Below are 72,089 nucleotides of genomic sequence, written 5' to 3' on the forward strand. Positions count from 1 at the left end.
TATGCCGACGGCCTAGCCGTCGGCATAGTTTGCTTTTGCTTTTTTTCTTTTTTCTGTTTATTTTCAAATCAATTCAATTCAAATAACAGCACATATCAGCAGATATATATGATGGAATAGACATATAAAACACAACGGGATATCATCCGGCACCATCACAACAATATATGCATAAGCATCATCACACGCAAGTCTCTAAATGATCATCATCACAACCAACATAAGCATAAGCATATAGAGAGGCACACAAGTCATCTAAATGATCATCACCACACACAAGTCATCTCAAGCATCATCACCACACACAAGGATCATCGAGCACCGCGGAGGTCGTCACCGCCAAGACCGCCGAAGCCCAGTTCGTCACTACTAGCGGCAGCGCTACCGCCAAGACCGCCTCCGCCTCCACCTCCGCCTCCGCCTCCGTGGATCGAGTGGTCGGGCTCCGTGTCTCCGGGGTGCTGCGAAGACCACCGCCAACGGTAGATCCACCTATTCCCTGGATGTTGAAAAGACATATGCACGGGATATATGACTGTGTTGAAAGGCATGAAATGCTTTGGATGAATAGATTAGGGATGAACTAACCGGCGAGGGGCCAGCGTTCTGTGCCACAAACTCCTCAAAGCTCAGAAGCACTGGTTGTGCTGGAGGGCATTGTGCTGGAGGGAACTGAGGACACCTGTCGGCCGCCATTTTCTGAAAAGCCTGCTGCATCTGGCTATCCCTCTGCACTTGGTGTTCATAAAGCCTCTGATGCCACGCCATGGTCTCCTGGCGTGTGTACTCCATGTAGGCCTACGGTATGACATGATGGAACTCATAAAACTACTAAATGCGGAAAATAAAGTGAGCAATGAAGATAAGAGGGAAAATACTTACAGATTGTTGCTCCTGAAGGAGGGACTATGCACTGGTCACTGGCTGGCTCGTGCGCTGGCTCAGGCTCGGGTCGATCCGACGAAGCTGTGTGTAGGAGATACTAGGAGTGATCACAGCATCCAGAACCGCCTCCCGACCGTGCTCCTTGGGCCCCATCCTCACCACCGCCATGTCGTCTAGAGGCGCCGCAATGGGGTCAGGTGTGTCAGGATGTAACTTCAGATACGCTTCGGAGTAGGCCTTCTTCCTCCCCGCGGTCTTCTTGCCATAGTACTTGGGCTCGCCAGGCTTGGGGTCCTACCCACAGCAAGATCCCCTCCGTGTAGACCGACGCGTCCGTTTCCCCCCTCCAGGTGCCGGCGGCGCCGTCCGTGAGGGGGCACACCCCGGACACGCGTGCCGGGCGTTTGCAACCGCCACAACACTTCCAGACTTGTGAGAGGCCGCCTACGCAAGATTTGGCGGCATGCTAGCCCCCGGAGGCCGCCGGCCACAGCCGTAGACGCGCGAAGGGCAATCCGCGTAGAGGGAATTTTTCGGATACTTCTCCATCACCAAAAATTATGAAAAAATACCATCGTTCCTATAGCACATGTGCCCACGTCGTGCAAAAAAACTCATGATTTTATCGCGCTCCGAGTATTTAGTAATATTGACGCCGCATCGTTACCGCGGAACGTCTACTACCGTGTCATCGCCGTCCGTGAGGGGGCCACGCCCCGGAGACGCGTCCCGCCTCTTCGGACATGCCACCACACCACCCCGCATGTATGAGGGCCCGGTGCGACGCTCCGGTGGCATTGCTACCCCCCAGTGCCCCCGTCCCGCCTAACCCTGTAGCGTTTGACCACGGGATCTAGCCCTTTGACTTTGCACGGACGGGCTTTGACCAGTGGACCTCCCCACCCGGTTGTGTTAGGTCAGCCCATAGGAACACTTTGGAGCAACAGAGTAACATCCGGGCCAGACCCACAGCAAGATCCCCTCTGTGTAGACCCGACGCGTCCGTTTCCCCCCTCCAGGTGCCGGCGGCAGCGCCGTCCGTGAGGGGGGGCACACCCCGAAGCCCCAAGACGGGCGTCTACGCATGCATGAACACTTTCACATATGCATCGGGACCCGTGCGATGTTTCGGTGACATAGCTACACCCCGAATCCCCCCACCAACCAGAATTCCTTCCGTGTCGACCGTTTCCCCCCTCCGTGACACGGCGATAACGACGTTCGTAACGGGCGGCAATCGATATACCATCGGGTATGTTTTTTTAGATAAGGCATAATTATCTTATGCAAAAACAAAAACTAAAATAAAGTAAAAATAACAAAACAAAGTAAAAATAAAAAAATAAAGTAAAATACACGTATGCCGACGGCAAGGCCGTCGGCATATCTGTGCACACACGGAGGTTGTCCCACGGATTGATGACGTGGCGTGGCACACGGATCGATGACGTGGCGAAGGGGCCTATGCCGACGGCTGTGCCGTAGGCATACCTCTGCCACAGATAACCAAAGTAAAAATAAAAAATTAAGTAAAATAAATTTATGCCGACGGCAAGGCCGTCGGCATATCTGTGCACACACGGAGGTTGTCCCACGGATCGATGACGTGGCGTGGCACACGGATCGATGACGTGGCAGAGGGGCCTATGCCGACGGCTATGCCGACGGCTATGCCGTAGGCATACCTCTGCCACAGATATGCCGACGGCCGCCGTTACTGCCGTTGGCGTAGGGTCAACGCCGTCAAATGGTCAACGCTGACCGGGCAGGGGGGCCCGGGCTATGCTGGCGGCCTGTCCTATGCCGACGGGCCCCGTAGGCGTATCTCGGGCGGTCCCGACGGCCTCGTCTATGCCGACGGCCCCGTCGGCATAGATGGATGTATGCCGACGGCTATTCTACGCCTACGGCCTATCCTTGGCCGTCGGCATAGGTCCATAGATGCCGACGGGGGCCATCGGCATAGATTTGGCCGTCGGCAACCCCAGTTTTTCTGGTAGTGTGGGTGATGATATGGAACGTGTGTAAGGATGATATTTATACTTCTTTCATTTATGACATGCCGATATATATTCCATAAACTGACTAGGTCATCACGGATATATGTCACCACTGATCGGTCAGCTACCCTGTCAATGATGACATATTCGTCACCGACCGGGAACTGTTCATGGGTCCGAGGCGACTCAATGAGGATATGTATTGGCCGGTCAGTGCCAACTAACCCTATAGTAGTGTTACCCGAGTAGGGCATGGAAGAGAGAGGAGATAACCTAGGAAATGGAGAGTGAGAATAGAGGGATTTATAAGAGTGTTCCTGTAAAAAAATCAACCGCTTGGAGCGGGAAAACTCTTGGCACCCCCCCCCCCCCCCAGGTCAGACGATGCTCGGGGGAGAAGGAACAATGTTGGGCAACTTACTCCACAAATGAGACCTAAACGTGCATTTTTTAAAGAACTACGACCAAACCGACACTATCAAAAAAGTATTATGACCTCTAATGCATTTTATTTTATTATAAACCGTGTCATTCTTTCTTCCATTTGAATCACTGGGATCATCACATCATGCTCTTGACGAGGTTCTGCGATAAATAATTGACACTCCATACAGATATATATCCACTAGCTCTATAGCACGTGCAAAAAGGGTGAGTAAAATATAGATGGATACATAGATTGGGGTAAGAACAGAGGCGCAAAAGCAACCTAGCTATATGCATAAACCATGCACATAGCTTACTACATATAGTGATTCAAAATTTGTTGTCAGAGTAGGACTTGAAAAAACCTATCTCGACGTACTACTTAGGCTCTTAGGTTATTCTATATACGAAAACTTGTCTTCCACACTCTTCGACTATTTATTTTGCCGAGTGGTACCGGAGTTAGGCTCTGTAAACATCCATCCCTCCGACTATATTGACCCTGTAGAATGCCCTCTACAGCCATAGGGCACCTGCATTCCGTATCATGGGGACCAGCTCACCACCAAGGTGCAGAGACATGACCTTATTGGTGCCGCCGACAAGCTTTCCACCGATGAACACTGCTGGGACGGGTGGCCCCTTCCCGAGAAGCTTGAGGAGCGCCCTCTCCATCTCTTTGCCCTTGGGATCATGGTCTAGCTCATGAACTAGAGCATTGACACCGAGGTCGGTGAAGAGGCGGGTTACCGTGTGGCACATGCAGCATGAGTTCAAGGTGAAGATCACCACCCCCCGCTCTGACGCCATCTTCATCACACGGTCCATCTCTGCCCCCTGACGCTAGATCAATAACCTCGAGGCAAGCTGGTATATGAACGAGCTTGCTGCTAGCGTACTCCTAGCTAGAGAACTTGTGAGTAGTTTGTGCTTCTGTTGTGTGGGACGAAACTTGGGATGGTTTGGTAGCATGTAGTCAATGGGTTCCTTTTATAGCGCTGCGCAGGTTGGTTAAAAGAGTGCGTACGTACGTATTCAGGAGATCAACCTGGATAGTGCATCGATCAGGCTTTTCATTAGGAGCCAATGGACTTCGGAATATTAGCTTGTGTCGACCTATGGAGGAATCTCTCATCTGGCTATCGGAAGTTCAAGGGCCATCTACTTTTCTGCACGGATTTGGCCATGTGCGCGTGGCAATATTGACGAGATCAGTCAAATAGCTGCATGTTGTCCCACAATTCTGATGGGACAACGACGGGGAATGCCAAATTAACGATACTGTACGTACGGCCAGTGCGTTGCCATGAAAACCAGCCAAGTATGCAGCCGGTGACGAGTCGCCTCAGTTTCAGAATAACATCCAGATATCTCCCTCCATCACTTATCTGTAGGCACAGAATCGGTTCAAGTTGCCTGCTTTCCGTGTGCATATTTAGATGCTTCAGCTTTGTGAACCCCATCGTAATCGATCGACGGCCTGATCTTGCCAGATACGGAGGCGTCGCGACGCCACAGTCCGATGACTTTGCAATCTTTGCATTTATGTGACACATCTTTACCGAATTAATTGATCCTGCAAAGATCAGCTAGAAAGCGAGGAAAATATAAACAAAGAAGGCTCGCATGTGCTACTTTTATTTATCTTTGGTCAAAACCTACCTCAACATCAAATTTCGGTCCTATATGAATCTATTATGATCTTTTCATTTATCTCAATGTCAGACTGTTTGTGTTTGACTGTGTGCATGGTAGTTATGCGGAGTTCGTATGTTGCTCATTATGATTTGTATCCTTTTGATGCCGGAAATGCGCATAATTACTTAAGTGCGGGTACACTCACCTGCCAAGTCCTACCGACTGCTCGTTTTGCCTTGCAATTCACGCAGTAGTTCAATCCTGCACAAGGGCACAATAAAAATAAAATAAAAATCCCTTAAAATGTTTTAGGTTTCAACGATGAAATTTACGGTTTGCATCTAAAACTGAAATGTTTCAACCAGTTTCATAGATATAATTTTAAGAAAAATTTTAGTCGGTCGTAGACACAAAATAATTGATTTTTATCGATCACTCGTACTAAGTTTCAATATTGAAACTTAACACATTTTTAATCATCAAAATATATTCAAAATGAATCTTATTTGAAAGCGCTGGTCACGAGAAACACGAATATGAAAATATAAGTTAATTTGGAATTTTTGTTTAAAATATATAAAACTTTGAAAATCAGAAGTCAAATAAAAGCGGGCACCTGAGAAAAATATGTCACAAATTAATCCTGTCTCGTTTGATGTTATATTTTGAGTTAAGCGTCCTTTATCGAAAAATGTGCTACCTTTTGTTTTGCGACTACACAAGGAAGACCAGTGATTGCCTTACGAACAGATTTTATAGTCATCACTGTCGGAATTCTGCCCATGGATCAATCAACTACATCAAAATGCAACGAACACACACGCACAAAAATATATATAGCTAAAGGGCTCTTATCTAGTCTTTTCTTTTTTGCGTTTCTTTTCTTCTTGATACAATGTTTACACGGCCTGATGCCTGCACAAATATCCAGCGAACGTCGGATTTTAGGCATGACAAGTTGAATTTTTTTATCGCAAGTTGTGTCCGTCGAGAATTGCAACTTTAGTTAGCGAGCATGACAAATCCACTTTATTTCATTTTACCAGAAATTACCATGCTTGCAAATTAAAAAAAAACGCTCGTCCAAAAATTTTTTGCAGGAAAAACATTTGATTTATCATGTATAAAATTCTGACGTCAGATTTTTTAACTTTTCATACCACCAACCCTAACACAAACTTAAACTTACACACATACTTACTAGACAGACGTCCTAGCCCTACACGGACTCTACACGGTACCTAGCACGGCATACAAACCGATTCAAACACAAACTACTAATACTCGTAGGTATTAGCTATCTTAGTTTATGCAAACTAACAAGACTACAAAGTAAGACAATTCCTAAAAGTCCTTTTTAAATCTTGACTCTCCATCTTTTGTGCTCATCTCGATCCTTGATGGCTAATGAATCATCCCTTATCAACTAATCCTCTCGCGCCCAAACAAGTCTAATTTTCATACAGATCGACAGCAACAATCTTTACTTCAATTTTGACTTGTTGAATTTATAAACCACCTCAAATATGCCTTAGATTACCCAGCCATGCTATCAACCTCATGAAATGCACCACCTTGTGAATTACACCATCCACCCTAACCAGATATATCAGCTACCTTGTGGAACACGACTAGTACAGAAAACGATAGTAGTGGCGTGCCAAAAAACACATAGAAAGTGGGGTCCCCACACCACCAATACGATGCCACTAATAATTGTTACTGGTGGCATCTTGTTGCACGTCACCCGTAAAAGAAAACACTAGTGCACGCTGAAAAACAGAAAACACTAGCGACGTACCAGTATAGGAATACACCACTAATGTAATTTTCAGGCACAAAAAATGTTGTCACGACATCGTTTTCCAAGCCAAATGGCTATTTTTTGTTGTCCTGCCCGCATTTTGAGAGCTTTGGCTACAAGAGCAAAATTTAGCCAAAAATTCTGCCAAAAGAGCAAAACTTGGCAAAAAAATTGCTTCCATAGCTTCAAGATGAGCACGTTGGCCCATTTTTACTATTATGGCAGCATTTTACAGTTTAAAAGAAATCACACATATATATAACATGTACAACAAAGTACTAACATAGCATGACTAGTACTGTTCAAAATAGTACTAACATCGGATGACTAGTAGCATAACATGTTCAACCAACTACCAGCATAGTATGACTAGCTAGATAGCATGCCTACTAACTAGAGTCAAGACACAATTAGGTTTGTAGTTAGGGAGTCGGAGTCAGAGGAGTCCTGGTCATGGTATTTGTACTACACCATGATCTCCCCACATTCATGGTCAAGTAGAATGTAACCCTCTAAACATCTACCACCCCGAAGGCATCTAATAGGTCTCTCCAACTAGGGCAACCGAGATAGGTTCAGTCTGCCTCATTGGTGAGAAGAACAGTGAAGTTCCTGTCCTTCTCATCTGCATCTGAGTAACTTCAAGTGTACCATCGCAAGAATGCCAACATTGACCTTTCCTAGGAAGTCATGCCTTGCCCTCCAAGTGATGGTTTGAGCAAAATTAGAAGAAAAAAATTAGACAAAATTTTGGCGCGCAACTATGAAACTTAGTCACAGCATGTTGAACTGAAACATACTGTCCTAGTTAGGAAGTCGCTGGGAAGATCCATGAACAACGTTTTGTCCTTCTGGTAGTTGTCTTTGCTACAGTTGCCGCACATGTGATCCAATTACTACATTCATGTTGACAAATTAAACATGTAATGAAATGGTTTTCACACAACACACGTGCATCTCTGCCAAATGAAATTATCTAAACTTGAATTTGCAAAATGAGAACTAGCAGATACTTAAAAAAAGTTGACAAATTAGTATGTGCATAATTTAGACACTTTAGTAGTTCATTACATAATTTAGACACCATAGTATGATCGGTTGCATATTAAACACAAATATTCTAAATTTAAACCTTGGTATGGCCGTACGAAGTTTAAACATAAAACATGCACAAGTTCAAAAGTTTAAACAACCTGGTACGATCAGCTAATGATAATGATAAAACTAGCTATGGTGATAGTCTAGATAGCTCCCTCCCAATCCAACTAGCTCACATGCGGGCACGCGCGCGCGGGGGGGTGGGGGGGGGAGGGAGGGGGGAGGGGGAGGTGTAGGTGAAATTACCGCAGTACGACTCAAAGTCATACGAGTCATAGTCCTCGGAGTTGGGCTCCATCCCCCCCCCCCCCCCCCCCCCCCCCCCCCCCGCCAGACGGACCGGCCTCGTGGCCGTTCGTGGTAGACCAGCCGCACGGCTGGTCCTGCTGACGCTCCTCCTCGTCGGACAACTAAAGGACGAAAGCATGCCAGTATATGTATTCGTCCACTTGTTGGTGCACCTCCCTGTGCACGTCGTCGTATTCTCTATCACCTAGCAGTTATCCTTAAGGAGATTAGGCTCCTCCTTGAGGAGAAGGACCATGAAGGGGGTCAAAGAGATGTGCCTCAGCCTCAAGGTTCTCTGGCGTGAGGAATTTTACTGTGTGGTCCATCTTGGGGAAGTTGAGCTCTGTCGATTGCCGAACAATTGTAGAAAAACTTAGTTGTACGCGTGTTCCTCCATCTCTATGGTCTTCTGCATTCCAAGTCAATAGTTTTGGCCATAAAAGGAGACCCCCCCCCCTCCCCCCCCCCACATGTTCTTCCCTTTCGCTATCACATCACAATACGACACCATGTCCGGCAATGGGGAAGCTCACACCAAGGAGATTATCGGCCCAACCCCTCTGTGTTTCCTAGATTTCTTTTGCTTGGAGTTTTTGGACTAGTTGGAATAAGTTTGGAATTTAACATATTTTCCCTAGTCGCCCTGCTGATTGTTTGTTTAAAATGGTTGCACTCTTATCGCAATGGAAGCCACTGGCTAAGGCAGTTGATGATGATGCGCTCACCTCACTCATTGCCAAGTGTTAGTGTTAGACCACATGTGTGTGTGTACGTAGTATGCCTGTGTATGTGTACGCGTAGAGTACATGTGATCGTGTGCGTGAGTTAGTGGCGCACGATCACCAGTAGTGGCGCCCGATCTCTCCCTGGAGGTCTCTGTAAACTGTATATACGCCCTAGCCGATGAGCTAACAAAAGTGCGTTGAAACTCATAGCTAAACCTCCTCTTATCATGGTATCAGATACCGGCGACCGGAACAATCCCTTTGCTCCGGCCGGCGATCCCGCTTCTGCCGCTATGGGTGACAGCTCTCCTTCCTCCCCTGCCGCTGACGGCTCCGGCGCCCCTGTCGCCGGTTGCTCCGGCCCCTGCCCTCCTGCCCGCTCGCTCTGTCGCTGGCTTTCCTGTCATTGCGGCCGCTCCGACGCCGCCTCTGACCACCGTCTCCCCGGCGGTTCTGCAGACCATGGACATCCGCCGCCATGTCCCCATCACCCTCGATCTGCTCACCGGCAACTACGCGCAGTGGCGCCGCCACTTCGACACGGCGATCGACATGTTTGGCCTCCGCGATCACGTGGACGCCGAGGCCGTCCCGCGCTTCGACGATCCTGACTGGGCGATGGCGGATCACGCCGTCGTTCACTGGATTGAACACCACCATCGCCCCCACCTCCTGACGCCGTCATGGCGGACGACGACACCGTCCTCACCGTCTGGACGGCGATCGACGGCATTTTTCGCGACAACCAACTCGCCGCGCCGTCTACGTCGACGGAGTATATGCCGTGGTGCAGGCGATCTGACGATCATGCAGTACTGTACTAAGTTGAAGACGTATGCTGATCAGCTCCGCGATCTGGGCCAGCCGGTGTCCGAGCCGCGCCAGGTCTTCCATCTTTCCGCGGGCTCAACCGCCAGTTCCATGGCGCCATCCCCCACATCACGTCACAGTCGCTGCTGTCCTCGCTTCTTCAGACACGCTTCTTCCTGCTTCTTCGAGGAGCATCGGGCCGAGCAGACCGCGCGTCTTCAGGGCGCCCATGCGCTCTTCGCCGGGCGCGGAGCTGCTTCGCCCTCACCACCCACTGCACCCCCTGCTGCGCCTGACGCCACCAGCGGCGGGCGTGCGCATGCTGGCCGCGGGCGTCGCCGCGGGCGTGGCAACAGCACGGGCGGCGCCCCGTCGCCGACTGCCCCTCCTACTCGCGCACCTGGACTCCCTGCTCCGGCGCCCAGCACCAACTCGTGGACTGGCCTCGTCCAGGCCTGGCCCATGCCGTGGCACGCACCAGGGTCTGGTGTGCTTGGCCCCGTCCCGGAACGCCGCCTCAACAAGCCATGTATGTTGCGCTGTTCTCCGCTGCACCTGGTGGCTACGGCTACGGCTACGCTCCGTCGCCCGGTCACGCATCGCCGTACGGCTACGGCCCGCCCCCTGGAGCGCCTACGCAGCAACACCAGCAGCCCCTGGACATGGCCTCCCTCCAGGCGGCCCTCCACAGCGCCACCGCTGGTCCCTCGTCGTCGGGCAGTACCTCTGACTGGTAGGTATTTGGACTCCGGCGTGGCCTCGCATATGGCGAAAAACCCCGGTAACCTCCACTCCGTTCACCCTCCTACCTCTCCTTCCCATATCATCGTTGGTAGCGGTGAACATCTCCCCATCACTCATGTTGGTACTGGCTCCATAATCTCTGGCACTTCTCCCATTCAGCTTCACAATGTTCTTATTGCTCCGTCCTTGATCAAAAACCTTCTGTCTGTTCGTCATCTTTGCCGAGACAACCCTGTTTCCGTAGAGTTTGACTTCTTTGGTTTCTCTGTTAAGGACCTCCGGACTTGCACGGTGATTCTCCGATGTAATTCCACGGGCGATCTGTGTCGGGTGGCGTCTGCACCGTCGCTGTCCTCCCTCCCGTTCGCTGGCGTGGTCATCACCGAGCTTCTTCACCAGCGTCTTGGGCGTCCGGGGGAGGCATCGCTCCATCTGCTGGCTTCGCAGCTGCCCTTTACCTTCGCCAAGTCCGCGCCTCACCACTGTCATGGCTGCCGAGTGGGCAAACACACTCGTTTATCTTTTTCTTCTTCTGTCAGTAGCACATATTTCCCTTTCCAGCTCTTGCATTTGGATGTATGGACGTCGCCAGTTGCTAGTGTTTCTGGCTATCAATTCTACTTGGTTATACTCGATGATTATACACATTATGTCTGGACATTCCCACTGAAAAACAAGTCTGATGTTCCCCCAATTCTGCGCGATTTCTTGGCTTATGCTCGTACATAGTTTCAGCTCCCCGTTTTCTCTCTTCAGACTGACAACGGGAGGGAATTCGACAGTGTTTCAGTTCGCTCACTCCTCTCTGCGCATGGCTCTGTCCTCCGCCTCTCTTGCCCCTACATGAGCCAGCAGAACGGCAAGGCAGAGCGCGTGCTACGTACCCTGAATGACAGTGTGCGCGCGCTCCTCTTCCACGCATCGATGCCGCCACGGTTCTAGGCTGAAGCCCTGAACACCGCCTCCTACCTACAGAACAGGCGCCCATGTCATGCTACTGCCCCTCGCTCTCCTCATGAGCTCCTCCTAGGTGTCGCGCCTGACTACAGTCTGCTGCGTGTCTTCGGTTGCTTATGTTATCCTAACACTGCTGCCACCGCGCGCCACAAGCTTGCTGCTCGCTCCGTAGCCTGTGTATTTCTTGGGTATCCTTCAGATCACCGTGGCTATCGCTGCTTCGATCCTCAATCCTGCCGCGTCCTCACCTCGCGCCATGTCGTGTTCCACGAAGACGTCTTCCCCTTTGCTCATCGCACCACTCCCCCGCCTGAGCCGCCCCTGCCCTTGCCTGCTGCTGCGCCTCTAATTCTGCAGGTGCCCGCGTCGAGCTCTGTTGTCGCGCCTCCCTCTGTTTTACAGCAGGGATCGCAGGCTGCCGTGCCCTCTTCATCGAACGGCTCCAGTTCCATCGTGCCCTCCTCAGGTTCGAACGGGACCGTCGGATCTGGCGCGGACGACTCCCGCGCCCGCTCGCACAGCGGCTGTTCAAGCTCCGCTGCCCCTTCCTCATCGGACGGCTGTGGCTCCTCGGCGCCCACTCCTTCACCCGCTGCCCCGACCGCTCCGGCAGGGCCTGCTCCGTCGCGTCGGATGATCACGCGTGCACAGACGGGGATCATCCGTCCCAATCCATGCTACTATGACGCCGCCACTGCCTCCACTACTACTGTGCTCTCTCCGCTTCCCAGCTCTGTTCGCGTCGCCGTGCGCGACCCGAACTGGCTGGCTGCCATGCGTGAAGAGTACGACGCTCTCGTCCACAAACCGCACCTAGGATCTGGTGCCTTGTCCTCCCGGCGCTAACTTGATCACTAGTAAATGGGTGTTCGAGCATAAGTTGCGTGCTGATGGGACGCTCGACCGCTACAAGGCCAGGTGGGTGGTGCGCGGTTTCCGTCAGCGTGCCGGCGTCGACTACGGCGAGACCTTCTCGCCGGTCGTCAAGCCTGCAACCATCCGCACCGTCCTCACCATTGCTGCATTGCGCTGCTGGCCTGTCAACCAGCTCGACGTGAAGAATGCCTTTCTACACGGCACACTCGCGGAGGAGGTGTACTGCCATCAGCCCGCCGGCTTCGTCGACACCGATCGTCCCAACCACGTCTGCCGCCTGGCCAAATCTCTCTATGGCTTGAAACAGGCCCCACGCGCCTGGTTCCTGCGCTTCGCCGGCTTTCTCAAGACGATCGGCTTCACCAGCACGCGCTCCGAATCGTCTCTGTTCGTCTACACGCACGGCGACGACATGGCCTTCCTCCTCCTGTACGTCGACGATATCGTGCTCACCGCCTCCACGGCGGGGCTCCTCGCACACGTCATCGCCTGTCTCACCAGCAAGTTCGCCATGAAGGATCTCGGCCCGCTCCACTTCTTCCTCGCCATCCGTGTCCAGCGCATCGCTGCTGGCTTCTTCCTCTGTCAGCGCCAGTACGCTGAGGACGTGCTCGATCGTGCTGGCATGGACACCTGCAAGCCGTCTCCGACGCCCATCGACACCAAGGGAAAGCTACCACATGCTGATGGGCCGCGGGTCGACGATCCCTCTGACTACCGCAGCATCGCCGGTGCGCTGCAGTACCTCACCATCACCCGCCCCGAGTTGGCCTACGCGGTGCAACAGATCTGCCTTCATATGCATGATCCTCGCGTCTGTCACCAGAACCTGATCAAGCGCATGCTCCGGTATGTGCGTGGCACTCCGTCGCTCGGGCTGCACCTGCGTGCCTCGGCGCGCCTGGACTTGCGCGCTTTCACTGACGTCGACTGGGCCGGCTGCCCCGACACCCGTCGCTCGACCTTCGGCTTCTGCGTCTACCTCGGGGACGCCCTCGTCTCCTGGTCGTCCAAACGCCAGGCCATCGTCTCGCGCTCCAGCGCCGAGGCGGAGTACCGCGGCGTCGCCAACGCCGTTGCCGAATGCGTCTGGCTATGCCAACTCCTCGGTGAACTCTGCGCTCCGGTGACAACGGCGACTCTGGTCTTCTGCGACAACGTTTCCTCAGTCTACCTCTCGGCGAATCCAGTGCATCACCGACGCACCAAGCATGTGGAGCTGGACATCCACTTCGTCCGCGAGCGCGTCGCGCTCGGCGAGTTCCCTGTCCTTCACATCCCCACGAAGCAGCAGCTGGCTGATGTCATGACCAAAGGCCTGCCCAAGGACGTTTTCCTCCAGTTCAGGTCCAGTCTTTGCGTCGACACGGCCGACGACACGACTGCGGGGGGTGTTAGACCGTGTGTGTGTACGTAGTATGCCTGTGTATGTGTACGCGTAGTGTACATGTGATCGTGTACGTGAGTTAGTGGCGCACGATCACCAGTAGTGACGCACGATCTCTCTGGAGGTCTCTGTAAACTGTATATACGCCCCAGCCGATGAGCTAACAAAAGTGCGTTGAAACTCATAGCTAAACCTCCTCTTATCACCAAGATCAGAGTGTTGGCCTGTTTGCTTTGCCCTGCCTCCCATGCAATTCCTGCGACTGGAGTTTAGTTACTTCTTTTATCGCTTATTGACCAACGCGCCGCATTAGCTGGGATGGTTGTAATGTTATTTTGAACCCCTCTTGTGGCACTGGATATTGTTATTGTGGCTCGTTAGGCTTTATTTATAAAGTCGGACAGTATGTCTTTTCTCTAGAAAAGAAAAATCACTCCATCTGTTATGGGATGGTCCCGTTGCTCTTGAATGCTGGAATTCCATCGTCAAAGAAAATATGAGGACCGTCTCAACAATTGGATTATGAGTCACGTCTTAGTTAATCCATAGTCAAGACGCATACAATGATTTCCAGAGCTGGCATTGGCTGATTTGCTTTGTAACGTTTCCTGTTTTCTTTTCTTGATGTACATACTTTGTTTTAATATATGGAAAATACCATAGAACGATTGTATGTATAGGTTCAAAAAATGACACAAACCTACCGGTGAGAGCATAAGAGGCTGAATTTTCGAAGAACTTGTCCTTTGTATCTGGCTTGATACATCTCACATGGAGTTTTTTTTAGAGGGGGGGGGGGGGGGGGGGGCGCTCCCCGGCCTTTGCATCAGAACAATGCATACGGCCAACTTTATTAAAAAGCAAATAGGTTCCACTGGTAGAAAAAGGGCCTATAGTCCCGGTTCGTAAGGGCCTTTAGTCCCGGTTCAGAAACCGGGACTAAAGTGTCGGTACTAATACCTCCACCCTTTAGTCCCGGTTCAATCCAGAACCGGGACTAAAGGCCCTCCACGTGGGCAGTGCGCAGAGCCCAGTCAGGAGACCCTTTGGTCCCGGTTGGTGCCACCAACCGGGACCAAAGGGTCTCCTGACTGGGCTCTGCGCACTGCCCACGTGGAGACCCTTTGGTCCCGGTTGGTGGCACCAACCGGGACCAATAGGCATCCACGCGTCAGCATTTCTGTGGCTGGGGTTTTTGTTTTTTTTTGAAGGGGGGGGGGGGTTGGGGGTTTTAGGGGGTTAATTTAGGTGTTTCATATATTGTGTTAGCTAGTTATAATTAATAGAGAGAAGTGTCCTCTGTTATGTCTGTGCTTGGTCGACGCTACGTACTATACATACGTATATAGAGAGGACTAGACACGCTAGCTAGCTAGTAAGCAAACGAAGGAAACAGAAGATCGTCATGAACATATATGCATATATACAGAGAGAAGTGATATCGACCACCTCTCCTTCTCCGAGAGATTGGTCGAACAACAAGTTCTCGTATATCTATCTGACACTACCGGCTACATATATACAGTAATTACGCCAGCTGGCGAAAGGGGGATGTGCTGCAAGGCGATTAAGTTGGGTAACGCCAGGGTTTTCCCAGTCACGACGTTGTAAAACGACGGCCAGTGAATTGTAATACGACTCACTATAGGGCGAATTCCTCGCATGCGAGCTGGTGCTAGGAGTTCATCCCGATTCCGAAACATCTAATTTAAAGAAGGGGGTCAATACATATATATATGAATGAATGAAACTCAACACAAATGATGGTAATAAAATAAAATTGTGAATGTTGTTATTTACGTACTGCATATTGTTCGTCAGTGTAGCACCGCTCACAGGTCATGTGGCGGATGGACTCGCAAACATAGTAACCACAGAAATCATTCCCTTGTTCCTGCCACAACCACTTTACAAGAAATAGAGGTTAATCAAACTGATAAGCAAGAATGCCAAATGGTATTGATGAAACTAGCGCTTGAATGACTAGTAGATGCGCTTAAAATGCTACTATAGCTAGTACTTACTTTCGGGTGTCTAAATTGCAGCTCCTTCGGCAGTCCCGGAGCTTTTCTGGTGAATTTTCTCCAAACCCTGCCGGACAAAGAAAACAATTACTTAATATATCAGGAAATGAACAAAGTTGCTGATATGGTGGATAATGATCGATTTAATTTACTTCTCGAGTATTTGAGTCATGTCTGCATAGTCCTTGGGATCTTTTCGTCTTGAGTCTAAGACGGTTACTAGTCCCTGCTCAAGCTTAATATGTAGGAGAATATAGTGGAAACTGCACACGCATGCATAACTCATCAATTACATTACTATAACCTTGACTAATATATAAGGAAAACCGAATACGCACAAGACAGTAACACTCACTTGAAGTTGTAAGGAAAGAGTATTATATCTTTGTTTTGATTTATTATCAACGATTCTAGCATGCTGGCCTCGGTTTCTGCGGCATGAAATTTAACCTGAGTTGCATCTATGAGATTTGTGTTAATGAACCCAATATCACCGACTTGTCTTTTCTTCAATTCGATGATCTTCAATCTGCATAATATAGTGAGGATGATTATAAATACATGCAATGAAAGAGCTAAGCTATATAGAGAAACTTAATGACAGAAGTAGTACTACTTACAGACAGTAGCAGGTGACAGTTGCTTTATCGAGGGCCAATTGATTGAAGAACTGATAGAACTCCTCAAATGGAACAGGCAACAGATCAATTCCAACGAGGTCATGCTCCGGTTTAACTCTCGCATACAAAGTACTCCTCCCCCCAGAGTCTCTGCAGATTTTTAAGTACCAATCATGCAATCTTCGCATCATCATTGATAGAGATCTTTCATCTTTGACGAGAGGCTTCCCGTACTCGTATTTTTGTATCTGCACGTCCATGGGGTCATAATGTACTTCGTCGGGCAGGTAATCTGCAGGATTGCTATAACCGGGAACCATCCTCGGATCATTATCGACGTTGTGGCTAGGCACCTTGAGCGGGGGGCACGATTGCTTCGCTTGTTCGCCGAGCTGGGCAATTTGTTTCCCAGCTCGTCGTTGTTTCAGCCTTTGATCACTGACAGTACTTCCCGACCGCTCCTCTTCGGCAAATTCCTTTCCAATAATGCGGTCATAGTTTCCTTTCGGCGAATCAGACTTCGGTGGTTTTGTCAGGGTAGCCAGAGTGCGCTTCACTTTCACCCGATCTACCTTCTCCTCCGGAGGTGGATGTTTCTTTGCTTTCACCCCTTCAAAGAATTTCTTCACTTCTTCTCGCGCGATCTCGGCGTTCTCCTCCTGGTTCCTCTTGTATGGTAACTTCTCTGGAGTCTTCAGAGAAGGACCGAATCTGTATGTCCTCCCGCCTCTGGTTGTACTGCTAGACGCCGACCGAGCAGACATAGCGGTTGTCTTCTTTACTTGCTTAAGCGGCGGAGGAGAAGGACTACGACGCGCCGGAGCAGCTGGAGCGGCGGTAGGTCTCTTCCGCCCTTGCTGATGAGGCGGAGAAGGAGGAGGCGGGCTGCTCGGGCACGTCGGCGCAGGCGGAGAAGGAGGCGGAGTGCCGCCGCGCGCCGGAGAAGGAGCCGGCCGAGGGCCCTGATCGTCACTCGCCGGAGGAGGAGGAGGCGGTGGAGGCGGAGTGCCCTGACTCGCCGGAGGAGGAGGAGGAGGCGGTGGCGTCCAGTTCGGAAGGTTGATGAGGTCCTTCCGCCATAGGCACGGAGTCTTCAGAGCAGACCCCAGCAGAGTCTCCCCTTCACCGGTAGGGTGGTCAAGCTGGAGGTCCTCAAATCCCTCCGTTATCTCATCCACCATCACCCTAGCATATCCTTCTGGAATCGGCTGGCAGTGAAAAGTTCGGAACAGCTAGTCCACCGGGACCCTTTCCAAAGATTACGTAGTGTAAATCATTGACCATAGCAAGCACGTGAACACCGGTGCGCATGGCGGGCTTCTTCCGGTGATCTGCCTCGCCTTTGAAATGCTTGCCTTTCTTTCGACATTGATGGTTGGTCGGAAGAAATCGACGATGGCCCAGGTACACATTCTTCCTGCATTTGTCCAGGTATATACTTTCAGTGTCATCTAAACAGTGCGTGCATGCGTGGTATCCTTTGTTTGTCTGTCCTGAAAGGTTACTGAGAGCGGGCCAATCGTTGATGGTCACGAACAACAACGCCTTAAGGTTAAATTCCTCTTGTCTGTGCTCATCCCACGTACGTACACCGTTTCCATTCCACAGCTGTAAAAGTTCTTCAACTAATGGCCTTAGGTACACATCAATTTCGTTGCCGGGTTGCTTAGGGCCTTGGATGAGAACTGGCATCATAATGAACTTCCGCTTCATGCACATCCAAGGAGGAAGGTTATACATACATAGAGTCACGGGCCAGGTGCTGTGATTGCTGCTCTGCTCCCCGAAAGGATTAATGCCATCCGCGCTTAAAGGAAACCATACATTCCTTGGGTCCTTTGCAAACTCATCCCAGTACTTTCTCTCGATTTTTCTCCACTGCGACCCGTCAGCGGGTGCTCTCAACTTCCCATCTTTCTTTCGGTTCTCACTGTGCCATCGCATCAACTTGGCATGCTCTTCGTTTCTGAACAGACGTTTCAACCGTGGTATTATAGGAGCATACCACATCACCTTCGCAGGAACCCTCTTCCTGAGGGGCTCGCCGTCAACATCACCAGGGTCATCTCGTCTGATCTTATACCGCAACGCACTGCATACCGGGCATGCGTTCAGATCCTTGTATGCACCGCGGTAGAGGATGCAGTCATTAGGGCATGCATGTATCTTCTCCACCTCCAATCCTAGAGGGCATACGACCTTCTTTGCTGCGTATGTACTGTCGGGCAATTCGTTATCGTTTGGAAGCTTCTTCTTCAATATTTTCAGTAGCTTCTCAAATCCTTTGTCAGCCACAACATTCTCTGCCTTCCACTGCAGCAATTCCAGTACGGTACCGAGCTTTGTGTTGCCATCTTCGCAATTGGGGTATAACCCTTTTTTGTGATCCTCTAACATGCGATCGAACTTCAGCTTCTCCTTTTGACTAATGCATTGCATCCTTGCATCGACAATGACCCGGCGGAGATCATCATCATCGGGCACATCGTCTGGTTCCTCTTGATCTTCAGCAGCTTCACCCGTGGCAGCATCATTGGGCACATCGTCTGGTTCCTCTTGATCTTCACCAGCTCCCCCCGTTGCAGAATCACCGTATTCAGGGGGCACATAGTTGTCATCGTACTCTTCTTCTTCGCCGTCTTTCATCATAACCCCTATTTCTCCGTACCTCGTCCAAACATTATAGTGTGGCATGAAACCCTTGTAAAGCAGGTGGGAGTGAAGGATTTTCCGGTTAGAGTAAGACCTCGTATTCCCACATTCAGTGCATGGATAACACATAAAACCATTCTGCTTGTTTGCCTCAGCCGCATCGAGAAACTCATGCACGCCCTTAATGTACTCGCGGGTGTGTCTGTCACCGTACATCCATTGCCGGTTCATCTGCGTGCATTATATATAATTAAGTGTCCAAATTAATAGAAGTTCATCATCACATTAAAACCAAAGTGCATACATAGTTCTCATCTAACAACATATAGCTCTCCAGAGCATCTAATTAATTAAACCATACATTGAAACTATGTAAAACATTTCAATGCGAAAACAAATGCGATTATAATCGCAACCAAGGTAACAATTGATCCAACGGCATAATGATACCAAGCCTCGGTATGAATGGCATATTTTCTAATCTTTCTAATCTTCAAGCGCATTGCATCCATCTTGATCTTGTGATCATCGACGACATCCGCAACATGCAACTCCAATATCATCTTCTCCTCCTCAATTTTTTTTATTTTTTTCTTCAACAAATTGTTTTCTTCTTCAACTAAATTTAACCTCTCGACAATAGGGTCGGTTGGCATTCTGATTCACATACATCCTAGATAAATAAAATCTATGTCACGTTGGTCGGCATAATTTTCATAAACAATAAATGAACCAATAGTTATGAAGATAATATACATACCAAATCCGAATCATAGACAGGACGAGGGCCGACGGGGGCGGATACCAAAACCATCGCACTATATAAGATGCAATAATAAATGTAAGAAAATGATACAAGTATCTATCTAAACAGACAAGTAAGAATATTTTTCCTTTCAGAAAGAAGATAAGAACAAGAGGCTCACCACGGTGGTGTCGGTGATGAGATCAGCGCGAGTGATCGACGGCGGTGAAGACGGGGACGGGGCGTGACGGACCGCTAAATCTAGACAAATCTCGAGGAAAATGGAGCTTGGAGGTCGAGCTTCGAGAGGAGAAAGTTTAAGTAGTGTGGCTCGGGCATTCCATCGAACACCTCATGTGCATAGGAGATGAGCTAGAGCACCACAAACCCCTCCCCTCGCCGGCCAGAGAAAAACAGAGCACTGGAGTGCTCTGCTCGCGGGCGAGGGTATATATAGGCACCTCATTGGTCCCGGTTTGTGGCAAGAACCGGGACTAAAGGGGAGCCTTTGGTCCCGGTTCAGGCCACCAACCGGGACCAATGGTGGTGGGCCAGGAGCGAGGCCCATTGGTCCCGGTTTGTCCCACCAACCGGGACCAAAAGGTCCAGACGAACCGGGACCAATGGCCCACGTGGCCCGGCCGGCCCCCTGGGCTCACGAACCGGGACCAATGCCCACATTAGTCCCGGTTCTACACTGAACCGGGACTAATGGGCTGAGCCGGCCTGGACCATAGCCCTGTTTTCTACTAGTGTTCAACAAAGGTCTTAAAGTCTCAAAGACAGTAGAGAAAAGCTCACAGAGAGCCAATAAAAAAAGTAGTCATAGAGCCACAACCGGCTCGTATAAGAAAGATAGAGAAACTAATTGTTTATCCTATTACATGACTGCCATCCAAATCGGTTGAAAATATCCTGTGCTACCGTCTCTCACCGGATAGATCCAGTAACCAAACGCTCTCTGGCCTCCGTCGGAGTGAGTAGCGACCACATACGGATCAACGCAGTGACTCGAAAGATAACCTGCAAAAAATGAATATTTGTTGTTCTGTTAAAAACCAAATCATTTCTGCAGTCCCAGGCTGCCCACAATAAAGCACATACTCCTACGCGGATGTGTCTCGCTGTTTCGGCCTCTATCCCGTTAAGCCACGTTCCAAATAACGTGCTGACAGAATTCAGAGGAGTAATATTAAAGGCTATATGCACCGTCCGCCATAGTATTTTTGCCAGCGGACAGTCAAGAAAAAGGTGTTTGATAGTTTGATCCCGGTCACATGGAGTAGAAAACAAGAAAGTACAAAGAAAAAAAAAGAAATACTCTTTTGTGCAGTCTCCATATTGATCTAAAATCTTACGATTCTTCATCAACTCTTGCTCTTCACCATCTCAGGTGGTAGTAATCTAGCATGAGACTCGTGGTGAAATGCAGAGTAAGTTCAATTGCGCATCGTCTCTTTGCTCTTGGAATCCTGTAGTAACCAGATTAAGGCAAGTAGCTAGCTAATAATGGGCGAGGTCTTCTTTTCTTCACATAGATCAATGAAAATAATGTGGACATCAACTGAAACTCGCAGTTTGTTTTAGCTCTAGGTCGAAAATAATGTTATCCAAGTGGCGTACTAGATGGCAAAATTCTGTAGAAAAAACATCAGCGACGAGAAGAACCATGTCGAGAACGATGAAGAATACCAGTACAGTACGGCAGACGCAATGCCAGGAACCGATTCTGCGCCGACTAGCTGAGCTGGTTTCCGAGGAACCATGGACAAGTCGCCTTGGTTTCACAATAGCATCCACATAGTTCCTCTCGTCACTTATCTGTTGGCATAGAATCCATCCAACTGGCTGCTCTTCCTACGCATATTTAGCTACACTTCTACTTTGGAACCACATAATCAGATATGGAGATGTCGTGATGCCACGATCAGATGAGTATGCAATTCTTGCTTTTCCTTCATCAGCATCAAATTCTTCCCTTCTTAGCAAGTTGTTGTACTGTTCGTACAAAATCCTGATGCTTAAGCTTCTTCAGAAAGTAAGATATATTTTTTTTTAAAGTAAGATATATATTATCAGATCTTTTTTCATTACCATTTTTTCATTTCTGACACGACCAGAGAAGGATGGATTTCCGCTGGAAAGGAAAATAGGTATCTCATGAGAATGAAAAGTAAGTATTCTTTAGAGCAATCTCCATTGATCTGGAATCTTATGATTCTTCACAATTTATTGGCTCCTCACCTTACCGAGGGGTGATATTGGCTCTTTGACTCCTGAAACTGGAATTCACAATGTAGCTCTCCAATTAAATCTTTGAACTAGGTGCTGAAATAAATTGTCCGTCTTGTTGAAATATATTGTCTGTCCGACCTAGTTTGTACTTTAAGGGTCTCAGTTTAAGGCCGGGCAGATGCCTCCTATCTAAGAAAATATATATTGTCCGTCTTTCATCATCAGTTTGGTCTTGAGCAACTGCCTGCAGGATGATATAAATATGGTATTAGAGACAGCGGGTCTTTATGCCTCTCTAAGCCCTGGATTGAGTTTTTTGTGCACACCATTCAAACCATTCAAAGGAGATTAAATATACTGCTCGTTTCCTTGGAACTGTTGGTAGACCTCAAATGGATCATGATGTCCTCTCTTATCTGCCTACTTTCCTTATGAGTTGTATCAAACTTCAAAAATGAGATATCGAAGATTTTGATAAATACAGGAGGCATTGTCTCTCGGGTGAAATGTATATGAGCAAATGTACTAAATGTCTAAATCCCTGACCGCTGTGGATCTTGTTTGCAGAACAAAACATGGAGGAGGTTTAGGGGTCTTGAATTGAGAGGTTCATAATAATTATGTGTTGCTAAAGAATATTCAGAAATTTCTTAATAAGCAAGATATTCCTTGGGTCAAGATGGTGTAGGAGATTTGTTACCAAAATGGTCCCCCATCTGCTCACAACACCAACTGATGGAGAGATGACGTCCCCAGCTGGGGGTGACGCGCCCCCCCCCCCCCCACCCACCCATCGGGGCTTGCTGCAGTTGGTGGGTGAGAGGTGAGAATTTTTTTCTTTTTTATTAATTTGTTTAAGAGCATCTCCAATAGATGGTCCAAAACCGGAGATGTAAAATTTAGACCGCCAAAAAATACTTTGGAGCTTTGAAAAAAGCTGAACTCCAACAGATGGTCCAAATTGATGGTCCAAAAGAGCAACTCCAACAAATGATCCAAAATGAAGATGTAAATTTCTTAAAACGACAAACTACTAGTCCATTCAACATAGTTCAAACATTAAATTCAACATAGTTTAATCATGAACTTCAACTACTACTTATTCAAACTACTAGATAAACTACTCCTCACCGTCGGAGCTGCAGAACTGCGCCTAGAACTCCTCCTTCTCCGGGTCGTCGCACCCCTCCTCCTCCTCCTCTTCCTCCGAGAAGTCTGCCCAGTCCTCCTCGGAAGAGGACTCGATGGGGATCACCGTCGAGGGACCGGCATCGTCCTCCTTCTTCGCCCCTTCTTCTTCTGCTCTGCCTCACGCTTCCAGCAGTACTCCAGCTCGGCCTGGACGTACTCCGGATGCTCCCGAGAAAATCTCGTCATCGCCTCCTCGTCGGTCTCGCCGGCACTGACGACAACCGACGGCTTCTTCGTCGGGATCTCCTTCATCTTGATGCCTTGCGGCACAAGCATCTCCGCTTCCGCCCGACTCTCGATCTCTGGGAAGTTGAGGTGCTCTCGAGGCCTCTCGGCATGCCACACCGTGACGTCGTAGGCACGCGCGGCCTCATGGGCGGAGGGGTACGTGTCGATCCACCAACGCCTCTCGGTGTCGGAGAACTCCACTCTGAAGTTACTGGAGGGCTTCTGCCTCACGCCGAAGAAGCCCGACTTGCCCTTCGGCGTCTTCTTCGACGCCATCGGAGAGCGGTCAGAGCGGTGGAGCGGCGGCGGCGTGCGGCCGGGCCGCTGGCGGACGGAGCCGGGCGGGGCGGAGCTGAGGGGCGGTGGCGGACGGAGCCGGGCGGGGTGGTGGCAGACGGATCTGGGCGGGGCGGAGCTGCGGGGCGGCGGTGGCGTGCGGGGCAGTGGCGGACGGAGCCGGGGCGGGTCGGAGCTACGGTGGGCGGGCCAGGGCCGGGCGGAGCTGTGGCGGACGGGGCGGCGGCGTGCGCTGGCCGCGGCCGGATCCGCGGCGGGCAGGCGGTGGGGCAGCGTGAAAACAGTGGCGGGGGGCGGGGCGGGGCCGGATCTGATGCGGGCGGCGTGCGGCGGGGTGTGGAGGCGGCGAGGCGGCAGCGGACGGGCGGGAGGTCGCGGGCGGGCGGGCGGGAAAGGAAAGGAACTGGTGGTTGGGCATTCGCGAGCGCCGGTTGGTTTTGGACCATATGCACCTCATGATGTAAATTTGCACGACAAAGTGTTGTATTTTAAATCATGAGAAGACCGCGGTCCATTTTTTTAATATATATGGACCGTCTGTTGAAGCTGCGTTTTTGGCTTCAGACGGTTCAAAAGTTAGTTACTTTTATATTTGGACCATTTATTGAAGATGCTCTAAGCTCTAATTTATTTTCTTCTGCCTTTGATGTAATTGAGCTTTCAAATGACCTCTAACCTTCCTGAAATTAATTATGTAGCAGTAGTGGCTCAAACAAAGCCACGTTAACTATTTCATATCTATTGAGCTTATATTTATATTGCTACGAATATTAGTCTAAATTAACTATTAGTTAGGGTTTAACTATAAGTGTTTGAGAGACACATCAACTTTAATTATATTTCTACAAAATAAATCATTTTAATCCTTAATAGAATTCGGGAGTGCCCACATGACGACATGAGGTCATGGCCAAAATTATTAGGGTTTATATTTTGGACAATTAATAAAATTTTAGAATTTTAGCCCTTATTGTTAGATGGGGTTGAATTAATCACCATTTTCAGATTAAAAATCAATGTAAAATGATGATTATGAGATGCTCTCTCTGGACTGTTGCACCCGTCGACACGGAGCCGTCAAGGACGGGGCGAGGGACACGTGTCGCCTTATTTGCTGAGCACCGCTAGAAAGAAACTCGGCAAAGACTGTGTAGGCTGGTGTGTTTGCTTTGCTTCACTGATGGTCATCGTACTTGTCTCGCTGATTCATTTTAGTCCCTGTACTTAAGAACTTAGTCAATACGGTCACTATATACTCAACTTGATGATTATACGGTCACCACTAAAACCTACAGCTTCGTATTTTTCACTATGTTGACCGGTCAGCTCCCCACCCCCATGCGGGTCCCAGCTGTCAGTGATTAGAAGAAAATAATAAAGAGAAGGATAAGTTCTTGGGCGAGTGAGGATTTGAACAAGAGGCTTGACCGCCAGATTCACTCGCGCTAACCACCTAAGCACAACAGACTTGCTGTTTTCTACTGAGCGAATTTCTTTTGTCCTAATACAAACACACGCACGCAGCGCACTTTCTTTTAGGGGTACGGAGCGCACATTTTGTTTTCTTAAATAAATTGCAATGAACAGTATTAATCAAGAGAGTAATTCGGGAATGTTTAATCTCCCGTGCAACGTTCCAACTTCCACGCCACCTGAGCACAACACGCTTTTGTGTTTTCTACTGAGCGCACATTTTTTTTGGGATACGCAGCGCACATTTTGTTATCTTAAATAAATAGCAATGAATAGTATTCTCTCCATTCAGAATTACTTGTCACGGATATGGAGGTATCTAGATGTATTATATTCTCTCGTCAAAGGCACTTCTTTTCCGTGTTTCTACCTTCACTGAGTATTATACTCCTAAAAGGCCGTCTTTGCCCATCACTCGTGGAATGGAACATGGCAAAGACGGCGACACTCGGGAAAAGCCGAATTTTGAGTAGCATTTGTGAAACCCTAACCACAACTGTTGGAAATGGACGTAATAAATTGCATTTCTCATTCAGAGACACTTGTATGCGTTATTCCATAGACTCACACTGTTATCTCGCCAACGACTAAACAAAACTTCTTGTGTTCCCGTCATCTTGGAAAGAGGAACTACGCTATGCTCATGTGGCGACCAGCCCAATAACCAGTACAAGCAAAATTTTCCCTACTTGTGTTAAGAGCGGCGGATACATGCTTGCATGGCGAGGTGCGAAAATTGCCAAAGCTGGGATGAACTGATGCTGCACCCGTGGTCAGAGCCACATGGCTCCTGCGGCCTTGAGCATGACCACGAGCTTCCCGCTGAGATGCAAGGACATGATCCTGTCGGTGGAGCCGACGAGCTTGCCGCCGATGAAGACTACCGGGACGGGCGGCGTACGCCCAAGGCGTCTTGCGAGGTCGCGCTCCATGTCGCGGCCGCGTGGGTCCTTGTCCAGCTCGTGGACCGCGGCGCCCACGCCGAGGCTCGAGAAGAGGCTCGTCACCGAGTGGCTCATCGGGCAGTTGCTCATGGTGAAGATCACCACCGCTTTCTCGGACGACAGCTTCGTCACCGTCTCCATCGCCGGCAGGTCAGAGCGTTCTTGTCTTCTTTCGGATAGCTAGTAATAGACTTGGTATTAGCTAGTATGCTCAGCTGAAACTATTTTCTGTGGTCCTGTGATTTGTGGTCTGTAGGGGTGTGAATCGATGCCCTTTTATAGTGTTCATGATCATCCATGACGGGGGGGGGGGGGGGGGGGGGGGGGGGGGGGGGGGGGGGGCTCTTGGTGTGGGCATAAGAATCTGGGGCGTCTGCATTTTACGCTTAAAGTGAGCAGCTTAGTATCAATTGAGGGTCAGGTTAACGGTTGTACACAGGCGTAAGGACAACAGCTACAAAGAAGAGTAAGGGAGAGGGAGATTACCTCAGGGTAGTTCGAAGTAAAGTAGCATTGCTCTCTTTAGAGCATCTCCAACATAGACGCAAAAATATCGAGCGCTAAAATATTTTACAGCGTCACCGTAGCACTTTTAGCGCGTCGTGGACAACATTGGTTTTTCATATGCCAAAAAACGCGCGCCCAAAAAAAACACGCAGTGCAAATTATGAAGCGCGCGGTCCGGCGTCCAACATTTGCAGCGTGCGATAGCGCCTTTTAGCGCGTGCGGAGCAGTTTTTTGCATGCGCATTATTTTGTGGCATCTGCTAAAGTGTCTCCGCGTCAAAAATAAAAAACGGTTTTTAGCGCGCGGAGCAGTTTTTGGACGCCTGTTGGAGATGCTCTAAGAGCAAAGACTGACAGATGTATACAGTACATGTGACATCTCTGTAAATGAAAATAGCAAAAGGTTGGAGCACATCATATTTGTGTTACCGAAAACAGCAGGACAGTCCTATGTAATTATTCAATGGCACTTGTAGATATCCATCTTATAAAGTATATCTGTGTGTCTATGTCCATTTTGATAAAGGAGCTCGCAGACATACGAGATAACGTTTTAACATTTTGATAAAGGAGCTCACAGGCATACGGGATAACGTTTTAATAAAGAACTTTAAACGGGGACAAGCAAGAAATTGTGGGAATATTTCAGATGCCAACCACTGAATGAAATGGAATCCGAGAAAGCTTCCCCCCACGTCTTTTTCAAGTCTATGCCACTTACGACAGCATTGGATGCCATATATTTGTCAATGATCTAATTCAGCCTATACATTTTTTTTAAAGCTGCATGTATATACATGCATGGATGAAGAAATATTTGTGGTGATTGTAATTTAGCCCTTGTATATTAATTAGTGACATGGGCTGTACACCTGTTAATTTTTTGAAATATGTGAACTGATTTATGTGGTAAATGAAGTTTCATGTTCATTTTCCTATGGAACATTTTATCTTAAATTGATTGGAAGTTTTGTTTCTCTATATTGGATATGTGATCATATATAAGTTTCGATCATAGTTTCCACCACTGCACATATTCAGCAAAATTATGAAAATTCAAATGTTGTAAATATATCAGCGGCGATTTTACCCAACGAAAAGTCAAAGTACACACAGAGAAGCGTACAGCACATACAATTTTGCGCATGCATGCCACGATAAATACTAATGTATTGACTATTCATTTCTAGTACAATGTAAAAATCAATTTTTATTCCACTAAACCAGAGAACCCAAAAATTAAGAAGCCAATAAAACAAGGTCAAAACATATATAGAAATTGAGCTACCATATATGCTCAGAGGTGTAGCACCAGTCTACACCTTTGGAGCAACTCTTTTTTTCCACGAGAAAACTTACAATAAATTAATCAACCGTTAAGGTAGCCGTTGAAGCAACTCTAGCAGAGTTGTCATAGGAGCCTACTCTAGTCGCCATAATAATTGTCAATATAATTGTTCCGGCCAAAAAAATCATTCAAGTAGAATGGTCATACCTGTCAAAATCGCCATATCTTTTGGAGCGTTGTTTATATCTAGTCTTTCAGCCTTCATATTTGATGTCTTGCGGTCAACTTTTGAAGTGCACTCCATTCAGCCATCCAAACTGTGTAACGCGAAAAAGCTTCACGTGATCCCTCACCTCATATAGAGATGAAAAGAGATTACGAAAAAAGAGTATCCCATTGACGAGTGGGTCACATGATGTAAAGGTTCGACTCCAAATTTATGCTCACTTAGGCATGCTCCATATGTATATGAAGCATGCTTTGTATGTGTTATGAAGGCTGTCAATATGACAGACTCTGTTAGAGTTGGTGTTAGGAATCATGCTCGGTCTTATCTATCCATGCATCTTCATTTGTGGTTTTAGGAAATTAACGGCACTGACGCATGAAGATGAAAAATGTAGCTAGTCACCAAATGCAAGTAGCAAGAGGCATCGGTCTCTTTCTCTCTCGCAAGTGCAAGTGCTGGTCTATCGCTTACCTCAGCAGATCGACAGCCAAGAGTATGTACACACAGTGCATGTAATGCAGCAATTCGAGATCGATAGATTGCAACGTATATATCCCATGCATGCATGACCGCATGCCTATATATCCATTTATCACCTTTTCAATGAAAAACATCCGCTCTATTCATCCACTGTTAAGATAGTACAAAGAATACCAGAAATAAAAAATACATCCAGGTCCTTAGATCACCTAGCGACGACTACAAGTATTGGAGCAATCCGAAGGCACCCCACTGTCTTTATCCATTCTTCATCAGAGCCGGGCAAACCTTATTGTACTAGACAGTCGAGAAGTCATCGTGCTAAGCCTCCACAGGACCAGCGCACCAGGACAACAACCACCGCTGATGAAGAGAAGCGTAGATCGGAAGGATTCAATATGTACACACACACACGAACATAGACGAATAAAGACATGATTCACGTAGATCCACCGAAGACAAAGGATGAACAAAACCCGCGAGATTCGTCGAAGACAAACCTCCACACTCCCTTCGACGATGCTAGAAACACCACCAGGACGGGGACTAGGCGAGGAGAATCTTATTTCATCTTCAGAGAACCGCCGCCGCCTCGCCTCTCTGAGTAGAACACAAACCCTAACAAAACTCAAGAAAGCATGAAAAAATGAAGCCCTCCTATCGGCAGGGGTCAAGATCCACTGTACATACATACATGCACATATCATGCACTAGCTCAATTGGTTTACTAGCATTATTGGCAATACATGGACAAAGGCTCGTGTTTTGTCAAATGTTGTTGAATAATATAATAAAGATGTTTCTGTACATTGTCCGATGCAGAGGCCAGGAGTCATCCTCCATTTCAAAAATAATGGAAAAGGCTCCTAAGTATTGTGTAGTGTGTTGTAACACGCATGATAAGTCCACAAAATTACTACCAATGAGAGTAATTATCTAACATGTCTTCCTCTCGTTTCCTTCCCTAACCCTAGGCGGCAAGGGCAAATTGTTTCCTCCATACTTAGCTGGCGAGCCCATGGATTCACCTTCCCTCTGCCTGCTGCTCCGGCGGCTGGTGGCGGGGAGGAGTATCCCGGTGCCTCTGCTCCGGTTAGTAGTTTGGTTTAGGGTTTCTTTAGTCCTTGTAGGTGCGATGTTCGGGTGGATGGCGTCACTTCTTCTTCGAGTTTGTCTTATAGATTTTGATCCTCCTCGAGTTCGTCCGTTTGGACGTAGTTGACAGAGCTTCGGCATAGATTCCCGTTGTCTCCTTGGGGCTGTGAGGTTAGGGTTTCTTGTCATATGGTGAGATTTGGTGTCATGTGCTTTAGATCTATGCAAGGGTTCAGCAGCGACAATTGCAGCTCCAGGGTGCCGGTCCTTAGGGGCACTCACACAAAGACTTCCCGCTTATCATCGATAAGGTCAAATCGGCTTTGGTAGGGGACCGACAACAGTGGCGCATCGGTGGCTCATTTTGGCGGAAATAGTGGTGGTTCGATGGTCTCAGAATCTTGAAGTAATTTCTATTATGTTTGAGATGATTTGTACTTATGATGAACTTTTATAATAAATCTTATCATTTCCACACAAAAAAGAGACAGTAATTATCTTAAATAGTAGAGGTCTTCGACTTGGCTAAATGACAATTTCTTTCTGACACTTCTAGAGAACAAAACTTGGACTTTATTGCTCTGATGGAGACTGGACGTTCGAACTTCTCGACACCTTTTTTGATCTACCTATGGTGTGATCTTGATTAGGCTTGCTATTGGCTACCTCCTAGGGAAAGGCTATGTGGTATTTTGCAAGGGGTGAATAAAACTACGGTTTTTGTACTAAATATGAAGGTCCATGAATTTTCTATCAAATATCATGTGCGCTTGAAAGAAAACTACTCATGGGCATTAGTGGCGGTCTAAGGTAGAGCCCGACCTGAGGTCTAACCTAATTTCCTAGCTGAGTTGGTATGGATTTGTGGTTCTGAGTCCTTACACATGTTGATGGGTGGGGACTTTAGAATTATTCAAAGATAGGATTGACAGTGTCATGGACTAGGGGGTACTCACCATGTCGTCTCCCGACTAGGTGGATCGGGCCGAGGACCCCCATGGCAGTTCACTCATGGGCCACTTCGGGCAGCCCATGACGCATACAAGGAAGACTCCGCAAGACTTGGCGCACAAGACAAGGACTCCCCTAAATTCTAGGCCTCCGGTGCATTATATAAACTGAGGCCAGGATGCTAGTCAATAGATCAACTGATATTCATTAAAACAATCTCGTGGTAGACGCATGTACTTGTAGGAAGTATGCCTTAGAGGCAATAATAAAATAGTTACTATCATATTTCCGTTCATGACAAATGTTTATTGTTCATGCTAGAATTGTATTGACTGAAAACTTAAATACATGTGTGAATACATAAACTACACAGTGTGCCTAGTATGCCTCTACCAGACTATATGTTGGGTTGGCATGGATCAAGACTGGGATTTGTCACTCCGTATGACGGAGAGAAATCTCTGGGCCCTCTCGGTAATACAACATCTTAAAGAGCTTGCAAACAATGTGACTAATGAGTTAGTCATGGGATCTTGTATTAAGGAACGAGTAAAGGGACTTGCCGGTAACGAGATTGAACTAGATATGGAGATACCGATGATCGAATCTCGGGTAAGTAACATATTGCCGGACAAAGGGAATTGCATACGGGATTAACCGAATCCTTGAGATCGTGGTTCGACCGATAAAAATCTTTCGTGGAATATGTAGGAATCAATATGGGCATCCAGGTCCCGCTATTGGTTATTGACCGGAGAGGTGTCTCAATCATGACTACATGATTCCCGAACCCGCTGGGTCGCACACTTAACGTTCATTGATGCTAGAGTAGTATTTGGATATTTGATGATTGGTAACTGTATGTTGTTCGGAGTCCCGTATGAGATCCCGGACATCACGAGGAGTCTCGGAATGGTCGAGAGGTAAAGATTTATATATGGGAAGCCATATTTTGGGTTCCAGAAAAAGTGTAGTTTTTTCGGTATTGTACCGTGAAGCTTCTAGAATGTTCAAGAGGATTCCGGAGGGGTCCAGAAGTCCACAAGTGGGTCCAGCATAACCCAAGGGCTAGAATGGGCTGAGGGGAGGCGCCCTAGCATTATTGAGCTAGGTGCACGAAGTCCTCAAAAGCCCATGTGGCTAGGGAACGAGGGGGGGGATGGGAGCAGTCCTAGTAGGAATAGGATTGGACTTGGAGTCCAAGTCCTCTCCCCCTTAGTTGCGCCCTAGGGCTTGGAGGGGCTGTCCCCACACCCATCCACCTATATATAGAGGGGAGGGGGCGCCCCAAGAGGACACACCAAGACCTTGGCGCCCCTCTCTCTCCCGTTACTCCGTACTTCCTCTGTCCTCGTTCTAGTAGCGCTTGGCGAAGCCCTACTGAACTAGCTCCACCACCACCATCACAACCACGCCGTCATGCTGGTTGTGATCCCATCTACTTCTCCATCTTCTCTTGCTGGACCAAGGATGAGGAGACGCCATCGAGCCACACGTGTGCTAAATTCGGAGGTGTCGTCCGTTCAGCACTAGATCGGTTGGATCGTGATCGAATAGCAAAGGGTACAACTACATCAACCGCGTTATATACGCTTCCACTTTGGTCTACGAGGGTACGTAGGCACACTCTCTCCTCTCATTTCTATGCTTCTCCTAGATAGATCTTGGGTGTTCGTAGGAATTTTTTTGATTTTCATGCTTCGTTCCCCATCAATGGTATCAGAGCTAGGTCTATGTGTAGATGTATATGCACGAGTGGAACACAAAGAGTTGTGGGCGTTGATGCTCAAATTGCTTACCTATCTTGTCTTATTTGGATTCAGTGGTATTGTGGGATGAAGCGTCTCGGACCAACCTTGCATGTCCTCGCACATGACACCGGTTCCATCGATTAACATGCAACTTGTTTTGCATAAGGTGGCTAGCGGGTGTCTATATCTCCTACTTTAGTTGAATCTAATTTGATGAAGGCGGTCCTTATGGAAGGTTAAAAGACAACTTGACTATCACCATTGTGGCTTTGCGTAGGTAAGAACAGTTCTTGCTAGTTGCCCGTAGCAGCCACGTAAACTTTGCAACAACAAAGTAGAGGACGTCTAACTTGTTTTTGCAGGGCATGTTGTGATTTGGTATGGCCAAAATGTGATGTGATATATGTTGATGTATGAGATGATCATGTTTTGTAATAGGTTCACAACTTGCACGTCGATGAGTATGGCAACCGGCAGGAGCCATAGGGTTGTCTTTAATTTATTAATCATCCTGTAATTTCTTTACTTTATCGCTATGTGTTAGCAATAGTTGGCAGAGACGACCACATGATAACACGATGATGGAGACCATGGTGTCATGCTGGTGACGATGGAGATCATGCCGGTGCTTTGGAGATGGAGATCAAAGGCTCAAGATGATAATGGCCATATCATGTCATATATTGATTGCATGTGATGTTTATCCTTTTTATGCATCTTATTTTGCTTAGAATGACGGTAGCATTATAAGATGATCTCTTCACTTAACTTCGAGAAATTGTGTTCTCCCTGAGTATGCACCGTTGCAAAAGTTCGTCATTTCGAAGCACCTCGTGATGATAGGGTGTGATAGACTCTATGTTCCCATAAAATGGTGTAAGTCAGTTTTACACATGCAGAATACTTGGGTTAAACTTGACGAGCCTAGCACGTACAAACATGGACTCGAAACACAGGAGACCGAAATGTCGAACATGAGTCATATAGTAGATATGATCAACATGGAGATGTTCACCATCGATGACTACTCCATCTCACATGATGATCAGACATGGGTTAGTTGATTTGGATCATGTATCACTTAGGCAACTTGAGGGATGTTGATTTAAGTGGGAGTTCATTAGTAATTTGATTAACTGAACTAATTATCATGAACATAGTCTAAATTGTCTTTGCAAATTATGTTGTAGATTAATAGCTCATGTTGTAGCTCCCTGTTTTAATACATTCCTAGAGAAAGACTAAGTTGAAACATATTGTCAGCAATTATGCTGACTAGGTCCGTAGTCTGAGGATTGTCCTCAGTGCTGCACAGAAGGCTTATGTCCTTGATGCATCACTCGGTGTGGCAGCCCCTCTAGCATCGTCTGTGGATGTTGTGAACGTCTGGCAGTTCTGATGATTACTCGATAGTTTAGTGTGCCATGCTTTACAGCTTAGAGATCAGGGCCCCAAAGACGTTTTGAACGCCACAAAGCATATGAGATGTTCCAAGAGCTGAAATTGGTATTTCAATCTCATGCTCGGGTTGAGAGGTATAAGACCTCTGTCAAGTTCTTTGCCTACAAGATGGAGGAGAACATCTCAGTTAGTGAGCATGTTCTCAGAGTGTCTGGGTGCTACACTCGCTTGAATCAAGTGGGAGTTAATCTTCCAGATAAGACAACGGTTGATGAAGTTTTCCAATCACGACCACCAAGCCATAAGGGTTTTGTGATGAACTATAGTATGCAAGAGATGGAGAAAATGATCCCTGAGCTATTCGCGATGCTTAAGGCCGCGGAGTTAGAAATCAAGAAAGAGCATCAAGTGTTGATGGTCAATAATACCACCAGTTTCAAGAAAGGGAACTTCAAGAAGAATGGCAAGACAGTTGTTGCTCCTGTGAAGAAACCCAAGGTTGGACCCAAACCAGAGACTGGGTGTTTCTATTACAAGGGGAAGGGTCACTAGAAGCAGAACTGCCCCGAGTACTTTTCAGATAAGAAGGATGGCAACGTCAAATGTAGGTTTATTTGATATACATCGACCTTGGAACCATTCCCGACATGCATCGTCACCTCGTCCTTAGCCAATCTTCGTTTATTACGTAGCTCCTATTTCGAGTTACAAATATGAGCAACCGAACCAGTATCAAATACCCAGACACTACTACGAGCATTAGTAAGGTACACATCAATAACATGTATATCAAATATACCTTTGTTCACTTTGCCATCCTTCTTATCCGCCAAGTATTTGGGGTAGTTCTGCTTCTAGTTACCAGTCCCTTTGTAGTAGAAGCACTCAGTTTCAGGCTTGGGTCCAGCTTTGCGCTTCTTCTTGGGAGTGGAAACTTGCATGCCATTCTTCTTGAGTTCCCTTTCTTTACCTTGCCCTTTTCCATGAAACTAGTGGTCTTGTTAACCATCAACACTTGATGCTCCTTCTTGATTCTACCTCTGCCCTTAAGCATTGCGAAGAGCTCAGGAATCGTTTTATTCATCCCTTGCATATTACAGTTCATCATGAAGCCTTTGTAGCTTGGTGGAAGTGACTGAAGAACTCTGTCAATAACACTATCAACTGGAAGATCCACTCCCATCTAAGTCAAGTGGTTATGATACCCAACCATTTTCAGTATGTGTTTGCTGATAGAATTGTTCTCCTCCATCTTGCAGCTATAGAACTTGTGGGAGACTTCATATCTCTCAACCGGGCATTTGCTTGACATGTTAACTTCAACTCTTGGAACATCTCATATGCTCCATGATGTTCAAAACGTATTTGAAGTCCCGGTTCTAAGCCATAAAGCATGGCACACTGAACTATGGAGTAGTCATCAGATCGAGCCTGCCAGACATTTATAACATCTGCAGTAGCTCCTGCAGCAGGTCTTTCACCTAGCAGTGCATCAAGACATAATTCTTCTATGGAGCAATGAGGATAATTGTCAAGTTATGGACCCGGTCCGTGTAGTTGCTACCATCATCTTTCAACTTAGCTTTCTCTAGGCACGCATTAAATTTTAGGGGAATGGTAGCTCGGGCCATTGATCTACAACATAGATATGCAAAACTATAAGACTAAGTTCATGATAAATTTAAGTTCAATTAATCAAATTACTAATGAACTCCCACTTAAATAACATCCCTCAAGACATCTAAGTGATACATGATCCAAATCAACAAACCCATGTCCGATCATCACATGAGATGGGGTAGTCATCAATGGTGAACATCTCTATGTCGATCATATCTACTATATGACTCATGTTAGACCTTTCGTCGCTAGTGTTCCGAGACCATGTCTGTACACGCTAGGCTCATCAAGTTTAACCCAAGTATTTTGCATGTGCAAAACTGCCTTACACCTGTTGTATGTGAACGTAGAGTCTATCAGACCCTATCATCACGTGGTGCTTCGAAACTACGAACTTTGGCAACGGTGCATACTCGGGGAGAACACTTTTATCTTGAAATTTAGTGAAGGGATCCTCTTATAATGCTACCGTCGTTCTAAGCAAAATAAGATGCATAAAGGATAAACATCACATGCAATCAAAGTATGTGATATGATATGGCCATCATCATCTTGTGCTTTTGATCTCCATCTCGAAAGCATCATCATGATCTCCATCATCACCGGCTCGACATCTTGATCTCCATCATTACGTCAGGGTCGTCTCACCAACTATTTCTTCTACAACTATTGCTAACGCATAGAGATAAACTAAAGCAATTACATGGCGCTTCATACAATAAAGAGACAACCCTAAGGCTCCTGTCGGTTGTTGATATTACAAAACATGATCATCTCATACATCAACATATATCACATCATATATTGACCATATCACATCACAACATGCCCTGCAAAAACAAGTTAGATGTCCTCTACTTTGTTGTTGCAAGTTTTACATGGCTTCTATGGTCTTCAAGCAAGAACTGTTCTTAACTACGCAAAAACCACATCGGTGATTCATCAATTTTGTTGTTTTAACCTTCTTCAAGGACCGGCCATAGTCAAATTCGAAAGTAGGAGAAACAGACACCCGCCAGCCACCTATTATGTAAAACTAGTTGCATGTCAGTCAGTGGAACCGGTCTCATGTGCGTGTACATGTAAGGTTGGTCCGGGCCGCTTCATCCCACAATACCGCCGAATCAAAATAAGACGTTGGTGGTAAGCAGTATGACTATCACCGCCCACACCTCTTTGTGTTCTACTCGTGCATATCATCTATGCATAGACCTGGCTCGGATGCTACTGTTGGGAAATGTTGCATGGAAAACAAAAAAATTCTATGCACATGCAAGATCTATCCAGGGAGATGCACTACAAGAAATATGTCAACTAGTGACCTTCTGTCAGTGACCCTGAAAGAAATGGTCATAGATCTATGACCATTTTAGACCAATTGGTCAAAAGCTGTTTGGAGGGCTCCAAACCCTAAACCATTGCGACCATTTTGGTCAGAAAGGTCGTAATTTCCTTACATGAAATGGTCATAAAGCAAACAACGCTAGTCCGCTGCCTTATTTCTAGTTGTTAACGACCAATATAGATGGTCATAGCCTTGTAAATTGTGGTGAGTTGCTATGACTAGGCGCCACCTCATCAGTTTTGCATATGTGTCATGTCCATGTGGCAGTTTTTGCCCTAGGTTGTGAAGCAACCTATATTTCTGTCATTCCCAAAATTCCCAAAAAAATCTCATAAATTCTTTGGGTCATATCTTCATCAAATATGTAAAAACCTTCCTTGCCTAGTTCAAAAATAATTCAAAAATATTCATTTTCGTATTCTGTTCAGAACAACAATTTGTGAAGGAAGTACCACTTTGGCATGTCCAAATAGTATCCATTTTCTACAGTTATTTCCTATGCCCAAATAACCATCCTCCACCAAATGTCAGCTCAATCCATTCATTATTTTGAGCCGAGCTTCAACATTCGTATTTATGTCTAGTGTGGTAGTTTGCAAAGCAGGTACCACCTAGGCTCCTCCTTTTGAGCTGAAAATTTGTGAAGACGGTCTTCTTAGTAACTGATCATCCTCAGCCAAAACTCATGCCCATTAGCCATGTACATTTCTCGTACCGCTAATCAAACACTTGGCTGCTAATTCACGTTTGAGCATCGATCGGTCTCCTCGTGAGAATCTTATGTTGTAATTTTATTCCTAGCACCTACCTGGGGAGTGCCCAATCCACTAGACATGCTTAGGCTACCCAGAACACATGGCAACGCCACGGTCACGCGGTGACCACGCGGCGGGCATGCGAGTTTACGCGCTCTAGAGTTGGGGGCCTCGGCCACCGCCCAAACCTCGACGTATCACCACCAAACCATGTATTTATGATTAAATAGGTACTTATGTAACTATAAATGATTTTTGGAAAAAATAAATAGTAAACTATGAGGCAGCTGCAGTTCAAATTGGACCCGCTTCCTACTGAATCGGCAGGAATTTGTCTTTTTCACCAGAGGTGGATCAAAACTTTTGACACCCAACCATTTTGTCAATTGTGCATTAAATATGGCCTAGTATTTTAGAAAATTAATTTGGTCCAATGTTGCAACAAATATATGGTAGGTCCTTAAAAAAACCTCATTTCAGGCACTCGGAAAATGGAAAATGTATTTTCCATGCAAAGAAAATGAAAACTCTCTTAGGCAACATTGTTTGGAATTCCAAGATGCACCCTTGTGCACAATATGAGATCATTTGAACAAACTATGCCAAGAATGTGGCCATAAGATTGATTATTTGGCTTGAAAGCCATGAATCTTCACGCATGATAGCTCATTTCTGAGAACACTTTTTTTAAATAATTGCCGTATTACAATTTTATTATTTTTCCTGGAAACATGGTCACATATAATGACACAATGCGAAGGTTTTCCAATTTTTTGATTTTTCTGAATTTTTTATGTCTGTTTCAAAATGCGGTCAAAACGGCGGGCTTGACCGTTCCTAGCTAGTGGTTGAATCTTGGAATTTTTTTTGGTGTTTCTCTGATTAAATAGATACTTATGTACCTATAAACGATTTTTGGAAAAAATAAAGAGCAAACTACGAGGCAGCTACAGTTCAAATTTGACCCGCTTCCTGCTAAATCGGCGGGAATTTGTCTTTTTCACCAGAGGTGGATAAAAACTTTTGACACCCAACCATTTGGTCAATTTTGCATTAAATATGGCCTAGTATTTTAGAAAAATGATTTGGTCCAATTTTGCAACAATTATTTGGGAGGTCCTTCACAAAAAAAAATCTCCTTTTGGGCACTCAAAAAATGGAAAATGGTTATTTCGTCCAAAGAAAAAGAAAACTTCCTTAGGCAACATTGTTTGCCATTCCAATATGCACCCTTGTGAAGGAAATATTCCCTAGAGGCAATAATAAAGTTATTATTTATTTCCTTATATCATGATAAATGTTTATTATTCATGCTAGAATTGTATTAACCGGAAATATAATACATGTGTGAATACATAGACAAACAGAGTGTCACTAGTATGCCTCTACTTGACTAGCTCGTTAATCGAAGATGGTTATGTTTCCTAACCATAAACAAAAGAGTTGTTATTTGATTAACGGGATCACATCATTAGGATAATGATGTGATTGACATGACCCATTCCATTAGCTTAGCACCCGATCATTTAGTATGTTGCTATTGCTTTCTTCATGACTTATACATGTTCCTATGACTATGAGATTATGCAACTCCCGTTTGCCGGAGGAACACTCTGTGTGCTACCAAACATCACAACGTAACTGGGTGATTATAAAGGAGCTCTACAGGTGTCTCCAAAGGTACATGTTGGGTTGGCGTATTTCGAGATTAGGATTTGTCACTCCGATTATCGGAGAGGTATCTCTGGGCCCTCTCGGTAATGCACATCACATAAGACTTGCAAGCATTGCAACTAATGAGTTAGTTATGAGATGATGTATTACGGAACGAGTAAAGAGACTTGCCGGTAACGAGATTGAACTAGGTATTAAGATACCGATGATCGAATCTCGGGCAAGTAACATACCGATGACAAAGGGAACAACGTATGTTGTTATGCGGTCTGACCAATAAAAGATCTTCGTAGAATATGTAGGAGCCAATATGAGCATCCAGGTTCCGCTATTGGTTATTGACCAGAGACGTGTCTCGGTCATGTCTACATTGTTCTCGAACCCGTAGGGTCCGCACGCTTAAGGTTTCGATGACAGTTATATTATGAGTTTATGCATTTTGATGTACCGAAGTTTGTTCGGAGTCCCGGATGTGATCACGGACATGACGAGGAGTATCGAAATGGTCGAGACATAAAGATTGATATATTGGAAGCCTATATTTGGATATCGGAAGTGTTCCGGGTGAAATCGGGATTTTACCGGAGTACCGGGAGGTTACCGAAACCCCCCGGGAGGTATATGGGCCTTAGTGGGCTTTAGTGGAAGAGAGGAGAGGTGGCCAGGGCTGGGCCGCGCGCCCCTCCCGCCTAGTCCGAATAGGACAAGGAGAGGGGGGCGGCGCCCCCTTCCTTCTCTCTCTCCTCTTCCCCCTTCCCGAATCCTATTCCAACTAGGAAAGGGGGGGAATCCTACTTCCGGTGGGAGTAGGACTCCTCCTGGCCGGCCGCACCTCCCCCTTGTTCCTTTATATACGGAGGCAGGGGGCACCCCTAGATACACAAGTTGATCCACGTGATCATATTCTTAGCCGTGTGCGGTGCCCCCTTCCACCATAATCCTCGATAATATTGTAGCAGTGCTTAGGAGAAGCTCTGCGACAGTAGAACATCAAGATCGTCACCACGCCTTCGTGATGACGGAACTCTTCCCCGACACTTTGCTGGATCGGAGTGCGGGGATCGTCATCGAGCTGAACGTGTGCTAGAACTCGGAGGTGCCGTAGTTTCGGTGCTTGATCGGTCGGGCCGTGAAGACATACGACTACATCAACCGCGTTGTGCTAATGCTTCCACTGTCGATCTACAAGGGTACGTAGATCTCACTCTCCCCTCTCGTTGCTATGCATCACCATGATCTTGCGTGTGCGTAGGAATTTTTTTGAAATTACTACGTTCCCCAAAAGTGGTATCAGAGCCTAGGTTTTATGTGTTGATGTTATATGCACGAGTAGAACACAAGTGAGTTGTGGGCGATATAAGTCATACAGCTTACCAGCATGTCATACTTTGGTTCGGCGGTATTGTTGGACGAAGCGGCCCAGACCAACATTACGCGTACGCTTACGCGAGACCGGTTCTCCCGACGTGCTTTGCACAAAGGTAGCTAGCGGGTGACAGTTTCTCCAACTTTAGTTGAACCGAGTGTGGCTACGCCCGGTCCTTGCGAAGGTTAAAACAGCACCAACTTGACAAACTATTGTTGTGGTTTTGATGCGTAGGTAAGATTGGTTCTTGCTTAAGCCCGTAGCAGCCACGTAAAACTTGCAACAACAAAGTAGAAGACGTCTAACTTGTTTTTGCAGGGCATGTTGTGATGTGATATGGTCAGGACATGATGCTAAATGTTATTGTATGAGATGATCATGTTTTGTAACCGAGTTATCGGCAACTGGCAGGAGCCATATGGTTGTCGCTTTATTGTATGCAATGCAATCGCGCTGTAATGCTTTACTTTATCACTAAGCGGTAGCGATAGTCATGGAAGCATAAGATTGGCAAGACGACAACGATGCTACGATGGAGATCAAGGTGTCGCGCCTGTGACGATGGTGATCACGACGGTGCTTCGAAGATGGATGTCACAAGCACAAGATGATGATGGCCATATCATATCACTTATATTGATTGCATGTGATGTTTATCTTTTATGCATCTTATCTTGCTTTGATTGACGGTAGCATTATAAGATGATCTCTCACTAATTATCAAGAAGTGTTCTCCCTGAGTATGCACCGTTGCGAAAGTTCTTCGTGCTGAGACACCACGTGATGATCGGGTGTGATAGGCTCTACGTTCAAATACAACGGGTGCAAAACAGTTGCACACGCAGAATACTCAGGTTATACTTGAGGAGCCAAGCATATACAGATATGGCCTCGGAACACGGAGACCGAAAGGTCGAGCGTGAATCATATAGTAGATATGATCAACATAGTGATGTTCACCAATGAAACTACTCCATCTCACGTGATGATCGGACATGGTTTAGTTGATTTGGATCACGTAATCACTTAGAGGATTAGAGGGATGTCTATCTAAGTGGGAGTTCTTTAAGTAATATGATTAATTGAACTTAAATTTATCATGAACTTAGTCCTGGTAGTATTTTGCAAATTATGTTGTAGATCAATAGCTCGCATTGTTGCTTCCCTGTGTTTATTTTGATATGTTCCTAGAGAAAATTGTGTTGAAAGATGTTAGTAGCAATGATGCGGATTGGATCCGTGATCTGAGGTTTATCCTCATTGCTGCACAGAAGAATTATGTCCTTGATGCACCGCTAGGTGACGGACCTATTGCAGGAGCAGATGCAGACGTTATGAACGTTTGGCTAGCTCAATATGATGACTACTTGATAGTTTAGTGCACCATGCTTAATGGCTTAGAATCGGGACTTCAAAGACGTTTTGAACGTCATGGAGCATATGAGATGTTCCAGGAGTTGAAGTTAATATTTCAAGCAAATAACCGAGTTGAGAGATATGAAGTCTCCAACAAGTTCTATAGCTAAAAGATGGAGGAGAATCGCTCAACTAGTGAGCATGTGCTCAGATTGTCTGAGTACTACAATCGCTTGAATCAAGTGGGAGTTAATCTTCTAGATAAGATAGTGATTGACAGAATTCTCTAGTCACCATCACCAAGTTAGTAGAACTTCGTGATGAACTATGATATGCAAGGGATAACGGAAACGATTCCCAAGCTCTTCGTAATGCGGAAATTGACGAAGGTAGAAATCGAGAAAAACATCAAGTGTTGATGGTAGACAAGACCACTAGTTTCAAGAAAAGGGCAGAGGGAAGAAGGGGAACTTCAAGAAGAACAGCAAGCAAGTTGCTGCTCAAGTGAAGAAGCCCAAGTCTGGTCCTAAGCCTGAGACTAAGTGTTTCTACTGCAAAGGGACTGGTCACTGGAAGCGGAACTACCCCAAGTGATTGGCAGATAAGAAGGATAGCAAAGTGAACATAAGTATATTTGATATACATGTTATTGATGTGTACTTTACTAGTGTTTATAGCAACCCCTCAGTATTTGATACTAGTTCAGTTGCTAAGATTAGTAACTCGAAACGGGAGTTGCAGAATAAACAGAGACTAGTTAAGGGTGAAGTGATGATGTGTGTTGGAAGTGGTTCCAAGATTGATATGATCATCATCGCACACTCCCTATACTTTCGGTATTAGTGTTGAACCTGAATAAGTGTTATTTGGTGTTTGCGTTGAGCATGAATATGATTTGATCATGTTTATTGTAATATGGTTATTCATTTAAGTAAGATAATAAATTGTTGTTCTGTTTACATGAATAAAACCTTATATGGTTACACACCCAATGAAAATAGTTCGTTGGATCTCGATCGTAGTGATACACATAATCATAATATTGAAACCAAAAAGATGCGAAGTTAATAATGATAGTGCAACTTATTTGTGGCACTGCCGTTTAGGTCATATTGGTGTAAAGCACATGAAGAAACTCCATGCTAATGGGTTTTTGGAATCACTTGATTATGAATCAGTTGATGCTTGCGAACCATGCCTCATGGGCAAGATGACTAAAACGCCGCTCTCCGGAACTATGGAGTGAGCAACTGACTTATTGGAAATAATACATACTGATGTATGAGATCCGATGAGTGTTAAGGCTCGTGGCGGGTATCATTATTTTTTGACCTTCATAGATGATTTGAGCAGATATGGGTATATCTACTTAATGAAACACAAGTCTGAAATATTTGAAAAGTTCAAAGAATTTCAGAGTGAAGTGGAGAATCATCGTAACAAGAAAATAAAAGTTTCTACGATATGATCGCAGAGGTAAAATATTTGAGTTATGAGTCTGGCCTTCAGTTAAAACAATGTGAAATAGTTTCACTACTCACGCCACCTGGAACACCACAGCATAATGGTGTGTCCGAACATCATAACCGTACTTTATTAGATATGGTGCGATCTATGATGTCTCTTACCAATCTACCACCATCGTTTTGGGGTTATGCATTAAAGATAGCTGCATTCACGTTTAAAAGGGCACCATCTAAGTCCGTTGAGACGACACAATCTGAACTGTGGTTTGGCAAGAAACCAAAGTTGTCGTTTCTTAAAGTTTGGGATTGTGATGCTTATATGAAAAAGTTTCATCCTGATAAGCTCAAACCCAAATCGGAGAAATATGTCTTCATAGGATACCCAAAGGAGACTATTGGGTACACCTTCTATCACAGATCCGAAGGCAAGACATTCGTTGCTAAGAATGGATCCTTTCTAGAGAAGGAGTTTCTCTTGAAAGAAGTGAGTGGGAGGAAAGTAGAACTTTGATAAGGTAATTGTACCTTCTCCCTTATTGAAAAGTAGTTCATCACAAGAAATCTGTTCCTGTGACTACTACACCAATTAGTGAGGAAGACTAATGATGATGATCATGTAACTTCAGATCAAGTTAATACCGAATCTCGTAGGTAAACCAGAGTGAGATCCGCACCAAAGTGGTACGGTAATCCTGTTCTGGAAGTCATGTTACTAGACCATGACAAACTTGCGAACTATGAGGAAGCGATGATGAGCCTAGATTCCACGAAATGGCTTGAAGCCATGAAATCTGAGATGAGATCCATGTATGAGAACAAAGTATGGACTTTGATTGACTTGCCCAGTGATCGGCGAGCCATTGAGATTAAATGGATCTTCAAGAGGAAGACGGACGCTGATAGTAGTGTTACTATCTACAAAGCTAGAATTGTCACAAAAAGGTTTTCGACAAGTTCAAGGTGTTGCCTATGATGAGAGTTTCTCACTCGTATCTATGCTTAAGTCTGTCCGAATCATGTTAGCAATTGCCGCATTTTATGAAATCCAGCAAATGGATGTCAAAAGTGCATTCCTGAATGGATTTCTGGAAGAAGAGTTGTATATGATGCAGCCGGAAGGTTTTGTCGATCCAAAAGGAGCTAACAAAGTGTGCAAGCTCCAGCGATCCATTTATGGACTGGTGCAAGCCTCTCGGAGTTGGAATAAATGCTTTGATAGTATGATCAAAGCATATAGTTTTATACAGACTTGCGGTGAAGCCTGTATTGCAAGAAAGTGAGTGGGAGCACTACAGCATTTCTGATAAGTATATGTGAATGACATATTGTTGATCGGAAATAATGTAGAATTATTTTGCAAAGCATAAAGGAGTGTTTTTAAAGAAGTTTTTCAAAGAAAGACCTCGGTGAAGCTGCTTACAATTAAGCATCAAAATCTATAGAGATAGATCAAGACGCTTGATAAGTTTTTTCAATGAGTACATACCTTGACAATATTTTGAAGTAGTTCAAAAATGGAACAGTCAAAGAAAGAGTTCTTGGCTGTGTTACAAGGTATGAAATTGAGTAAGACTCAAAGCCCGACCACGGCAGAAGATAGAAAGAGAATGAAAGTCATTCCCTATGCCTCAGCCATAGGTTCTATAAAGTATGCCATGATGTGTACCAGATCTATTGTATACCCTACACTGTGTTAAGCAAGGGAGTACAATAGTGATCTAAGAGTAGATCACTGGACATTGGTCAAAATTATCCTTAGTGGAATAAGGAAATATTTCTCGATTATGGAGGTGACAAAAGGTTCGTCGTAAAAAGTTACGTCGATGCAAGTTTTGACACAGATCTGGATGACTCTAAGTCTCGATCTAGATACATATTGAGAGTGGTAGCAATTAGCTAGAGTAGCTCCGTGCAGAGCATTGTAGACATAGAATTCGCAAAATACTTACGGATCTGTATGTGACAGACCCGTTGACTAAAATTATCTCACAAGCAAAACATGATCACACCTTAGTACTCTTTGGGTGTTAATCACATAAATGATGTGAACTAGATTATTGACTCTAGTAAACCCTTTGGGTATAGGTCACATGACGATGTGAACTATGGGTGTTAATCACATGGTGATGTGAACTCTTAGTGTTGAATCACATGGCGATGTGAACAAGATTATAGACTCTAGTGCAAGTGGGAGACTGAAGGAAATATGCCCTAGAGGCAATAATAAAGTTATTATTTATTTCCTTATATCATGATAAATGTTTATTATTCATGCTAGAATTGTATTAACCGGAAATATAATACATGTGTGAATACATAGACAAACAGAGTGTCACTAGTATGCCTCTACTTGACTAGCTCGTTAATCGAAGATGGTTATGTTTCCTAACCACAAACAAAAGAGTTGTTATTTGATTAACGGGATCACATCATTAGGAGAATGATGTGATTGACATGACCCATTCCATTAGCTTAGCACCCGATCGTTTAGCATGTTGCTATTGCTTTCTTCATGACTTATACATGTTCCTATGACTATGAGATTATGCAACTCCCGTTTGCCGGAGGAACACTTTGTGTGCTACCAAACGTCACAACGTAAATGGGTGATTATAAAGGAGCTCTACAGGTGTCTCCAAAGGTACATGTTGGGTTGGCGTATTTTGAGATTAGGATTTGTCACTCCGATTATCGGAGAGGTATCTCTGGGCCCTCTCGGTAATGCACATCACATAAGCCTTGCAAGCATTGCAACTAATGAGTTAGTTATGAGATGATGTATTACGGAATGAGTAAAGAGACTTGCCGGTAACGAGATTGAACTAGGTATTAATATACCGATGATCGAATCTCGGGCAAGTAACATACCGATGACAAAGGGAACAACGTATGTTGTTATGCGGTCTGACCGATAAAAGATCTTCGTAGAATATGTAGGAGCCAATATGAGCATCCAGGTTCCGCTATTGGTTATTGACCGGAGACGTGTCTCGGTCATGTCTACATTGTTCTCGAACCCGTAGGGTCCGCACGCTTAAGGTTTCGATGACAGTTATATTATGATTTTATGCATTTTGATGTACCGAAGTTTGTTCGGAGTCCCGGATGTGATCACGGACATGATGAGGAGTCTCGAAATGGTCGAGACATAAAGATTGATATATTGGAAGCCTATATTTGGATATCGGAAGTGTTCCGGGTGAAATCGGGATTTTACCGGAGTACCGGGAGGTTACCGGAACCCCCCAGGAGGTATATGGGCCTTAGTGGGCTTTAGTGGAAGAGAGGAGAGGTGGCCAGGGCTGGGCCGCGCGCCCCTCCCGCCTAGTCCGAATAGGACAAGGAGAGGGGGGCGGCGCCCCCTTCCTTCTCTCTCTCCTCTTCCCCCTTCCCGAATCCTATTCCAACTAGGAAAGGGGGGAATCCTACTCCCGGTGGGAGTAGGACTCCTCCTGGCGCGCCCTCCTCCTGGCCGGCCGCACCTCCCCCTTGTTCCTTTATATACGGAGGTAGGGGCACCCCTAGACACACAAGTTGATCCACGTGATCATATTCTTAGCCGTGTGTGGTGCTCCCTTCCACCATAATCCTCGATAATATTGTAGCAGTGCTTAGGCGAAGCTCTGCGACGGTAGAACATCAAGATCGTCACCACGCCGTCGTGATGATGGAACTCTTCCCAGACACTTTGCTGGATCGGAGTCCGGGGATCGTCATCGAGCTGAACGTGTGCTAGAACTCGGAGGTGCCGTAGTTTCGGTGCTTGATCGGTCGGGCCGTGAAGACGTACGACTACATCAACCACGTTGTGCTAACGCTTCCGCTGTCGATCTACAAGGGTACGTAGATCTCACTCTCCCCTCTCGTTGCTATGCATCACCATGATCTTGCGTGTGTGTAGGATTTTTTTTGAAATTACTACGTTCCCCAACACCTTGTGCACAATATGAGATCATTTGAATAAACTATGCCATGAATGTGGCCATAAGATTGATCATTTGGCTTGAAAGCCATTGATCTCCACACGTGATAACTCGTTTCTGAGAACACTTTTTTTAAAATAATTGTCGTATTACAAGTATATTATTTTTCGTGGGAACTTGGCCACATATAATGACACAATGCGAAGGTTTCCCGATTTTTAGTTTTTTTTGAATTTTTATGCCCGCTTCAAAATGCGGTCAAAACGGCGGGAATGACCGTTCCTAGCTAGTGGTCGAATCTTGGAATTTTTTGGTGTTTCTCTGATTAAATAGATACTTATGTACCTAGAAATGATTTTTGGAAAAAATAAAGAGCAAACTACGAGGCAGCTACAGTTCAAATTTGACCCGTTTCCACCTGAATCGGCGGGAATTTGTCTTTTTCACCAGAGGTGGATAAAAACTTTTTACACCCAACCATTTGGTCAATTGTGCATTAAATATGGCCTAGTATTTTAGAAAAATGATTTGGTCCAATTTTGCAACAATTATTTGGGAGGTCCTTCACAAAAAACCCTACTTTTGGGCACTCAAAAAATGGAAAATGGTTCTTTTATCCAAAGAAAAAGAAAACTTCCTTAGGAAACATTGTTTTCCATTCCAATATGCACCCTTGTGCACAATATGAGATCATTTGAACAAACTATGCCATGAATGCGGCCATAAGATTGATCATTTGGCTTGAAAGCCATTGATCTCCACACGTGATAGCTCGTTTCTGAGAACATTTTTTTTTAAAATAATTGCCGTATTACAAGTTTATTATTTTTCCTCGGAACTTGGCCACATATAATGACACAATGCGAAGTTTTCCCAATTTTTTGATTTTTTTGAATTTTTTATGCCCGTTTCAAAATGCGGTCAAAACGGCGGGAATGACCGTTCCTAGCTAGTGGTTGAATCTTGGAATTTTTTTGGTGTTTCTCTGATTAAGTAGATACTTATGTACCTAGAAATGATTTTTGGAAAAAATAAATAGCAAACTACGAGGTAGCTACAGTTCAAATTTGACCCGCTTCCAACTGAATCGGCGGGAATTTTTCTTTTTCACCAGAGGTGGATAAAAACTTTTTACACCCAACCATTTGGTCAATTGTGCATTAAATATGGCCTAGTATTTTATAAAAATGATTTGGCCCAATTTTGCAACAATTATTTGGGAGGTCCTTCACAAAAAAACCTCCTTTTGGGCACTCAAAAAATGGAAAAATGGTTCTTTCGTCCAAAGAAAAAGAAAACTTCCTTAGGCAACATTGTTTGCCATTCCAATATGCACCCTTGTGCACAATATGAGATCATTTGAACAAACTATTCCATGAATGCGGCCATAAGATTGTTCATTTGGCTTGAAAGCCATTGATCTCCACACGTGGTAGCTCGTTTCTGAGAACATTTTTTTAAATAATTGCCGTATTACAAGTTTATTATTTTTCCTAGGAACTTGGCCACATATAATGACACAATGCAAAGGTTTCCCAATTTTTTGATTTTTTTTAATTTTTTATGCCCGTTTCAAAATGCGGTCAAAACGGCGGGAATGATCGTTCCTAGCTAGTGGTTGAATCTTGGAATTTTTTTGGTGTTTCTCTGATTAAGTAGATACTTATGTACCTAGAAATGATTTTTGGAAAAATAAAGAGCAAACTACGAGGTAGCTACAGTTCAAATTTGACCCGCTTCCAGCTGAATCGGCGGGAATTTGTCTTTTCATCAGAGGTGGATAAAAACTTTTTACACCCAACCATTTGGTCAATTGTGCATTAAATATGGCTAGTATTTTATAAAAATGATTTGGTCCAATTTTGCAACAATTATTTGGGAGGTCCTTCACAAAAAAACCTCCTTTTGAGCACTCGAAAAATGGAAAATGGTTCTTTAGTCCAAAGAAAAAGAAAACTTCCTTAGGCAACATTGTTTGCCATTCCAATATGCACCCTTGTGCACAATGAAAATGTTTCTTTTTGAATTTCTCATATCATAAAACTGTTTATATGATTTAACACTTTTTTTTGAAAAAAATTATGGTTCAACACCTTATTTTTAGTCGATTACGACCAATTTAGAAGGTCATAACGTGTACTGGGTTCTGATTGGTCCATGGGCATGTCGCGCGGATCGTGCTCAAACGCCGTCGGATGCTCTCGAATCCGACGGGAGCCCTTTCTCCCTCACCCCCCTCTTTGTCTCAAAAACAAATAAAAGAAAAAAGAAAACTCCCTCACCTTCTCACCCCAGGAACCCTAGGGCTCCAGATCTGCCACCCACCCCGACCCTCCCCTCGTCTCCACATCGCCGCCACCACCCCGATCTCTCCCCTCGTCTCCCACATCGCCGATCCACCCCGAGCCCTGCCACCGGCCATCTCATCCCCCTCCCCCCGTGCCGCCGCCCCCACCTTCTCCTTCCTCTCCCAAGGGAAGGGAAGCAAGGGTACAGAAGGGAGGGAAAGCCGACAAGGAGTTCGGTCGAGCGCCCAGATCCATGTCGCCATCGTCGACCTGATTCGTGTCCTCGACCTCGCCACCGCCAACAAGTCCGCCAACGAGCTCTCCTCGCACCAGCGCAAGGTCTTCCGTGTCGCTGACCACGCCGGGGTCGCGCTCGCCGGCCTCACCGCCGACGGTCGCGTTCTCTCCCGCTTCCTCCGCAACGAGTGCATCAACCACGCGTTCGTCTACGACGCGCCGCTCCTCGTCTCCAGGCTCGCGCTCCGCCTCGCTGACAAGGCTCAGGTCCGTCCCCGTCTCCCGTCCTGATCCCCTTTGCGATTTTCCTACCCCGATCTGCCCGCATGCTTAGGGTTTCATGCCGGAGGGGTCAGATATGGTGCGGGAGATGCGTGGTTTCGTGCGTGGTGGGGTAATCCCGGCTACAATCTGTGCTGGTAACTAGGGTTTTCATGGCAAAGTCACGGGGAGCATGATTCAGTGGTACAAATGGTTAGGATTTTGACGATTTTGCTAGTGGCTCGGGTCAGGATCCACCCTTCAATTAGTTATGTCGAGTGTTATTATGGTGCTTGATTTCTTATGCTCTATTTTAGAATTGTGCAGCAACTGAGAACTTTAATGGTATCTTAGTTTCCTTGCATCTGACGAGTCCTTTGTAATTCTACTGATATACACAGTCTGAAGGTCTGAGTTTTCAGCTTCTTACGGTTTAAGCTAAATATTGTCTTATGTGTACTAGCTGGTATCCCCGCCCATTGCTGCGCGCAGATGTTGTGGCATAAGAAATCTAGCACTGCTGTCATGCGTAAGAAAATTGTCATCCAAAAAGGGATGAAGAAACTAGAACTGCGAGCTCTAAAATTAGGATGCTCATAGTAAATATATAAGCATTGATGTTAGTTTAGTTGATGGTCATCGATGGACCGACATCTCCACCACCAACCACAAACCACAGCTGCACATCGATCCTGTGGCGCCACACTCTGGCCACGAAGGTGCAGGCCCCTGCGTGTTGCCAGCTGCGAGATCTCAGCCTGTCTTTGTACCTAACTCCTTTTATGGTTTGCCCATGTTTTCCACGATTAGTGAATCCAAATTTCTGTTGAGTATTTGTCTGCCATGTGGAATTGATCTGCACCTAGAGGTTTGGATTTGTTTCATATGTCAATTTTATTTTGCTTTTCCTGGTTACCTCATGCTTGCAAAAGAAAACTATATAGTACATTCAGTTTGTTAGTATGTCCTGCGGGTCTCCGGGGCTGCTCATCTGTGTGCTCTGCTCCCCTGACTGCTCCACCTCGACTGAAAAAAAATGTATAGTACATTCCCCTTCGTTTTTTGAAAAAAAAACTGTCGACTATACCTGTGCATTTCCTTTTCCAGCTCTATACTTGTCTTTTGTTATATTAGACTTGTGCATTTTGATGTAGATAGATAGACTTCCTTACCATTTCCCTTTCCAGCGCTGTACTTGTCTTTTGTTATATAGACCTATGCATTTTGGTGTAGTTATACAGCAGTTCTTACCATTTCACTTTCCAGCTTTGTACTTGGCTTTTGTTATACCTGTCACCCTGATATGTTGATTGATAGCAGCTAATGTTTCCTCCTGGTCTGAGCAGGTGTTCTGGATAATGAGGAATTGGGCATTGTGAACATCACTTTCTGCAAGTCACAGGGTTCTAGGCTGCTACAGGATGCCCTCCTCCTCTCCTCCACCCCCCTGACATGGTGAGCTCCACCCCTCCTTCTACCCATTGCAGATCTTATATGAAGTGGGCATTAGTTGCAATTGTTATGGCCACAACATAGCAACATTGTATTGGTTCAGTTTTTATGCATAATTCGATTGTGACTGTGCTGTTTGATACTGCTTGCCTCATCTATTTTTCATGTCTTGTGTGAAATTTGTACCCTACTAGAAGATGTCACCATCAAGTTAATAATAACACTAATGATCATTTGATTCTAGTCTAGAGATACAAATAACATTAGGTAGGTCCATGGATAGATGGATGAACACACACAGCTAGCAGCCTAGCAGTGTTAGCAAAGGATGTCAGTACAATGTTTATGGCATTCATTTATTGAAGCAAATAGTAACTAACTGTCATGGGCTTTTTATTGTGAAGATCCATGAACTTTTTTGGTCGATTGGCTGTCCAAGTTCCTGAAGAACAAATCATACAACCATTATCTTGTTGATTGATGCAGTTTCTCACCTTTTTGCTGCTGATGTTTAGTTCCTTGCTTGATTCTGGATACTATTAAGTTGAAATAAAATTGTATGAGAAAATGATCACTAAACTAACGAGGCTTAACCCGATAATAACTTATTTTACGTTAATAGCCTGCAATGTTTTCTTGGAGCTTATTGTCCAAACTAATACCTCTACTTTTTGTGTCCTTCAGGAATGCGTATCCTTCAGGACAGCTCAAGCCCCTCCTCCTCTCCTGTACATGAATGTGAGATGCTCCGCATGCAAGATCTGAGCCAAATGGAATATTGTAATCTTTTTATTGCTGATTTTTATGTACGATGTCATGAAGATGTACGTTTGAAATGTTGCTTTGATAGCAAAATTGTATTCCTGTGTACATGCTGCTTTGACAGCAAAGTTATGAAAATTTCTCAACAATATATATGGGCAAAATTGTATTCCTGTGTACTGCACCTAAAAAGGCTACAGCCAACTAATGATGTTGATGTGGAATTGTTTATTTTATTTTAAATAGCCAAAATAATAATTCTGCCAAAAAGTTATAAAAAACAAAATGAAAGGGCCCGCAAAAAACAAAATGAAAAGGCCAAAAAAAGAAATTTACAAGAAAAAGTAAAGGGCCCACAAAAGAAAAGGCCTGCAAAAATTGGGCTTGGCCCATTTAGTTGACCATAAAAAAACATAAATCTGTTGGAATTAGTGGGCTCGGCCCATATAAAAGACAGAATTAGACCAGGCTGAATCTTGTGCCACATCAGCTTGCCACGCTGGATCTCTACGTGGCCTGGGGAGGTTGCTAGTGACCAAAACAAAACAATAGGCATATTTTGGTCGTAAACGTCCACGACCTTCTCATAGAGAAGGTCGTTAATTTCAGTTTACGACCGACAACTTTTGACCTTCTGTTTTTGGTCAAAAAAGGTCGCAAATGAAAAACAATGACCTTTCAGTGACCAATAGTCAAGGTCACAAGTTGACATATTTCTTGTAGTGATGCATAGCAACGAGAGGGGAGGTCTACGTACCCTCTTAGACCATAAGTAGAAGCGTTTAGTAACGTGGTTGATGTAGTCAAACTTCTTCTTGATCCAACCGATCGAGTACCGAACATACGACACCTCTACGTTCAGCACACGTTCAGCTCGGTGACGTCATCGCGTTCTTGATCCAGCAAGACGGCGAAGTAGTAAATCAGTTCCGGCAGCACGACGGCGTGGTGACGGCGACGGTGAATCTATCTCCGCAGGGCTTCACCTAAGCACTATGAAAATATGACCGACAGACTAAACTATGGAGGGGGGGCGCCGCACACGGCTAAGAAATTGTTGTGGTTGTGTTTGGTGCCCCCTCCACATAAATATACGTGGGAGGAGGGGAGCGGCCAGGAGGCACCCCCAAGTAGGCCGAATCCTACTTGGGGTCTCCCCCAAGCTGCCCCTTCCTTATTTGAGTGCGGGAGGAAGGCAGGGGGAGGTGCCCCCCTTTCCTTTCTCTCATGAGGAGGGAAAGGCAGGAGGGGCCACCCCTCCCCTTTCCTTCCCCATAGGGCCGGCCGACTAGGGAAGGGCCACAGCAGCCCCCTTGTGGCCTAGTCTGTCCCCCCTTAGCCCATTAGGCCCGTACACTTATCGGGGGTGTCCGGAACCCCTTCCGGTGACCCGATGACTACACGATTCACTCCGAAACTATTCCGGAGCCTGAATATCATTGTCATATATATCAATCTTTACCTCTAGACCATTCCAGATCTCCTCGTCATGTCTGTGATCTCATCCGGGACTCCGAACAACATTCGGCCACCAAATCTATATAACTCATATAACACTATATCGTCAACGATAAGCGTGCAGACCCTACGGGTTCGAGAACTATGTAGACATGACTGAGACACCTCTCCGGTCAATAACCAATAGCGGAACATGGATGCCCATATTGGCTCCTACATATTCTACGAAGATCTTTATCGGCTGAACCTTATGACAATGTATGTAATTCCCTTTGTCCATTTTTATGTTACTTGCCCGAGATTCGATCGTCGGTATCTTCATACCTAGTTCAATCTCGTTACCGGCAAGTCCCTTTACTCGTTCCGTAATACATCATCATGCAACTAACTCCTTAGTCGCTTTGCTTGCAAGGCTTCTTATGATGTGTATTACCGAGAGGGCCTAGAGATACCTCTCTAATACTCAAAGTGACAAATCCTAATCTCGATCTATGCCAACTCAACAAACACCTTCGGAGATACCTGTAGAGAATCTTTATGATCACCCAATTACGTTGTGACATTTGATAGCACACAAGGTATTCCTCTGGTATCTGTGAGTTTCATAATCTCATAGTCGAAGGAATATGCATGTGACATTAAGAAAGCAATAGCAATAAACTAAACGATCAATATGCTAAGCTAACGAATGGGTCTTGTCCATCACATCATTCTCCTAATGATGTGATCCCGTTATCAAATGACAACACTTGTCTATGGTTAGGAAACCTTAACCATTTTTGATCAACGAGCTAGTCTGGTAGAGGCTCACTAGGGACACGATATTTGTTTATGTATTCACACATGTATTTAAGTTTCCGATCAATACAATTCTAGCATGAATAATAAACCTTTATCATGAATAAGGAAATATAAAATAACAACTTTATTATTTCCTCTAGGGCATATTTCCTTCAGTTTTATGTATAGCCTCGTGTGTGATAGGTGTAACGATCACATACGCTCTGCCTCGGTTAACCATTTGCTTTTATTCAACTACTTCACACACAATTTGATGAACAAAACTGTATGACATTGGGCTATCCATCACAACCGCTTTTACTGCTAGAACCGTTTGCAAAGTTCCATGGCCCATTTAGCAGGTTTATTAGTTTACAATTCATAATTCTAGCACTACGCAAATTCACATTTCATACCGAACAGCTGTTTTCCAATTTCATATCAGGCACATAAATATATTTTAACATCACAGTAAGATAGCTACCTGAAAACAACACAGTACAACATATAGCTAGTTCATCTTCATAAGAACAATATTAGAAAAATATATTCATTTCCCTAATCAAGATCAGCCAGGCTCATCTTATCCACCTCTGCTTCCAGTTCAGTAAGAACCTGTTTTGCACTAACGAACTGGGAAAGTGCCTCCTCCTTTGCCAACACCATCTTAGCAAAGTCTAATTTAAAAAAATTGAGCTCATTCTCCATCTTCCTCTTTTTTCCTACATCTTGAAATATTCTTTAGTGTTGACAACACTTTCTCTAAGCCTATCTCTATTCTCTTCCTCATACATGCTCCAGAGCTTTGCTAGGCATATCTTCAACGACTATGGTGACTCTTGATCAACCCACTCTAGGTAAGATCATTTCCATTCATCCTATAATATTTAAAACTAGATGAGTAACAATTGTAGGGGAAATGGATTTCTAGCAACACAGAAAATCACCACATACATATTTTGAAAAACTGAAGAAATAGGTTAATTATGACATATCTTCTCAAAAAGATCAATGTGAAAATGAATTAATTGCTACTGATACAACAACCAAATTCTGAAACATCAGAAGCTATAATTAACTACAACAATGCTACAAGTTCTTAATCATGTACTCTACACAACAAATTGAACATTTTATGAGGAAGCTAAATATAACTACAGCAACATAGTGACAATGTTTGGATGACATCAAATTGATACTAACAGGTTTGTACATGCACAAATTTAGTAACATAGAACTAATAGCACTAAGGCCTGATACGTCTCCAATGTATCTATAATTTTTGATTATTCCATGCTGTTATATTATCATTTTATATCATTTTTTGGTACTAACCTATTGACATAGTGCCTAGTGCCAGTTGCTGTTTTTTGCTTGTTTTTTACATCACAGAAAATCCATATCAAACGGAGTCCAAATGCAGCGAAACTTTTTGTGGAATTTTTATGGACCAGAAGACACCCAATGGGATGGAGAAGCACCTAGGGGGTGCCCCGAGGGGGGCACAACCCATCAGGGTGCACATGGCCCCCTAGGCGGGCCTAGGTGGGTTGTGCCCACCTCGGTGGCCTCCCACACCGCCTCTTTGCTCTATAAACACCCCAATATTCTAGAAACCCTAGAGGAGTCGACAAAAATCAATTCCAGCCGCCTCAAGTTCAAGAAACACCAGATCCAATCTAAACACAATCACAGAGGGGTTCATCATCCTCATTGGTGCCTCTCCGATGATGCATGAGTAGTCTTTTGTAGACCTTCGGGTCCGTAGTTAGTAGCTAGAAGGCTTCCTCTCTCTCTCTCTCTCAGGATTCTCAATACAATGGTCTTTTGGAGATCTATTTGATGTAATTCTTTTTGCGGTGTGTTTGTTGGGAACCAATGAACTTTGAGTTTATGATCAGATCTATCTTTTTATATCCATGAAAGTTATTTGAGTTTCTTTGATCTCTTATATACATGATTTCATATAGCCTCGTATTTCTTCTCTGATATTTGGGTTTTGTTTGGCCAACTTGATCTATTTATCCATGAAAGTTATTTGAGTCTTTTGATCTCTTATATGCATGATTACTTATAGCCTCATATTTATTCTTCGAATATTCGGTTTAGTTAGGCCAACTAGATCGGTTTTTCTTGCCTTGGGAAGAGGTGCTTTGTGATGGCTTCGATCTTATGGTGCTTGATCCCAGTGACAGAAGGGGAACCGACACGTATGTATCGTAGTTATTAAGGATAGCAAGATGGGGTCTATTTCTACCTAAATAGATCTTGTCTACATCATGTCATCGTTCTTATTGCATTACTCCGTTTCTCCATGAACTTAATACACTAAATGCATGTTGGATAGCGGTCGATGTGTGGAGTAATAGTAGTAGATGCAGGAAGGATTCGGTCTACTAATCTTGCATGTGATGCCTATATAATGATCATTGCCTGGATATCGTCATGATTATCTGAGGTTCTATCAATTGCCCAACAGTAATTTGTTTACCCACCGTTGCTATTTTTCTCGAGAGAAGCCACTAGGGAAACCTACGGCCCCCGGGTCTCTTCTTTATTATATTTGCCTTTGTGATCTATTTTTATTTGCTTATATTTTCAGATCTATTAATCCAAGAAGCCAAAAATACCTTGCTGCAATTTTGTTTATTTTATCTCGCGTTCCCGCGAGATCTATTTATCTAATCTACTACAATTTTACCAATCTTTTTACCCGTGAGGGATTGACAACCCATCTCTTACGTCGGGTTGCAAGTATTTGTTCTTTGTGTGCAGGAGCTGTTTACGTGGTGTTGTGTGTTTCTCTTACTGGTTTGATAACCTTGGTCTCATCACTGAGGAAAATACCTACCGTAGCTGTGCTGCTTCATCCCTTCCTCTTTGGGGAAAGCGACGTAGTTCAAGCCACATCAAAAGGAATTTCTAGCACCGTTGTCGAGGAGACATAATCAACATTTACCAGGTTCCTAATCAGAAATCGCATCTCCTTGCAATTTACATTATTTTTCATTTGCCTCTCGTTTTGCTCTCCCCCACTTCACAAAAAAAATTTCCGTTTTATTCGCCCTCTTTTTTGTTTTCTCGTCAGATCTGTTTTTGAGTGCAATCTTGTTGCATAGTCACAATGACTCAAGAGAACACCAAGTTGTGTGATTTCTCCAATACCAACAATGAACTTATTAGCACTCCGATTGCTCCTCCCGCCACTAGTGCGGAGTCTTTTGGTATTAATACCGCTTTGCTAAATCTTGTTATGAAAGATCTATTTTCCGGTACTCAATGAGGATGTGGCGTCCCATCTTAACACATTCGTGGAATTATGCGATATGCAAAAGAAAAAAGATGTGGACAATGATGTTGTGAAGTTGAAATTATTCTCGTTCTCTTTGCAAGATTGTGCAAAAAATTGGTTTTCTTCGTTGCCTCACAATAATATCGATTCTTGGGATAAGTTCAAAGATGCTTTTAATACTAAATATTTGCCAACTACAAAAATTATTTCCCTTAGAACCTAGATCATGAATTTCATGCAACTTGAACATGAGCATGTTGCGCAATCTTGGGAAAGGATGAAATTGATGCTAAGGAATTGCCCAACTCAAGCGTTAAAAGTTTGGATGAACATACAAAAAATTTAGGCGGGGTTGAATTGTGTTTCTCGTAATCTTTTGTACTCCGCCGCGGGTGGTACTTTTATGGAAATTACTTTGGGTGAATCCACCAAATTGCTTGATAATATTATGGCAAATTATTCACAATGACAAACTAAAAGAGCTCCTACTAGTAAAAAAGTTAATTCGGTTGAAGAAATTTCTTCTTTGAGTGAAAAAGTTGATGCTCTTATGAAATTGGTTGCTAATAAAGTGCTCGTATTTATTTTAATGATGTGCCTTTGTCTACTTTGATTGAGAAAAATAGTGATGCCATAGATGTGAATTTTATCTGTCGAATCAATTTTACTAACAATGCTTATAGAGGTAATTTTAATCCTAGGCTTTTTCTTAGTAATTCCTCTAATAATTATGGTAATTCTTATGCTAACACTAGTGCACGTCGGTCCTAAACAAACGGTTTCTAACCCCTTTTTGCGACGGCATCTGGAACCGTCGCCAAGTGAGTGTGGGCGATGGGGGGGTCCTTCCCACACGACCAAGAAACCGTCGGTGATATGCCCTCCTGGCACACACGTTCGGCAAAATGAGGTCGTGTGCGACCGACGAGTGCTCAAATATAGAAATACGTACAATACAACTAAAAAAATACAATTATATGGCGAAATTGTTTTCAGTCGCAAGTACATCCCACACAGTCAGTCCCCGCTAAATGTTTCCATTCATATGTACATCCCACACAATCGCTCCAAGGAAAACGTTTCCGTTCATAGGTACATCACACACAATATTTCCCATTAAATCGTTTGTGATAACATTGCCATTGCACATGATATTAATAATTTTATCGTTTGCGTTATTGAATGCATCACACACAGTGCGTAGAAAGAAACTATGTAGCAAAGGCTGTCCATTACACACACTTTTTATGTGATAAACGTTTGCGCAAGGTGGCCTAACGCAAAGAGTTTTCAAGAGAAAGTCGTGTGTGCAGTGGAGATTGATTGCACATGTAGTGGATCCTAGAAACGTTTCTGATCTCCACGTATATCGCAGACGTTTTGCTTTCGCAAACCGTGTGCAGTGTAATCCCTATTTAATCCACAATTAATCCAATTAATCCCTAATTTAAAAATCACACGTTATGAATTTGAAAGTAGGCAATCACTTATTATGTTTTCACGAATATATGTGTGTTCTTGATCCTATCTTGCAAGTTGTAGACACCTATTACGAGTTATGATCCACATATATACCCCAAGGTGACAATAATTGGGATTCTTTCTGGTCATTATTGTAGTTTGAGGAGTTCACGTATTCACTAAGTGCTAATGCTTTGTTCCGGTTCTCTATGAAAAGGAGGCCTTAATATGCCTTAGTTTCCATTAGGACCCCGCTGCCACGGGAGGGTAGGACAAAAGATGTCATGCAAGTTCTTTTCCGTAAGCACATATGACTATATACGGAATACATTCCTACATTATATTGATGAATTGGAGCTAGTTCTATGTCACCCTAGGTTATGACTGCTACATGATGAATATCATCCAACACAGTTATCATGGCCATTCCAATGCCTACGAGCTTTCCACATATTGATCGCTAAGTTACTTTCGTCGCTACTGCTGTTACAATCACTACAAAACTACTATTGTTACTTTTGCTACTGTTACCATTACTTCCATTCTACTTTGATAGTAAAAACCTTACTTCAGATATTAAGTCTTTTAGGTGTGCTTGAATTGAAAACTCAACTGCTAATACTCGCGAATATTCTTTGGCTGCCATTGTGTCGAATCAATAAATTTGGGTTGAATACTCTACCCTTGAAAATTATTGTGATCCCCTATACTTGTGGGTTATCAGTGTGTGACTTAATTCCATGTGTAGTAAATTCGAAGGAGTTGTCAAACATATTGGTGTCACGGCTTGGACACAAGCATGGAATGACATGGTATTTAAATTCCAAAACAATAAAAAATGATCAGAAATACATGAAACCTTGCTTGGCGTAATGGCATGCCACCAAGATGCCGTGGTAAAAATATTAGTGTGTTTGACGAAAGTTTGGACACACACCCCTCACAAGCCAGAGCTACTCACCAGAAGGCTCGTGGTTCCGAGAGGACACAATGCATCTTTGATGATAAACCGGTGATAGCTTCCTCTTATGGCCTTTGAAAAAATTCTACAGTTAACGTGCACTAATACAACTATCATGCCAAAATTTGGAAAATTTCAGGGGTCATTTGACCTTTTTAAGACATTAATGACCATAATTCAAATTTGAACTACATATACATGGAACAACTAACCATAATGATTTAAAAAAATCATATTTGTGTACTTGTATGCGAGTTAATTCCATGTGCAGTATATTGCAATATTCTCGAACATATTGGTGTCACGGCTTGGAGATAAAGCATCGAGTGCATGCCATGGAATTTAAATTCCAAAAAAATCAAAAATGATTAGAAACACATGAAACCTTGCTTGACGTAATGGCATGGCACCACGACGGTGTGGTAAAAAGTTGTCTTGTTTGACGAAATTTGGACACACACCCCTCACAAACCGGGACAACTCACTAGAAGGGGGTGGTTCTGAGAGTACACAATGCATGTTTGATGACGAACTGGCGATAGCTTCCTCTCGTGGCCTTCAAAGAATTTCTACAGTTAACATGCACTAATGCAACTATCATGTCAAAATTTGGAAAATTCCAGGGGTCATTTAACCTTTTTAAGACATTTAAGTGATTTTCTAGCCATTTAATGATCGTAATTCAAATTTGAACTACATGTACATGCAACACCTAACCATAACAGTTTGAAAAATCATATTTGTGTACTTGTTGTGTGCGAGATAATTCCATGTGTAGTAGATTGGAAGGAATTTTCAAACATATTGGTGTCACGGCTTGGACACATGCATGGAGTGCCATGGTAACACAAAATAAGCATTCGCCCCTTATATGAGGAAAGAAAATGTAAATATATGGCAAGACAACCGGGCCCCACACAATAGGCACTCTATTTCGTGCCTCGAGGTTTCAAAGGTGAGTGGCGTGGGTTATTAATCAGACGCGGTTCTGTATTCGAAACCGTCAGCTATTAAGTTCACACACAACTTCTGTTGCGGGAATCGTGTGCAATTCAAACTACAGTACTCGTAAATTCTGGCGACCGGCGTGTGTACTGTTCTCGTTGATCTAGATTCTGGCCGCCAATAAATACTACCCTATACATCCTTGCCTCGCTCGCCTTCTCTCTCTCTCACACACACCCAGATCCCTGCCATGGCATCACATATCTGCCCATGCGCCGACGAGGAGGTGCCCCCTCCCCCCCCCCGAGGACGCTCAGTCCAAGAGAAGCGGCGAGGAGGACCCCTACGGGCCGCCGCACGAGGTTGCGTCGGACCCCCCAACATTGGAGTGGTTTTGGGGCCAGTACAATATTTGTCTATGGAAATCATTGCCGTCGGCTAAGAAAGCCAGGTGCAATGGCATATTTATCCCTAAGTGGTTTTGGTGATTGATGACAATGCATTTAAGGACTAATCGTGTGCATTGAGCATTTCAGATATCTCATGTCTAGGCACAAGATGATTTGGTGCCCCTCAGAGCCTATCGAAGACGGTGTTTCTCTATGTTTCTTTTCGGTCGATTTGAGTCGTAGGAAAGCCATACTATTAAGAGGGGATCCTCTTTGGAAAGGTTAGGGTGGTGTCGTGGTTTTGTCACGGCAGATGTCCTAGTGAAAGGACTTAGTCATGGAGCCATCACGACGGGTTAGCTTAAAGGGGTTTAAAGTAGACAAGGGACACAAGGAATTATACTGGTTCGGCCGCTTACGATGAAGGTAAAAGCCTACTCCAGTTGTGATGGAATTGCTAGGGTTTCGGTGACCAGGGAGTGAATCCGCTTTGCCTGGCTCTCGAGTTATTGTCTGTTGTCGCTAAACTGCCACCGGGTCATCCGTTTATATACACAGGTTAACGCCCGCTGGTTTACAGAATCCCGAAGCCGGCTCATACACGTGCCTAGCTCGGTTTCTACCTTTCCTTGCTTTACAACATAATTTACATATCCTATGGCGGTTTATGTCTATGGGCCCTAATCCGCGTTCGGGCCCTGGGCCTTCCTGTTAGATCTCCTCTATAAAGCGCCATACTTCTTGTCTTCATGGGCTTCAAACATGACTAACTCATTGTGGGCATAACCTGGCCCCTCATGGCCGGTTTATATTTTAGAGTAATATCCCCAACATTAGGCCCCAGATTGATTTGAACTTGTTCATGTCAATCTTCAACACTTAGAAAATTCCTCCTTCAGTACCTTCGCATAAATTTTGTAAATCGCCATGATGTCATCCTCCAAGATTGTAATAAACCGCCATGACGTCACCTGTTATTAAAAATTGTATGTCTCACCTTCATTAATGAAACTCCAACAATCGAGGCGACCGCTCTGTCACAAATCCAATTTTTTTGGCTCCTGGATTTTCGCGCCTATCACTTATCCCTTCGCCTTATAAATAAGACCGAGGGGTCCTTTCCATTTTTCCCCTCTTGCCTCCTTGCTTCTTCTTCCTCGTGCCGACCTGACCCGTACGCGCAGCCGTCATCGTCAAGCTCCGCCCTCGTCTTCACCCCCGGCTGCTACATCAACCTGAACGTTCCAGACAAACATGGCGCGCCTCCACTGCTTCAACAGCTTCAGTAAGTTCCTCTTCCCTTCCTCTGTAGATCCGCTAGGGTTCTCACGAGTTCGTAGAAGCTTCATGGCATTCTACCCTTGTTATTCATTAGATCCTATATGACAGACTTCAAACTTGATGTTCTTTTGTGCGGTAGCAATGACAGTCCTTATTTTGCTTATCAAATCATGCCTTTTGTGTATAAAAACCAATCTAGGACTTTGCGAACTGCTCAAGTACCAACTTTCAGGTCTAAATCTTTTTCTTTTCCTGACATGCGGTAGATCCAAAATTCCAATGTGAAACCTGTTTTTCCTCACATAGTCATTTTTGCTTCAGATCTGTACTTTCATTGTCTGCGTAGGCGGTTTATCCTTTAGAAAATAATCTATCATATGCCATTAGTCCCCTTGTAAACCGCCAATCATTTTACCATTTATAATAGCATCAACCTCCGGTTTGAACGATTTTGCATGCTTGAATACCCTTTCATTGACCTTCTACGCTTTATGCTTGCCAACCATGAGTCTTATACCGGCATCAATCTTTTTCCAGCTCATCAATCGAAATAGCCAAACAATTTTATGCTTGTAATTGGGTCCCTTCCCGGGTTACTAAAGAGCAGTTAGATGGATGCGTCAGAACTGGCGCTTTACCAAAATGAAGCAAAATCCACTGGCGCATTCCTGGTCCAGAAAATCCTCCTACCCCTAAGGACGGCGAGGTAGTGGTATTTGTTGATCACATGAGCCGTGGTTTTAAACCGCCCGGATCCAAGTTTTTTTGTGATGTGCTTGCCAGCTTCCAGATCCACCCTCAAGATATTGGACCCAACTCTGTGTCCAATGTTTGCGACTTTCAAGTGTTTTGTGAGGCCTATCTGCAAGAAGTGCCAACCGTTGAATTATTCCGGGATTTTTTCTATTTGAACCGTCGTACTGAATTTGTAGACGGGCCCAACACTGAACTTGGCGGCGTCTCCATTCGGAAAAGGAAGGACGTCAGCTTCCCTCATGCCAAACTTCATAGTCATCCTAAGGATTGGAACCAGACTTGGTTCTACTGTAAGGATACTTCCCCTGAAGATGAGCACCCTCTGCCGGGTTATCGTGCTCACCGGCTTACCAACACACATCCATTTCCGCAACGGTTGACTGCCAAGGAACGGGCCACATACGCACCACAACTCGCCAAGCTTAGAGCTTTCATGGCTAACGGTTTGACATGAGTTGACTTTGTTCGTTGCTTGATATCTTGGAGTATTTTACCGTTAAGCCGTCGCCCTGGTTTAATGTGTGAGTATATAGGAGACTCAAAAGATCCTCAATGGCATATTGATATTCAGCTAACAGAGGCTGAAGTTACTGAATGTGTTAAGAAAATACTGAATGAATCGGAGATTGTCTGCAGCAAGACCGGGTTAAGTCCCTTCTATACCTTGAATAAACCGCCAGCTGTAAGAATTGCCTCACTCCTGCTTATACTTTGATATTCTTAACTGTGTAATCTTTTATATCCTTTGTCAATCTTTTAACAGGGTGGCGACCCATTTTGCAAGAAGAAACGTGAAGATAAACCGGCCAAGACCCCTCGACCTAAGACATAGGTTGTCAAGAAACCTGCCAAGAAGAAGGCAGCTGAGTCCACCGGGTTGAACCTCGATGATGATCTTGATAATCCGTCCTCAGAGGTAGAACTTGACTCTCTTGGTTCGTTTTTCATACACCTCATTAACAATGATTATTATCAGGATGACGCAGAAGGCAGCCAAGCCGATGATGCAGAGGTAATTATCCTTTCCTCCGGTTCAGACCCTCTGCCAACACAAAAAATCCGTCAAGCAATCCGAAAAGTAAGATTTTCTCACCCCCTAGCTCACTTGGACCCACACTTTGTTTTGAAGAAGCAGCAACACGAAGCTCGCCGCACAACCCGGCACAGCGGCCAAGTAGTCACTTCAGCCGGTTTATCAAACACTCCGGTTCAGGAACGTCGATCTGAGGTCTCACACACTTCCGATACTTCTTATCCCAGGGCGGGTTATTTCCAACAACCTCTTAATCCATCCAATTCAAATTATCAGGGAACACCTTATTCATCTTCTGGAGAGTCAACGGCCACACAACTCCCTCCTCTTAAGACTGTTCCTGTGTAAATACTTTAAACTTACTCCTTTTGACTCTTTATACCTACATGTTATACTGACCTTTATATCTTTTTCTATCAGAGCCAAGGCCAGACCCAGCAAGAAAGCTCGAGGAGATAAACCGCCTGATGACCATGTGGTTATTGAACCAAAAGGAACAAATGCTGATGCCATGTTTGATGATCCGTCGCCTCAAGATCATGACTTTGTTGTTGAGCAAGTAGAAGTTGATGCAGCAGGCCATGCTGATAAACCGACAAGCCTGGTCCGCACTGATGATAAATCGTCCAGTCCGGCAAGGAAACTGATAAATCGTCAACTCCAGTCAAGGCTGCTGGTGACAAGGAAGATGAATTATGATTACTGGTGTTGGCCACACCACCCCTGGCTATCCTGTTGCGTTATCAAAGCATAGTGCCAAGCAAGAACTTTATGCTATGGGCAAAGGCAAATGGAGCACAGACTTGTCTACGCCTAAGAACTTCATTCTGGTTTTTTAAACCGTCTATATACAAACCGCGACTACGAAGCCGGTTTTAGTGAATCTGATGAAGGAGCGATATGAGGTAACTACATAAACGTTTCTCTCTTATGTCCAATTTCCAGTACCAACTCCAGTAGCCCCCAAGGGCCGATTTATGATGCCAATCTAAACCGGGACTTTGTAATCTCTCTAGTTTGCATGCTTAGCCTCCAAGGGTCGGTTGATCTTTCTAAGATGAACTGATAGTTTAGAATTGTAATATTTTAACTATCGCTTGTGTAGTCCCCAAGGGCCAGTCTATCTTTCCAAGCTGAACTAGAACTTTAACCAATGTTACTTTGAGAAAACGTACATTAGCCCCCAAGTGTCAAGAATAATACTTGTATTGTGCTTGGGACTTGTAAAAAAATTCTGATAATCGAGAAAATAGTCATTAGCCCCCAAGTGCCAAGTGTATAACTTGTTATGTGCTTGTTACTTCCAATATTCACTGCCATCTCATAATATGTCTTTCTCTTATGGGCTGAACTGAGCAAAAAGGAAGCCCAAACCGCTGACCTTCAAGAAAATATCAAATCCCAGCAAGCAGAAACCTCCAAAGCCAAAGAGGAACAGATCAGTGCCTTAGCAACCATGGAGAAGCTGAAGGAAACTTTGAAGAAGGAATGGCGGATTGGGGCATAGAAAGAACCGCACTGCAAAAGAGAGCTGAAGACGCAGAAATAGCCCTTAAACTGGTGGTCGAAGAGCTGACCGGCTTAAAGCGGCAGATAAATGCCATGACCTCTGCTGTGTTTGGTAAGTATCCTCATCTGAAGTTTTTTAAATATACATTATCTCATTAGTTGCTGGTTTACTGATGCTTGCAATGACACATGCAGATGAAGCTGAAGGTTGCCTATACTCTGATAGAGTAGTCATATTCCGGAGCTCAACAGGCCATCTGCACTACTGCTCATAACAAACCGCCTCCAACTTTGATAAAGGAAACCATTGAGAAACTGTCAATGTTGCCTTCCCGGTTGGACGAGCTAAAAAGATCAGCTGCAAGATCAGGTGTGCTGACTACCCTAATCCGGGCTAAGGCATGGATACCGGATCTTGAATCATCGAATATAGGCAGCGACTATCCTGGCATAAAGGAGGACGGTTCCGAGTTTAACAATGATGATCTTCGAAGATTGACAAGGGAAATGCGCCCCTCAGCGAGCAAATTGGCTGAGGAAACAGATCTCTCTCACTATCAGCCGGTTGATGATTCTGATCATAAAAGATATCCTGCGCCAACACATGATGTAGAAGATCTTATTCCGCCAATCCATAAGCACACCTATGCCCCTGATGTTGACCCCTCAAACCTTATAAGTGATGAAGCTATGTTCCAAGCCTTAACTGGAATCGATTGGTCAACCATTAACTTCCAGCCACTGGGTAGAGAGGAGGAAGATGCACCAGCGCAAGACGATCCACAACCTTCAAGTCAGCCTGGTGACGAGTCATGATCCGGAGGCTGGTTTAGCCTTCTACGTACTGCCATACTTGCTGAAAACAATTATTCTTTTTGGGAATTAAAGCGCCTTGTAATAGGCTAGTTCAAAATACTTGGTCTGCTATGCCATCATGCATATTTATGTTGCCTGATACTGTTAATCCATCCTGCTTCAGAATATATTATGTTCATAATCCGTAACGGTGTTATGCAAACTGTTCCTGCATAAAAGAAATTTGAAAGTGTCCTAGTGGTTTACCGCTGGACGGGTCATGATGCCCAAATATATAGCCGGGGTTTATAACCAAGGTTGTACTTTGGAAATAATCAAAGATGAAAGATATGATACCTGTGATATTGAATCACACTGTTGGTTGACCAACCTTTGTATATTTAGGGTGATAACCCCAATCTTGAGTATTGATAACTCCTTCCATGTTGTGCCGGTTTATGATAAAATCGTACCGGGTTATAATAAACACCAGTGTATCCACATATAATACTGGTGACTTGTAGTCGAAACCAGACCAGGTCAACAAACGCCGGATTATAATTGATCATGTACTAACAACTTATCATTGAAAGCCAACCCGGGTCAATAAACGCCGGTTTTATCATAAGATATTAAAAATCTCACCAAAAGAGAAAAAACTTGTCAAATAAAACACAAAAAGAACATGCAAGGCTTTTCATGGGCTGCCAGGCCACTGAGTTAAACCATTTTTCAAAGCCTTTTAAGATGGACCTCACATTAACCAATCGTCATTTTAACTTTGACAAGTTCAGGGTCTATGAGATTGACTTGTCAAACGTTCGGCGGGTCATACCAGGATTACCTGGACGGAGTGGCTTACTTAAAAAGGCAGGATAACCCGGGGTTTTAGGTGAATACACCTGGCTTCCAAGCCTGGCTTGATAGCCTATTGCAAGGGTATAAGTTCTTTGTTCTTTGAGAAGCAAAGAGCCCCCAAGCAATATTTGAGCTATGCTCGGTGGGTGCCTATGTTTGAGTTGTGTTGTTGCAACACTCTCTTTGGCCCCACATGATTTCCTTTTGGCCTTAAGCCGATCAAGAGGTGTAGCTATGGTTCAAATACAACCAAGCCCCCAAGTGATTTCCCTAATGGCCTTATGCCAATCAAGAGGTGTAGCTATGGTTCGAATGCGACCAAGCCCCCAAGTGATTTCCTTTGAAATATGTGGCCTTATAAGCCGTGGCAATGGGAAATAGAACTCTGCTTTATAAAAAGAAGCCCCCATGTAACCACACATGATGTAATAAAAACAACATAGACCCCGCTTTGGCTGAGGCTCCGGTTTATTATATTGATCATAATATATACATTGTCATAAATATGTACATAAGAAGAGCCTGTGGCTCAAGTATAGTAAGGCCGAAGATGAGCTATATTCCACGGCCATTGGGTCTCCTCCGATTTACGTGAGTCTTTGTGCTCTCGAACATCTATAAGGTAGTATGATCCGTTGTGCAGATTTTTGCTGACCACAAAAGGTCCTTCCCAAGGTGGGGACAACTTGTGCATATCAGTCCGATCCTGGATGAGCAGGGGCACCAGATCACCTTCTTGAAAAGTTTTGGTTTTAACCCGGCGGCTGTGATAACGTTGCAGGTCTTGCTGGTAAATCGCCGAACGAGCCGCTGCAATATCACGCTCCTCGTCTAATAGGTCCAGTGAATCCTGACGTGCTTTCTCATTATCAGCTTCAATATAAGCCTCCATACGGGGCGAGTCATGACAGATGTCACTAGGGAGAACCACCTCTGCTCCGTAAACCATGAAGAAAGGCGTGTAACCCGTAGATCTGTTCGGTGTGGTATTGATACTCCATAACACAGAAGGTAACTCGTCCACCCAACAACCCGGCTTCTGCTTTAAAGGAACCATAAGCCGGGGCTTGATGCCTCTCAAAATTTCTTGATTGGCTCTCTCTGCTTGACCATTAGATTGGGGGTGAGCCACTGATGACACGTCAAGCCGGATGTGCTCACGTTGAAAAAATTCTTCCATAGCCCCCTTGGATAGATTAGTACCATTATCGGTTATGATGCTGTATGGAAAACCAAAATGGAAGATCACCTTTTTGATGAATTGAACCGCCGTGGTTGCATCACACTTACTGACTGGCTCTGCCTCTACCCACTTGGTGAATTTATCAATCGCCACTAGTAGGTGGGTTTTCTTGTCCTTGGACCTCTTAAAGGGCCCAAACATATCCAACCCCCAAGTTGCAAACGGCCAAGTGATTGGAATCATCCTTAAGTCTTGAGCCGGAACATGAGCGCAGCGTGCAAACTTCTGACAACCATCACACCTCTTACCAAATCCTCAGCATCAGCATGAGCCGTTAACCAATAGAAGCCGCGACGAAAAGCCTTAGCTACCAAGGATTTTGAACCGGCGTGGTGACCACAATCTCCTTTGTGGATCTCACGCAAAATCTCGCAACCTTCTTGAGGAGACACACAACGCTGAAATGCCCCTGTTACACTGCAATGATGTAACTCCCCATTGATAATGGTCATTTATTTGGATCGCTGGGTTATCTGCCTGGCCAAGTCTTCATCCTCTAGTAACTCGCCCGATTCATGTACGCCAGGTATGGGACTGTCCAATCCGGGATAACGTGAAGAGCCGCTACCAATTGAGCCTCCGGTTCAGGAACAGCCAAATCCTCCTTTGTAGGTATCTTGACCGACGGATTATGTAGCACATCCGAAAGACATTGGGCGGCACCGGTTTACATTGAGAGCCTGCGCGACTTAAAGCGTCCGCCGCTTCATTCTTTCGCCAGTCTATATGGTCAACCTGATAACCCTTGAAATGACCAGCCACTATGTCCACCTCTCGTCGATACACCGCCTTGAGTGGATCCTTGGAATCCCAAGTGCTAGACACCTGTTGAGCTACCAGGTCCGAGTCACCAAAGCACTTAACCCGGCTTAAATTCATCTCCTTAGCCATCCGAAGACCCTGGAGCAAGGCCTCATATTCAGCTGCATTGTTAGTTCAAGGGAACATTAAACAGAGAACATAACAAAACTTATCACCTCGTGGGGAAGTTAATATGACTCCAGCCCCCAAGCCCTCCAATTGTCTGGACCCATCAAAATCAATAGTCCAATAAGTGTTATCTGGCTTTTCCTCCAGTGCCTGCAACTCTGTCTAGTCATTGATGAAGTCCACAAGTGCTTGGGACTTGATTGCTATGCGAGGCGTATATTTTAACCTGTGAGGTCCAAGCTCAATAGCCCATTTGGCAATCCGGCCAGTTGCTCCTCTATTTTGGATGATATCCCCCAAGGGGGAAGAACTGACCATAGTGATAGGATGACCCTGAAAATAGTGCTTGAGCTCCGGCTTGCCATGAAAACTCCATACACCAGCTTCTGCCAATGTGGGTACCTCTGCTTGGACTCAATAAGCACCTCACTGATATAATAAACCGGCCGTTGAACCAGATATTCCTTTCCAGCCTCCTTGCGCTCCACCACAATAGCCACACTAACAGCCCGGGCATTAGCAACCACATATAGCAGTAAGGGATCTTTATCAACCGGAGCAGCAAGGATAGGCGGCTCAGCTAGCTGCCGTTTTAAACTCTCAAAGGCTTCATTGGCAGCATCACTCCAGACGAAACGGTCTGTTTTCTTCATCATCTGATACAGAGGGATTGCCTTTTCTCCCGAACGGCTGATAAATCGGCTCAATGCTGCAATACGACCCGCCAGACGCTGAACATCGTTAATACATGCCGGTTTAGCCAGAGACATGATAGCTTTGATCTTCTCCGGATTAGCTTCAATGCCCCTGTTAGACACCAGAAAACCCAAGAGCTTGCCTGCCGGTACACCAAAGACACATTTGGCCGGATTAAGCATCATCTTATAAACCCGGAGGTTATCAAAAGTCTCCTTCAAATCATCTATCAATGTTTCCTCCTTTCTGGATTTTACCAAAAAATCATCCACATAAGCATGAACGTTGCGCCCAATCTGATTATGAAGACAATTCTGTACACAACACTGATAAGTCATCTGGGCACTCTTGAGCCCAAAGGGCATAGATACATAGCAGAAGGCTCCAAAGGGAGTTATAAAAGTTGTCTTCTCCTGGTCCTTAACTGCCATTTTGATCTGGTGATAACCAGAATAAGCATCCAGAAAACACAAACGGTCACAACCCGCCGTAGCATCAATGATTTGATCAATATGAGGGAGAGCAAAGGGATCAACTGGACATGCCTTGTTCAAATCTATGTAGTCCACACACATACGCCAAGTGCCGTTCTTCTTAAGTACCAGCACCAGATTAGCTAGCCACTCAGGGTGAAATACCTCCATAATAAACCCTGCTACCAAAAGCCAGGCTACCTCCTCACCAATAGCCTTGCGCCGTTCTTCATTGAAGCGGTGGAGAAACTGCCTAACTGGTTTAAACTTAGGATCTATATTAAGAGTGTGCTCAGCGAGTTCCCTCGAGTACACCTGGCATGTCAGAAGGCTTCCATGCAAAGATGTCCCGGTTCTCACGGATGAACTCGATGAGCGTGCTTTCCTATTTTGGATCCAGGTTAGCGCTAATGCTGAACTGCCTGGATGAATCGCCAGGAACAAAGTCAACCAGCTTAGTCTCCTCAGCCGATTTAAACTTCAAAGCCGGATCATGCTTTGTAGTTGGCTTTTTCAAAGAAGTCATACCTGCCGGATCAACGTTGTCCTTATAGAACTTCAGCTCCTCCGTTGCACAAACCGACTCGGCATAAGCCGCATCACCTTCTTCACATTCCAAAGCAATCTTCCTGCTCCCATGTACTGTGATTGTCCCCTTATGACCTGGCATCTTAAGCTGCAGATAAACATAACAGGGCCTTGCCATGAACTTAGCATAAGCTAGTCGTCCAAACAGGGCATTATACGGACTCTTGATTTCCACCACTTCAAAAGTCAATGTTTCTGATCTTGAATCATGATCATCTCCAAAAGCAACCTCTACAGCTATCTTACCAACTGGGTACGCCGATTTACCAGGCACCACACCATGAAATACAGTGTTCAACGGTTTAAGATTTTTATCTGTCAACCCCATGCGACGGAAGGTTTCATAATAAAGGATATTGATAATGCTCCCTCCATCCATGAGTACCT

General features: G+C 45.0%; 2 protein-coding genes and 1 pseudogene across 2 annotated transcripts; all 3 read right to left on the reverse strand.

Moving 5' to 3' along the window:
* Window positions 1–3,498: 3,498 nt before the first annotated feature.
* Window positions 3,499–4,283, reverse strand: LOC125555767 (putative glutaredoxin-C14). The gene has a single exon (XM_048718622.1). It carries the CDS (start codon window positions 4,137–4,139, stop codon window positions 3,828–3,830), a length of 312 nt encoding a protein of 103 aa, XP_048574579.1. The 5' UTR covers window positions 4,140–4,283; the 3' UTR covers window positions 3,499–3,827.
* Window positions 4,284–23,034: 18,751 nt separating this feature from the next.
* LOC125508454 lies at window positions 23,035–23,609 on the reverse strand (annotated as a pseudogene).
* Window positions 23,610–25,600: 1,991 nt separating this feature from the next.
* Window positions 25,601–26,308, reverse strand: LOC125555768 (glutaredoxin-C15-like). Its single transcript, XM_048718623.1, has one exon. The coding sequence runs from the start codon at window positions 26,186–26,188 to the stop codon at window positions 25,877–25,879; it is 312 nt and encodes a 103-aa protein (XP_048574580.1). The 5' UTR covers window positions 26,189–26,308; the 3' UTR covers window positions 25,601–25,876.
* Between the last annotated feature and the right edge of the window lie 45,781 nt (window positions 26,309–72,089).

Source organism: Triticum urartu, chromosome 5, assembly GCF_003073215.2.
Source record: "Triticum urartu cultivar G1812 chromosome 5, Tu2.1, whole genome shotgun sequence".
Taxonomy (NCBI): Eukaryota; Viridiplantae; Streptophyta; class Magnoliopsida; order Poales; family Poaceae; genus Triticum; species Triticum urartu.

Excerpts from the sequence above, each read along its gene's own strand:
- LOC125555767 (XM_048718622.1), bottom strand. The coding sequence starts at position 4,139 with ATGGACCGTGTGATGAAGATGGCGTCAGAGCGGGGGGTGGTGATCTTC.
- LOC125555768 (XM_048718623.1), bottom strand. The coding sequence starts at position 26,188 with ATGGAGACGGTGACGAAGCTGTCGTCCGAGAAAGCGGTGGTGATCTTC.